This window comes from Lontra canadensis, unplaced genomic scaffold (assembly GCF_010015895.1).
Source record: "Lontra canadensis isolate GAN:19392208 unplaced genomic scaffold, GSC_riverotter_1.0 scaffold13, whole genome shotgun sequence".
NCBI lineage: Eukaryota > Metazoa > Chordata > Mammalia > Carnivora > Mustelidae > Lontra > Lontra canadensis.
The window spans coordinates 8,076,018-8,148,106 of record NW_022631007.1 but is presented as its reverse complement, the minus strand read 5'-3'; the positions used below and the strand labels follow the sequence as shown (position 1 = coordinate 8,148,106).

At 42.0% G+C, this 72,089-nt stretch overlaps 1 protein-coding gene, 2 long non-coding RNA genes and 1 pseudogene across 7 annotated transcripts; 3 read left to right on the top strand and 1 right to left on the bottom strand.

Moving 5' to 3' along the window:
• The first annotated feature begins 19,617 nt into the window (after positions 1-19,617).
• On the top strand, positions 19,618-23,061 carry LOC116867922 (annotated as a pseudogene).
• A 61-nt stretch (positions 23,062-23,122) lies between these two features.
• On the bottom strand, positions 23,123-28,283 carry LOC116867722. The gene is made up of 3 exons (XR_004382655.1): positions 28,191-28,283; positions 27,858-27,930; positions 23,123-23,206 (listed from the first exon to the last, which is right to left on the bottom strand). It is a non-coding gene; the product is annotated as an uncharacterized LOC116867722 (long non-coding RNA).
• Positions 28,284-31,828: 3,545 nt separating this feature from the next.
• Positions 31,829-52,307, top strand: LOC116867719 (thiamine transporter 2-like). 5 transcript variants are annotated; one of them, XM_032857404.1, is made up of 7 exons: positions 31,829-31,944; positions 33,131-33,212; positions 44,463-44,614; positions 46,567-47,392; positions 48,977-49,169; positions 50,825-50,966; positions 51,717-52,307. In XM_032857404.1, exons 3-7 carry the CDS (start codon positions 44,465-44,467, stop codon positions 51,891-51,893), a joined length of 1,488 nt encoding a protein of 495 aa, XP_032713295.1. In that variant the 5' UTR covers positions 31,829-31,944; positions 33,131-33,212; positions 44,463-44,464; the 3' UTR covers positions 51,894-52,307. The 5 variants fall into 5 exon arrangements, with proteins under 5 accessions (XP_032713295.1, XP_032713294.1, XP_032713293.1 ...); XM_032857403.1 differs by lacking the exon at positions 31,829-31,944 and adding an exon at positions 32,410-32,624; XM_032857402.1 differs by lacking the exons at positions 31,829-31,944; positions 33,131-33,212 and adding an exon at positions 34,428-34,710.
• A 4,713-nt stretch (positions 52,308-57,020) lies between these two features.
• Positions 57,021-64,848, top strand: LOC116867721. Its single transcript, XR_004382654.1, has 3 exons — positions 57,021-57,464; positions 60,808-60,986; positions 64,615-64,848. It is a non-coding gene; the product is annotated as an uncharacterized LOC116867721 (long non-coding RNA).
• The last annotated feature ends 7,241 nt before the right edge of the window (positions 64,849-72,089 follow it).

The following is a 72,089-nucleotide window of genomic DNA, read 5'->3' as shown; positions in this document are numbered from 1 at the left end:
TAAATCTCAAATTTGGATTTGATATCTCCAAAAGCAGTCTCTGTAAAACAAGAATGAAAACATATTATGGAGTTGTAGTTTGGGTTTTTGAGACCAGTCACAGTATGAGATGACACAGAGACAGATGACTACACCTCCAATCAGATCTTAGGACAAGAGGTGGTCCTGTGTGCATGTCTTGAGGGCCTTTGGTCAAACCATTTTTCTCTTCCATTTGAATGGACGCTATTCAAAAGTCTTTGTTAGCAAATATGGCCTTGAGAGATGGCTAAGTGGGATGAGAGAAAAACAATTTTAAAAATATGAAAAAAGAGGGATGCCTGGGTGGCTCAGTTGGTTAAGCAGCTGCCTTCGGCTCAGGTCATGATCCCAGCGTCCTGGGATGGAGTCCCACATTGGGCTCCTTGCTTGTCAGGGAGCCTGTTTCTGCCTCTGCCTGTCATTCTGTCTGCCTGTGCTCGCTCTCTCTCCCTCTCTCTCTCTGACAGATAAATAAATAAAATCTTAAAAAAAAAAAATATATATATATATATATATATGAAAAAAGATGTCTACTTTAAAGAAGAATTTACATAGATCATTGAAAATAATGACACATCTGAATTTCCACAAGATAAGACTACTAAAATCTACCTCTCTGAACAAGACAAAAGGTAATTTGTCGTGGTACAGGTGAAGTTCCTCTTTTCCAATCTTACCTGCCTCTCTTTGGCATTATGCCCAATTTAGTGTTTGGAGGAATTATTGGGTCCATTTTTCACTGTGCATCAAAATAAGGTAGATGGAAGTAGAGGGGAAATGCACATAAAGAATGGTTTTTCATAACATACGCATTTTTCCTATGCATATGTTAGAAGAAAGAAAACTGCTCAGGGTAGACCAATAGGAACCAATCAGAGAAGCTGAATTCTGGGAAGCTCCAGCAAAGGCAAGTAACTACCAACATTTTCCTTGACTGAAGTGCTTGCTTATTTATATTCCACTTGATTTCACAAAGGACTTGAGATGGCTTATAAAAAGAACACACAGAAAGATAAAGAGTTGAAACATGATGAAAGGGAGCATTGGAGCTATGTGAGACACACTAAGAAGAAAAACTAATATGGAAATACAGACATGACACAGTCGGGCTCCTCACTGGAGTGTGCAGAAAAGTTGATGTAAGCATCTTCCCAACCAAAGTCAGGCAGAGAAAGCTATGAGACCCATGTAACATTTTACCCATAGTGTGTTAAGTGCACACACAAGAAGTGTGTTCAGAAGATAACTTGCAGGGAGGGACACTAGACTATGACCTCCTTTTAAAAGCTCGACCAGCTGATGCCTTCTTGGGCCCAAAAAGGCAATCATAGGGACACCTGGGTGGCTCATTTGGTTAAGTGTCTGACTCTTGGTTTCAGCTCAGGTCATGATCTCAGGGTTGTGGGATCCAGCCCTATGTGAACCCCATGCTCAGCAGGAAATCCACTTCACTCTCTCTCTCCCTCTTCCCCTCCCTCCACATGCCCATGCACACTTATCTGTACTCTCAAATAAATATGTTTCCAAAAAAAAAAAGAGAGAATCATAAAGTTGCTGTGCCTTTCATGAACGGACATTTCTCCAAAGAAGAACATACAGAGGGCCAACAGATACATGAAAAGATGTTCAACATCACTCTTTATCAGGGAAATGCAAATCAAAACCACAATGAGACCCCCTGGCACCTGTCAGAATGGCTAAAATCAACAACACAAAAACAAGTGTTGGCAAGGATGTGGAGAAAAAGGAATGTGCCACTGTTGGAGGGAATGCAAACTGGTGCAGCCACTGTGGAAAAGAGTATGGAGGGTCCTCAGAAAGTTCAACATAGAACTATTCTACTCCAGCAATTGCACTACTGGGTATTTATCCAAAGGATCCAAAAACACTAATTCAAAGGGATACATGCACCCCTATGTTTACTGCAGGATTAATTACAAGCCAAATTATGGAAACAGCTCATGTGTCCATCAGTAGATGAGTGGATAAAGAAGATATGGTATGCATGTACAATGGAATATTACTAAGTTGTAAAACAGAATGAAATATTGCAATTTGCAACAGCGATGGAGCTAGAGGGTATAATGCTGAGCGAAATAAGTTAGAGACAAGTACCACATGATTTCACTCCTATGTGAAATTTAAGAAATAAAACAAATGAATAGGGGGAAAATTGAAAGACAAACTAAAAAACAGACTTTTAACTATAGAGAGCAAACAGATGGTGACCAGAAGGGAGGCAGGGGTAGGGGAAGTACGTGAAGGAGACTGACAGTATACTTACCTTCACAAGCACCGGGTGATATAAGGAATTGTTGAATCACTATATTGCACAACTGAAATTAATATAACACTGTATGTTAACTACACTGGTGCTGACTTTTTTTTTAAGTTGTGTCTTCCTCTTTTTAAAAATAATTTTTAAAGTAATTTCATTGTCTTGCTGTATCTATTCACTGTTGGTGAGCTCTATATCCCTCGGATGTATCTCATTCATGTTTTGTTTCATCTTTCCCTCTACTGGGAATCAATTTGTTTAACTTTTTTAATTAACCTTGCATTTTTTAAGATTATCAACAACTACACATACATTTTCAAGTACCCCTTTCCTAGTTAATCCTACCAAATTCTTTAAAATGCTCAATTTCTTATTTATAAAATTGTTCTATGAAATATTTTTTAAAAAGAAAGCTGCCTGGCTCATTTTATAAGGCAAGTGTTAATATTGATTCTAAACTAGGTAGGGACCATGCCAAAAAAAAAAAAAATGTGTAGGGCCATTTCGCTTACAAAATTCACAACTTTGATGGACTGAGGAGAAAAGTTAAGACTACTTCAACTTATACAGAAAAATACATCTCATAAAACTTGACAGCTTTTTATGTTTTTTTTTTTAAAGAGTACCCCTTAGCAACCTAGAAATGTCCCAGTAATCTACAACAAACATTATATTTAATGGAGAGGCTTTAGGTATGTTGCCATTACTATCAGGAGCAAGACAAAGATACCTAGAAATAGTAATGCAATCAATTAAGAAATCATTAGTGCTAGTGAGAGAGCTCTTCACAGTGACCACATATAGGACCAAATGAAAGAAATCAATAGCAATTCTTTATATGCTACTCTTAAATGCAGGGTACTTAACCCCTGTATTAGTTTCCTAGGGCTGCTGTAACAAGGAATCACAAGTTGGGCGGCTTAAAACAGCAGAAATTTATTATCTCATAGTCTGGAAGCCAGAAGTCAGAAATCCAGAAGCCTGCTCCCTTTGAAATCCATAGAGGAACCCTTCCTTGCCTTTTTCTAGCTTCTGCTGGTTTTCTGGCAATCTGGCATCCTTCAGTTTACACCCGCACAACTCCAATCTCTGCAGCTATTACCGCATGACATTTCCCCTGTGTGTCTGTTCTCACTGAGCTGAGTTTCTCTAAGTATGCCAGTCCTCTGGTATTTGGAGATAAGACCTTGTCAGGTCTTATCTTACAGGTGGGGCTCTAATGCAAAATGACTGGTGTTAGCCTTATAAGAAGAAAGATGCAAACAGAGAAAAGGTCAGGTGAGGACCCAGCCAGAGGATAACCAACTTCAAGCCAAGGAGAAAGGCCTCAGGAGAAGCCAAACCTCCCCAAAGTCTGATCTTGGGCTGAGAAAAGAACTTGCTGTGATTTAAGCCATCCAGCCTCTGGTGGTTTGCTACCACAGTCCTAGGAAACTAACACAGTATGCCACTCCTGGCAGATGATGTCCTTACAAGAAGTAAATTAAAAAGTCATTGAGTATGTTATACTACATTTCTTAGTAAGTGACCCTTGAAATTTATCTCATATAAAAACTAAATATAAGTGTATTTTTCTTTATCATAGGAGGTTGAGTTCAATATCATCTGATTTTAATTTAATTAGTCTGACAAATGTAAAAGAGAAATAATTGCTCAAATCAGTTGAAAATGTGGGAGATGTTTAAGGCACCATGCTATTACTTCAGGGTCTTGCCAAGGTGTAAAGACACCCTCTTGTTGAGAGAACCTCAATCGTAGATTAAACAAGTCAGTAAGGCTCTGTTTTAACTTCAGGCATATTTACCAAACAGGCCATTTAACCTCTAACAGCAAAGAGAGCCACAAATCAGGTCCAAAAAATAAAAATTGAGATAAGCCAAATCTTACTTTTCCAACATCGACAGGCAAGCCGAGTCAAACATCATTGTTCACCTGTTGATCCTTCCCAGCACACTCTTATCCTTCTCACTGATGCTTGCCTTCCTCCTCCCCAGACAGCCAATAAACACAATTCCAGGACATTCTGTCCATAAGTATAGACTGAATATCCTGTGTCTTGCTTTGGCTGCTTTGAAGTGACCAAAGGTCTTTTGGATGGTAACGCTCTAACCTGTGATAACTGGGATCATAGAATCACAAAGGGTAAAGTAAACACATGGGCAAAGTCCCAGGAGCCACAGTGGACCCAGAATCAAGAAGGAACAGATGGAAGGAGATGAAGCAAGACTTCTCAGGAACAACTGTATCTGAAAACATACCATCACAGATCACTAGATTTTACAAGTGAGTGAAGAAAACTCACGTGTTGAGTCATCAAATTCATAATCTGAGTGCATATGTGTGTATATATATGTGTATAAATATTGTGTATAACATACAACACATGCATAACCTGATATGTACATATATATATAAATGTGTATAACCTATGTAAGATAACATATATGACATAAGCAATGTTAAATGAGTAACATGTAAACATATAAAACATGTAGGTTATATACATATAATTAGCATCCACTCATTCTTTTTTTTTTTTTTTTAAGATTTATTTATTTATTTGACAGACAGAGATCACAAGTAGGCAGAGAGGCCGGCAGAGAGAGAGGAAGGGAAGCAGGCTCCCTGCTAAGCAGAGAGCCTGATGCGGGGCTCAATCCCAGGACCCTGAGATCATGACCCAGACGAAGGCAGCGGCTTTAACCCACTGAGCCACCCAGGCGCCCCTAGCATCCACTCATTCTAATAATATTATTAGCAAACTGTAATGTGTGCTAAGTCTTTTCATCCATACATATTTTTAGTCTACAGTCTTAATCCAAATAGTCTTCTTAGAAACAAATGTGAAAGATCAAGTTTCGATAAGAAGACCAAAAAGACAATTTTTTCAAGTCTAGATCTTTTCAGGTTAGCAAATCAAGGAAATGTGCCACTCCTCAGAACACCAAGCTAAGGGAGAAAAATAAATACACCGTGGGGTGCCTGGGTGGCTCTGTTGGTTGAGTGTCAAACTCTTAGTTTCAGCTCAAGATCATGATCTCAGGGTCATGGGATCAGCCCCACCATGGGCTCCATGCTGCACGTGGGGCCTGCTTAGGATTCTCTCTCTCCATCTGCCCCCCCCAACAAATAAATATATACATACATACATACATGGTGAACAGGATCAGAGTGATTTGTGAGAGAATTTACTGTGTGATTTATTGGATGGCTTTTTTACATTGTTATCAAGTCCCTTCACCCCCTCACCTTACAGAGTGAGAGAAATGACCTTAAAGGATATGGTCAGTTCCTCACCTATGTTGACCATATTTAATATGAATTTAAAAACAGGCTGCCTTGAACAGTACCTTAAAGCGCTCAGAAACAAGACTAAAAGTCACTATGTATCATTACATCACTGTATTTTCCATAACCAAAGACCACAGACTCAATGACTTAAACAACAAAGATTTATTTCCTCAGAGTTCTGGAGGGTGGGAAGTCTGAAATCAGGGTGCCAGTGTAATTGACTCCCAGGAGAGCTCTATTTTGACTTGCAAATGGCCACCTTCTTGCTGTAATGCCCTCACAGGGCAGAGAGAGAGAGAGATTCAGAGAGAACTCTGGTGTCTCTTCCTTTTCTTTTGCCGGCACTAATCCCATCATGAGTTCACACCGGTAGGACTTTATCTAAACCTACTTACCTCCTAAAGACATCTCCAAATGCCATCACACTGGGTGTTAGGGTTTCTACCCATGAATGGTGTTGAGGGAGGACATTATTCAGTCCATAACAATCACTGTTGGTATCTTGCCCATTTTGTGATTGCAGACATGGTCCTCCAGTGGTGGGTTTTGTATTATGGTTTTATCACTCACACATACACTTTGGGTTTCCATTTGCTGTTGTATTAGGTCCTCATTGTCTTTTCCAGGATTGCTGACACAGCTTCAGCTCTCTCCACCAACCAGTTAACTCTCAAAAACCACCAGTAACATCCATGTGCTTTAATCAAATTACCTAACCTCTCTTTCTGTGCAGTGGGCGTAGTAATATGGCTTCCATCAAAACACTCAAGTTCTTAGAAGAATGCTGGCTTTTAAGGGCAATGTGAATGCCGGCCATTGCTCTCACTATAAATTGTATACCTGGTCTTGTGATTGCTTATTTCCAACTATGCCCAGACTTAGTATTTCGCTTACACTCATGGCTTGCAACCTCCCACATATGTCTTGAACTTTCCCATCCCTTGCTTTTTGGCCTTCTCCTTGAAATATCCTGCCTCAATCATCTCCACCTGTCAAAATTTCACTAATTCTTTAAAACACACCCCCAAATGTCATGTATGTCTTGAAACTATTCCAGTCCATTACCCTCATTCCCCGCCCAATCATGTGGACTCGCCCCTGCCACAACACACCACATCCCTGCCTTTAGACATGTTCATTATCCTGCCTTGTGTTCATGGTTATTTGTGTATGACTACATTATAATAACATAAGTTATAATTATTTTGTGTATTGACAGCCCCAACCCACGGAGGAACATAATTAATGTTAGCTTAATGAAAATAACTCTAAGACTAAAACAATAACAACTGTTCAGAGTTTATTTTTGTACTTTATTAAGAGATTTTTAGGAGAGTATATGGAAAGCTTCTGTGGCCACAGAAGAGACAGAATATTTATGGTAAATACAAAAAGACTTAATGTCTAGATGGGAAAAAACATAAAGAAGAGAACACAGTAGAAGTTATGGTTGCCGAGCTCAGTAATCAAGAGGTTCTCTCTCTTGTTTCTTGGATGACATTGTATACAATGTCCACATGATGATTTTTTAAATGGCAAAACTTACTTAAATTCTGAGTGAGAACCAGGAGGGGGGTATCATAAAGCGAAGGGAGACAGCGGGGGCAGACTGATGGGAGGGAGGGAGCCTTAGTGATGGGAGCAAGCAGAGGCCCCAGCATCACCTGCACACCGGCCGCCTAGCAGCAGCATTGCTTCTTGCAACAGCACTTCTGCTGGCAACAGCACTTCTGCTGGCAACAGCCCTTCCCACCGCCACAGCCACATGAGCCGCAGCCACAGGAGCCACAGCCACAGGAACTACAGCCACAGGAGCGACGACAGCAGCAGACCACGGGGACAGTGCAGCAGCACCCGCAGCAGCCAGTGCAGCAGGGACAGCAGTTGACCCGGTAGCATCTGCAGGTGGTACAGCTGCCACCACAGCCACCACCGCAGCCACCACAGCCACCGCAGCCGCCACCACAGCCACCACAGCCGCCACCACAGCCACCGCAGCCGCCACCGCAGCCACCACAACTTCCACAGCCACAGCACCCCATGGTGTCAGGAGAGTAAGGACTCAGGAGAGGTGAGGAGGGAGACTCAGGAGGTGAGGAAGGTCTGATGCCGCCTTCTGCTGGGGGAGCCCCTTATATACTGACACCCCCCCTTATTTTTCAGCCCAGTTTCCATGGAAGAATCTCACAAGACCTTTCCTTTACTTCCTTCTTGAACACCCTTGCCATAGTAACACTGCTATTTTTAGCACAGCAGCAGGCTTAGTAAACTCTTGAGTTTTTTGTTATGAATGAAATCATTGTGTGTTGCATCGTCTGCAGATGGGATGTAGAAAAATGATGGCTAAAGTGGAGGAAAAAATGTAGTTCCATGGGCCTGACAAAGATGCATGGGTCTTGGACAGTAGCCATCAGAGAACTCTCACGGGGTTCCCGTGCCCATGGAAGGGCTTTCTCACGATGCGGGGCAACCAACATGGAGAGCCAGAAGCATCCTGACAGCCTTCCGGTGGACCAACGGTAGATCGTGAAGGGCATTCTAAGTCTTCCTTCTCTGGCTTTCAAACGGTAAGTTTATAAAAGAGGTGTCCGTTGTAAATCCAGGCACAGGAGCATTCTCGGGGGAGTGCAGACCCACCAGAGACGTGTTGTGTCCCCTCCAGAGCTGCAGCATAAGCCGGGAGATAGACGGGGGGAGTGGCTTCCTGTCCGGTAGGTCGTCTAGAGTGGAGGAGGTGGGTTCTCACAACAATCCAGCGAGAACAGCCTTTCTGGAGTCCTGGTCCCAGCCGCAGGCTCTCCAGGGCAGCAGAGGCAGCCATGAGGAGAGCAATCACTTCATATAAACATTCTCTTGGGGCACCTGGGTGGCTTGTGGGTTAAGCCTCTGCCTTTGGCTCAGTTCATGATCCCAGGGTCCTGGGATGGAGCCCCGCATCAGGCTCTCTGCTCAGTGGGGAGCCTGCTTCCTCCTCTCTCTCTCTGCCTGCCTCTCTGCCTACTTGTGATCTGTCAAATAAACAAATAAAAATCTTAAAAACAACAACAACAACAACAACATTCTCCTGGCCTTGGGTGGTCTGAAACGGGGGCCTGGCCACCGGTATTCAACCTGAGAGAGGCACGAAAGAAAGAGAGCCACCCCCACGAAACCTTTCTTATGTTTTGTTCCCTCAGTCATTTAACAAACAGCAGCAGAAACTTCACTCTTGGCTGATGACTTCGCAGCAGCCTGCCCACAATTACATCTTTAGCGTTTGAGATCCAATGTTTTAAGAAAATGTTAATGAGCAATCGATTCTTGTGAAGGAAGAGTCTCAGGGAGCCAGGAAACGCCTATCTGGGTTTTAAGGGGAAACAGAATACATTTAGGGGTGCCTACTTTTTCTCTTTTCAATCCAGTTTTCACCTATCCTTTCAGAAATTTTTTTAACAGAGAAGTGTGTGGTGAAACCCAGTAGAGAGAAAAACAGTGTTTGTTTGTTTGTTTGTTTGTTTCCTTAAACCCATGATGACTAAGAAGTATATACAGAAACATGGGATTTTACCTGGCTCTAGACTCAGAACCCCATGGCTATAAAAATGTAAGGATTGTTCTTAAATATTTCAGGCACTTACTTAACTCAACTGACTACTTACACGGGCCCAGGCTCTAGGGGAGGCCCTGGGGCAAAAAATACATACACATGTACATTCTCATGGGCACACACCTCTTAGAAGTATGTTCTAATCCAAATATAGATTTAAGAGACCAGTTAAGGTTAAAATTAGCAAGGTTGAGGGACCGAAACTTCAACAAGGAAGGGAGTAAAGGCCACGTGAGACCTTTCCTGGGAAGACGGGTAAACAGCAAGGCGCTGGCTCAGCCTGTAGACTTGATACATGAAGGGCTCCCCCAGCAGAAGGCAGCATCAGACCGCTCCCACCTCCTAAGTTTTCCTCCTCTCTACTCCCTCCTGAGTCTTCTTTCCTGACACCATGGGGTGCTGTGGCCACAGAAGTTGTGGTAGCTGGGGTGGCTGCAGTGGTGGCTGTGGCGGTGGCTAAGGTGGTGGTGGCGGTGGCTGTGGTGGTGGCGGCAGTGGCTGTGGTGGCAGCTGCAGTAACCCTGCGGTCTGCTGCTGCCGCCTCTCTTGTAGCTGCAGCTCATGTGGCTGTGGCTCCTGTGGCTCCTGTGGCTCCTGTGGCTGTGGCTCCCATGGCTGCAGCAGTGGGAAGGGCTGTTGCCAGCAGAAGAGCTGCTGTAAGAAGCAGTGCTGCTGCTAGGCGGGTGGTGTGCAGGTGTTGCTGGGGTGTCTACTTGCTCCCATCACTAGGGCTCCCCTCCATCCCATCTGTCTGCTCCCGCTGTCTCCCTGTCACCAGAATGTCCTGGAATTTTCTCTTCGGTTAAGTATCTCACACTTGGGAGTGTCAGTGAGTCTTCACTTTCTAGGAGCACTAGCACAAAGGTCTCATATAAGGACAACCAGGGGAGAAAGATGGAGAACATCTTTTTTTTTTTTTTAAGATTTTATTTATTTATTTGACAGAGATCACAAGTAGATGGAGAGGCAGGCAGAGAGAGAGAGAGAGGGAAGCAGGCTCCCTGCTGAGCAGAGAGCCCGATGCGGGACTCGATCCCAGGACCCTAAGATCATGACCTGAGCTGAAGGCAGCGGCTTAACCTACTGAGCCACCCAGGCACCCAAGATGGAGAACATCTTGATCATTCATCTGTAGCGCTGGTGGCTGTTGCGCTTGGCAGATGCTGGCAGTTCGGCTGACCCTGGGAGTCGCAGGACTGGCACCTGCCCCAGGCAGTAGTCATGGGGGGCAGACTCCCTCAGCCTGTCCCGGTCTGCTGCTTACCGGCTACTTGCCCTGCTGTGAGAGATTTACCGCTTGGGGCTCTGTGTTGGGACCTTGCTTGCGCGTCTTCTCTTTTTGCTTTGAGGGACTCATGATTTCACACCTCAGAAGAATCTAAACCAAAAGGAATCATTAAACCAAAAGATGTGAGCCCTTCCCAACACCAGAAGAGCCTCCCACAGCAGCCCTGAGGTCAGAGCAGTAGGATCATTTTACTCTGAGTTCATGGCTGTTCATCAGGGTCTGCCTTTCTCATCTCTAAGTACAATGGATTCCTGATTTCTCAGCTGCTGCTTTGTATTTCTAGTTATAGTACTAATAATCTCTAATAAACTCTACTAGGTCATCCTTAAAACATTGACTCCCAAAAGCTTCTCATTTGGTGGTCACCTCTCAGGGAGGATGAACGGGTGGTGTTGAGCCGGGAAGAAAGGGCTACACTGGGGTTGCCTGCATTTATTGTGAATGTCAACTACTTCTGTAAATTTAACCAACATTATATTTTTCATTATTTTATCTGTTTCAAATCTATACTATAACCTGAAATATTTTAATTTTTTTCAAGAAGGTCTTAAGTAAACTGACAGTAATAGTGAAGCATACACACAGAGCTTGATAAAATCTACCTCAGGCATCGGGATGTCTATAGTGGCCATCCATGCATATCTTTCCAAGGCAAAATAATTTCGTGAAAATACAGATTTTTGTATACAATTTAAATTTGACTTGGGAATGGCACCCTTTTGACAAGTGGATTTCCTCAGTTGAATTTAAAATTTGGGTTTAGCCACAAAAGATTAATTCCCATAAGTTTTTAGCCAACTCAGGTCTGCTTACAACCTAAATATTCCCTTATGGGAAATCATAATACTGCTCCTCAGTTAGAAGTTTATTTTCACATGAAATGTAAACAAATCAGCTTTTGGAGCTATGAAGCTTTGAGGAAAACTCTGTCATCCCATTTGCAAAAGGGGTTTCCCATAGAGGATTTCATACACACCACCACAATCGGCTTGCGTGAAATAAGCATGGATAGGGATAATGAGGAAGTTTGGCCTTCAAAATCTCTTGAAGAGTTTTTTCTTTTTTTTTTCCCCAGTCCCCACTAGCTATCTTTGAAAAACGAATAGCAATCTGTTGGCATGGGCATGGAAAAACTGTCCCTTTTCTATAATATTGGTGAGAATGCTAAGTGGTACTCTTTCTCAGGATGGCAATTTAGCAATCTGTACATTTTTTTTAAAGCACATGCCTTTCTTTCAACACAGAAATTTCACATCTTGGGCAAAGACATATAATTGGCAAGGTTTTTTTTATTCACTGCGGTGTAGTTAAAGACCAGGAAAAAACCTAAATGTCTGCCATTGAGGTCACATTAAATGTTATAGTTATACATCAGAATACTGTACAGGTGTCAAAAAGAGTTAGATTCTGGGGTAACTGGATGGCTCAGTCAGTTTAGCATCTGCCGTTGGCTGAGGTCATAATCCCAAGAGTGCTGGGATCTGGTCCCAGGTCGGGCTCCCTGCTCAGTGGGGAGCCTGCTTCTCTATCTCCTCCCTGCTTGAGCTCTCTCCTGCTATCTCTGTCTTAAAAAAAAAAAAAAAAAAAAAAGTGAGATCCCATGGCATCTGGGTAGTTAAGCATCTGCCTTCAGCTCAGGTCATGATCTCCAGGTCCTGGGATCCAGACCCACATCGTCAGTCTCCGTGCTCTCTCTCTCTCTTGCAAATGAATAAATAAAATTAAATTTAAAAAAAGAGGGGTGAGATTCCTGTGAACTTAAAAGGGCTCAGAAGGGGTGATTTGCGAGCTCAACAAGATAATTTATGTGACTACAAACTTACCCAAAATATTATAACATGCAGTCAAGGGAAAGGTGTTATCAGCAAGGTGTGCATGAGTGCGGTGGCTGGGGGGGAGGGGGGCAAAATGGATTAGGGTGATTTTAGAAAGAAAAACCTACCTGATGGAAATCCCACAGGCTTTTGGATGGCATGAGCACCCCCAAGCATTATAGTGTTCCTGTGACATCACCTCCCCCAGAGAAGTATTAATGCTTCGGGGAAAGTCCGTACCCAAAGAGAGAGGTGCTCTGAATTCTTCTGCTTCAGAGGACTCACTGTGTCTCTTCAATTACACAAATGGTTCTGGACCTGAGGCTGACAGAGTCCAGGCAAAACTGTGGCTGTGACAGTGACAGTGCCTTCATTGCTGTGTGGGACACAGGTGTCTCTGACTTCCAACTGGCCAAAGTGTTCAATGTCTCAGACTTTGGGTTGAAAGTAAAGCAATTTGGGAAACAATCAAGAAAGTCTTATAATCAATTTAGGTTAATCTATAGGTTTCATTAAATAATCCACCCTAAACTTGTTCTCTGTAGGTTTTCAAATTCCTATACGTCCTTAAGATGTTCTTTAGTTGGGGAATTGGACCTGCACTGTCCCGCAGATTTCTAAGGAGACACGCCCAGAAGAGAGGAGCTAGTCCCCAAACACATTCACGACAGAAGTGAAGATGGTTCCACTCTCCATTGGTAAGAAGGCTTTACCAAACGTGGGGAGATGCCACCCAGAGACATGAAATGCTGCCCTCACTTCTTCCCTGTGTCCACCTACCATGATTTCAGACTGGGGAAACTGACCTGAAACATTCAGAGAGAAAAATGGAGGAAACAAGAGTGGTAACTCCCTCCTTCTTTCAAAACATTTTTTTCTGAATTTAAAATAATGTAAATTCATTATAAACAATTTCAAAATACAGAAAATTCTTTTTTTAAAGATTTTATTTCTTTTTCAGAGAAAGAGAGAGAGAGATCAAGAGAGAGAGCACAAGCAGAGAGAACAGCAGGCAGAGCAGAAGCAGGAACCCTGCTGAGCAAGGAGTCTGATGTGGTACTTGATCCCAGGACTCTGGGATCATGACCTGAGCCTGAAGGCAGATGCTTAACCGACTGAGCCACGCAGATGTCCCAAAATATAGAAAATTCTAAGCGTGAAAGTTAACATTGCTCGTAATAACCACTTGCACCTGTCGTATTTCCTGCCACTGCTTTCCTAGGCTTTACTTTTTTCCCCAGTATTTTTATTTTGGAGAATCAAAAATCTACAGGAAAGTTGTGAGAATATCACAATAAGATACCACTCATTTAAGTTTACCAACAAGGAACATTTCACCAGAATTTTAGTTTTCTCTCTCCCTTTCATTTGAGAATAAGTTGCAAACATGAAACTTCACCCTTAACAAACTTGACCCCTAGCATGTATTTTCCAAAAGAGATCTTCCGTAAAACTACCACACACTTTTCACACTTAAGAAACTTAATAGTGATACATGCTACTATGTAAATACAGACAATCTTCAGTTTCTCCCAAGAATGCCTTGTAATTTGTATTGACAATTTTAATAATGTCAACCTGGCTCCAACCAAAGATGTATTTTAAGTTGGCTTTTATCTAGAATGGTCCTCCAACATTTTATTTTTGTCCTGGCAAGTTGTTCTTGCAAAATCACCCTCAGAATGAATTTGTTTGTTCCCTCATGATAAAATTCAGGTTAAACACATTTGCAGGAATACTACACATGTGATTTTTTCCCCCTCAGAACATGCTATTGGAAAGTATATGATGTCTGTTTATCCCTTAGTGGTGATGTTAAATTCAATCAGCTAATTAATATGATGTCCACCAGATTTTGTCATTGTTAAGCTATTCTTTCCCTTTTAATAACCTTGGTGTTATTTTCTGTGTATTTATATAACAAAATGAAGAGTATTATAAATACATAGGTTTTATTCTGATTTTTGACTTACCATTTAATTGTATATAATTGCCCTTACATTGAATATTTGCTTCTTCGAAACTGTTTTTAATGACCACGTAATAGCCAATTTTGTGTCTAATTTCCTCATATTCACCACTAAGATACCTAAGCAATTAGACATTTAGCTAACCGTTTGGAAATATAAACTGGGATACCAACAGCAACAACAAAAAAATGATTTTTTTCCATTATTTTAAAAATCGTGTAGATTTATAATTTTAAAAATATTATGGAGAAGTCCCATGTATTCTTTTTTAAGTTTAATTTTAATTTTTTAAATTAACATATAATGTGTTATGTGTTTCAGGGGTACAGGTCTGTGATTCATCAGTCTTACACAATTCACAGCACTCACCATAGCGCATACCTTCCCCAATGTCCATCACCCAGCTGGTCCCATGTATTCTTACTCTAGTTTCTGTCAGTGGAACCAACATGCATAACAATAGCATAACAGTGACTTTTTTAAAAAATAAAAACTTTACATCACACCAAATCTCCATAAATTCCAGATGGATTTTTTTATTTAAATATTTACATAAAGATATTTCAATATTTATACTTTATATTGAAATATAAAAATTAAAACCATGATGTAGTATAAAAACTATGGGAGAATAGTTTTATATTCCTAGAATGGGGAAGGTCTTGCTTATTATGGCACCAAGACCAAAACTCATAAGAAAAATATTAATATGTACAATTTATATTTAAACATTTGCCAACAACTCAATATGAACTCCACATTTCTTCACTAATAAGAAAAATGTTAACATAACTCAACATGAAGTCTCAATTTTTTTTTAACTGGGAAAACTATATATGTTCATCTGACAGACAAAATACAAATATCTTCATATGTAAAGAGTTCTTACAAATCCATATGGAAAAAATGTACAAAGGACAGAATCACACATTTTTAAAAAAATAATAAACCAGAGCTCCTTGAAAAATAGGTGATTCCTGGTTTGGTCATGAAATGCACAAGTTGAGCTCTGAACATCTTGTCACTCTGGAAAACAGGAAGCTACAAAGTATAACGGAGTCACATTGAGGTGACATTTTGAGCATCAAAAAATAATAATAACTGTAATATACTGAACACATTAGATATTTTTAAACACATGAGTTCATAATGATACCAAAAAATAAAAAGTAAACCTCATAGTCATCTTTGGAAGATGTCAGAAAATTAACACATTATTTTGAAACTGGTTTTTAAAAATGGTGGGGTGGAGAATCAGGCATTTACTCTGCCTTTCGTAAGTAAAACATACCTCAGAGTAACCAAAGAGTTGAGAAGAGGATATTTGCCTCTGCAGATAGAGCCCAGGTAATGAAGAGGAAGGAAAAAGCAGTCCTAATGAGTTCATGGATGTCAGTAGTGACTAGCCAGGGATTACTATATCATACAGAGTGAGACAATAGAATGATGTATCTCTTGATAGAAGAATTCAATACCACCAATGAAGCAAGCTTATCCAAAACTAGATATGGAATCCTAACAGGCCACTAGATCTGATTACTGGAATTCCAGAGAGTTAGATGATTCCATGGGGATGGAGTCTTCCAACTCCAGAATTCAGCCATGGAAAACTAACCCACTGTACAGCAAAGACAAATTGCAAGGACACAGAGAGGGCTGCAGGGGAAACTCAGGTTAGAATAGACAGGAAAGGCCTCAACTGAGCAGTTCTAGGGACACATGAGTTTTCTTAGAACCCTAACTAGATAACTGTTTTTATTTTTTATTTTTCTATTTTAATTTTTTTAAATTTTATTTTATTTTTTCGGTGTTCCAAGATTCATTGTTTATGCACCACACCCAGTGTCCCACGCAATCCGTGCCCTCCATAATACCCACCACCAGGATCACCCATCCCCCCATGCCCCTCCCCTCCAAAACCCTCAGTTTGTTTCTCAAAGTCCACAGTCTCTCATGGTTCATCTCCCCTTCTGATTTCCCCCAACTCACTTTTTCTTTCCTTCTCCAAATGTCTTCCATGTTATTCCTTATGCTCCACAAGTAAGTGAAACCATATGATAATTGACTCTCTCTGCTTGACTTATTTCACTCAGCATAATCTCCTCCAGACCCGTCCATGTTCATACCAAAGTTTGGGTGTTCATCCTTTCTGATGGAGGTGTAATATTCCATTGTATAAATGAACCACATCTTCTTTATCCATTCGTCTGTTGAAGGGCATCTTGGTTCTTTCCACAGTTTGGCGATTGTGGCCATTTCTGCTATGAAAACTGGGGTGCATATGGCCCTTCTTTTCATTGCATCTGTATCATTGGCGTAAATACCCAGTAGTGCAATGGCAGGGTCATAGGGTAGCTCTATTTTTAATTTCGTAAGGAATCTCCACACTGTTTTCCAAAGTGGCTGCAGCAACTTGCATTCCCACCAACAGTGTAAGAGGGTTCCCCTTTCTCCACATCCTCTCCAATAGCTGTTGTTTCTTGTCAGGTTAATTTTGGCCATTCTAACTGGTGTAAGGTAACTGTTGCAAAACTAAGATATTTAGGGAAATTTGAACATAACTAATTACTAAGAGATATTAATCAAAAATTATTCTTAGGGGCCCCCGGGTGGTTCAGTCAGTTATGTGTCCAGCTCTTGATTATGGCTCAGGTCATGATCTCAGAGTTGTGAGATGGAGACCCTTAATCAGGCTCCGAACTGAGCATGGAGACTGCTTGGGCTTCTCTCTTTCCCTTCTCCCTCTGCTCCTCCCCCACCTAGCTTGTTTTCTCTCTCTCTTTAAAAAAGAAGCATTCTTAATTGTTAGGCATGACAATGGTGTTGTGGTTATACTTTTAATTCTTACAGATTTGTTTCAAAATAATTGGCTATGAATTAATGATTGTTAAAGCTAGGTCCGTGGGAGTTCATGATATAAGGTTAAAGTTGGGTTTTTGTGCGGTTTTTTTACAGTGGACTTCACTAATAAAAAAAAACATTAATTTTCTCATCTGCTGAATTAGCAAAACATTGTTTTAATCATATCTAGTGTTGGTTGCAGAGTATAAAGAAACCCTCAGGCACAGTGGCTGGGAATAACTGATAAACATTGTATAGAGAGCAAATTCATAGCTTTTATCAGCAAAGCATGGATAATCTTTGATCTAGTCAGTCCACCTTTAAGAGTTTGCTCCAAGGAAATAATCAGAAGCGAGAAAAGATGTAATGTATAGGTAACATTTATTGAAGTCTTATTTTGTGCCAGGCACTGACTCATTTAATCTGCATAATAACCATTTGGATTCCATATATTATTTTTTTTAAGATTTATTTTATTTATTTGAGAGAGAGCTCATGCATGCACCCTTGAGCAGAGGGGCGAGGGGAGGGTGGGAGAGGGAGACATGCAGTGATCATGGCTGGCTCTGCCCTAGGCTTTGGCTGGAATTCAGTCCTTCAGGTGGTCACTGCTGCACTGCCCTGGGCACTCTCTTGCTCAGCTTGTCCTGAGAGATCCCTAGGGTTCCAGATCCCACACCCAGGCAAAGCTGCCCCTATTCACCGCACGCCCACCCACATCACCAGGGAGCTCCTCCACTGCCGCCAACTGGCTCTCAGGGGTCCCCGCTCTGCTGGGCTGAGGGCAGAGTGCCCTGGGTGTCCACGGTTCTTACAACCACCGGGCCCACTCCCTTCTCTCTTCATCCCAAGGGTAGAGCAGAGTCTTGCTTTAATTCCCCATGACCTTTCAGGCCTCAGATTACAACTAATGGCAAGTCTCTGCAGGTTCAAAGATAACAGGGCGTGATTTAAACCACGATCAAATACAAGCCATGCTCTTCATACGCAGGTGCCTCTTCCCACCTCCTTCCACTTTACTGCCTACCCCTCCTCTTCCTTCAGGAGGCCCACCAGCATCTTTGCTCCCTTTGGAGTCACAAACCACAATTCAACTCCATTGAAAGAAGAAGGATTCACCTGCCCCAGGCAGGGCCTCACCCCATGTCCTATTCTGAAATCTGTCAGGGCTGGCTCAGATGGTGGAAGGTGGGAAAATCTGTTCCCTTCAGGGTAAATTCCACTTTATTCCCACCCTCCTGGATAGGGTCTGCCTCCTGCCCCCAGGGTCACAGCAGGACAATGACCTAAGAACCCAATTAACCAACAGCCCTACCTCCAGATGCTCAGAGTTTTTAAGTCCAAGCAACACATGGGATGTGGCCTGGGAATATTACGCCTCTGTTGAAAAGTGCGTAACTCTGTCGTATTCATTCTCACACTCTCTCCTTCATTGGGGGGTTAAAATTGAACTGGAACATCTCTTCTAGAGACCCAAGGCCAGTGCTCCAGACCATCTGTGATGATTGGCTTGAACAAGAGGACCCACAGTCTCCCCTCCCATCCCCACCCCCGCCCCAGGCAAGTAGGTGCCTAAAGAGAATCAGGTCTACCCAAACAGCTCCAAAGCAGCACAGCAAACGAAATATCAGCCAGGTCCTCATGCCCTGAGGGATTCTCTCACTGCCCCCTCCACTCCCCCACCCCCAAAAAGAGCTTCCTCAGGGTGGAGCGGCACCCATCCCACCCCTGCCATCGTCAATTCTCAAAGTACAATTACAGTAATCTTTCTGCAGAGAAAGTCAGGTGATCTTATCTCTAACTTGCCCTCCTCAGGGGGACTCTGACACCCACAGCCTGGCTGAAGTTTGCAATGACCTGGACTGACAGTTGAGATGCAATTCCTCGCCCCCCCACCCCCACCACCTTGCTGAACACCGGCTCCCAGCCCTCTCCTCTGTTTATAGCCCCACAGTCCCCAGTGCTCTTGACCCTGAAAACTGGACACCTCACTCCCTCCGCACTTCCTGTTCTGTGCTCAAATGTCTTCCACCTTCACCATGACCTCATGACATCACATTTTACCATACTTTATTTTTTTAAGGACCTCCATGGCACAGAAAGCAATGGACTGTAACCTCTGGTTCTTAATATACTCCAAGAATAGTCTTCTTTATTTAGTTTGCCAATTATTTGGATAATGTAACAGGATAATGCCTTGACATCATGGTCTAAAAGGTTCCTCACCACCCCCAACCCTTTCTTTTGCACCCCTACACCCAGGTTAATCCTTACCCTAAAACCTATGCTCACCCTTTCTTTGCTTATCTTTGGACACGGATTTATTACACCTATATACATTCCTTCCTGTGAATACACTAAAATTCATTTGTTCATCTACTCTCTGGATGAGGCGAATTTCTGTTGTTTCTAGGGTTTTGCTGTTTTTGACAGTGCTGCTATGAACATTTTTTATCTATCTGTTAGAGCATGTGTGGGAGAATTCCTACATGCCCTAAGGGTGGAGTTGTTAAGTCTCCTGGAAATAAATGGAGATCAACAAGAACAAAGTTTATTTATTCAGAGCTCACTACAGCAAAGGGATTCTGGCTTGCATTTTGGCAGAGGCTTTCAGGTGGAAAAGGAGAGGCTCCCAGTGTGCCCTGATGGGAGCCTGTGGCCGGAGGAAGGTGGAGGTGGGCTAACTAGCAGCAGGGCATCCTATGTGACTGGTTGAAGGGGGGCATATCTGGCTCTCTCTAGTTGGTCCTAAGTTGCAAGCAGGGGAAGAAATCTGGGAAGCTGCCAGTGACTGATCAGGTCCTGACCAGTTGGGGCTGATTATTACAGGATTTATTACTTGACTTCCTGGATTGTTTGCTGGAGATAATGATCAGGTTTCTGGAAATCTGACCTGCAGGTAGAAGATGGGCTGCCTGCATAACTTGCTTAGATAAAGGCTGGTTTCCTGCCTGGTTGCTGCTGATTATAGGTGAGAGTTCTGTTTTTGTATATGGTTTGGTCATTGACCATTTGTATGTTCTGTCTTTGGTCTCTAACATACCATATGATATACTCATTTCCTTAGTGTTATTATCTCACTCCCACAACTAGGATGTTAGGTCTATGAGAATGAGACTTTTTATATGTCTTGTTCACTGATGTACTCTTAGTGCCTAGAATAGTGTCTAACACCTTGTAGTTACTCTCTATGCATTTGTAAAATCAGGAAATATGGTGTATCTATAAAAATATCATGCTGCTGGTGCCAATGTCTTATTTCCCTGTATCCTCAAAAGTAAACATTTATCACTCAGACCTAAGCTACTTCCGTTAGTGCAGGAATGCTCCCAGCCCTGGATTGTTTTCCTGTGTCCCGCCATGCCCAGGAGTGTCTGTCCGAGTTGGTGATCCCCAGTGGTACGTGAAGCAATCTATTTCATATTATTTCCTCGTTCCTTTGATGTACACATTAGTGTGAAGGCTGGCAAGTGGTAACAAGTAATGCCCCTCCCAGCAGACAGTATCACCCACCATCCTTTGGGTGTCTGTGAACACAGACTTGCACCAGGCAGGAGGTACCCATTTCTGCTTGAATCCTGTGAACCCCAGCAGGGCCTCATCGGAAGCATCCCCAACACTGGAATTTGGTGTGTGCTTTTCCCTTGCTCCTTGTGCTGGGGTCTCCTGCTGTTCTGTTCAGGGCAATGTTCTGAAGCAGTTACTGTCTTTGAGTACTTCTTGGATGGAAGAGAAAGAGAGAGGACCCGAGATCTTGTGGGCTGCCTGAAACGTTGAGCTGCGCCCTTCTGCCCCTGGCTCTGTCCCTTGCTTTCCACAAGAAACAGATTAAGTAGAAAAGTCTAAAGTGTCATTCATATGAAAGGGTACTGCACTCTGAATGTGGGTTCATCAGTTACATACATTGTGTGTGGTTTCGCCTTCAAGGGACACTGAGACATGTGGTCTGAAGACAACCCATTATGGTGTTTTAAAGATTTTATTTATGTAGAAAAAAAGAAAGAATGAGTGGAGGGAGGGGCAGAGGGGGAGAGAGAGGGGGAGAGAATCCTCAGGCAGACTCCCTGCTGAGTCCCACCTAGGGCTGGATCTCCTGACGCTGAGATCCTGACCTGAGCAGAAATCAAGTCAGATGCTTAACCCGCTGAGCCATCCAGGCATCCTCTCCCATGGTGACATTTTAATTTTTCAGTCCTTATAGTATATTTTGATATGACAGAATATAGTCTAAGTGAAGAAAGTGTTTGGGTATCTCACAATATCTACTAATAGATTTATTCTCTTGTGATCACACTAGTATTTTGTGACCACAACCTGACAAAGACACAGTTAACTAGTACTGGTGATGGAATAAAAATTCTCATTAATATGCAGTCAGATTTTAGGTTGTTAATAGGACCAGACAGAAATAACTAAAACCTAAATAAGTACGCATTGCTTTAGGTATTAAATTTCCCCTGACTGTAGACACCGAGATCAAAATCTTACAGAAAAGTGGGATCCGGAGGTGGAAAGAGAGTGTTGATACAGTGTTGCCCGAATCTTTTTGCTGGCTTGCAGAGGAGGATAGTTGAAGCCACCAAATATGACCATCGTATGAAAACCTATTAATGACAGATTACTCATTACTTACTCCAAACCCATCTTAAACAAACACCAGGGGTCTTACTTTGATGGGTGTAATCACATCCTTGGGTGAGACACCGTCGAGTAAGGACAAGAGAGGAGACATTGGTGAGACTTTGAATATCAGTTTTATGTGGTTTATTAGGAAAATCATTGTCTTAGGTTTACAGAAACAGAAACTAGCAGAGATTTGGAATATAGAAGTCATAAAAAGAGGAGGAAAGGAGTAGAAACACATATTTCAGCGGTCACATTTCAAGAAAGGATAGCATTAACAATCATCACTCTATTTTGTTGGGCTCACACTTTGGTGATGGATGGGGGATTGTGTTGGTGTTTTCCATTTAGAGGCAGGATCTCAGGGACCAGGCGATCTGTATTAAACTCCTTAGCCTGATAACCAGTGTCATGTCACCCTTGGTGACATTCAAATCCGGGAGGACTGTCAAGAAGAAAGAAAATCTTATTAATGGGACAGTTACCTGCAGCATCTTCCCAGAAGCCAGCCGGCCACCTAGCAGCAGCATTGCTTCTTGCAACAACACTTCTGCTGGCAACAGCACTTCCGCTGGCAACAGCCCTTCCCACCGCCGCAGCCACATGAGCCACAGCCACACGAGCCACAGCCACATGAGCCACAGGAGCGGCGGCAGCAGCAGACCACGGGGGTACTGCAGCAGCCCCCGCAGCAGCCGCAGCAGCAGGGGCAGCAGGCGGAGCAGCAGCCCACACGGTAGCACCTGCAGGTGGTGCAGCTGCCACAGCCGCCACCGCAGCCGCCACAGCCGCCACAGCCACCACAGCCACCGCCGCAGCCACCGCAGCCACTGCTGCAGCCACCGCAGCCACCACAACTTCCACAGCCACAGCACCCCATGGTGTCAGGAGAGTAAGGACTCAGGAGAGGTGAGGATGGAGACTCAGGAGGTGAGGGAGGTCTGATGCCGCCTTCTGCTGGGGGAGCCCCTTATATACCCAATCTGGGGGTAGGGACAGTGAGACACATGACCGCTTCACTATGCTATTTAGTTCAGTCATCATGGGAAAAATCTCATAATCTATTAATTACTTCCTTTTTTGTGATGTTGGCTGGATTTATTAGGTTATTTGTTTATTTTTCTAAGTCAAATAAATGCCCTAAAAATTCCAGCAAGGGCTCCTGGGAGCCATGGAGAAGGGGATGCTGTCAACAGCCACGGACATGCTAAGAAAGCCCACACAGCATAACATCCTGGGGCTGAACCAATGGGCTGACGCACAGCGACAATGAACATCAGGAAGGGGGCTTTTTCCGTGCCCAGCCCAGAAGTCCTCTTACCAAAGACTGGAGAAATAAAAGGAGCATCAGGCTGAATGTCCTTGATGACTGCAGAATCAGCCTTGCTACCTTCATCAAAGATGTTTACCAAAGAATGAAAGTCTCACTCCCTGCTACAGAGCCGTCCAGCCGGCCACCGTGTACTGCTGTGTAGTACCTTTCACCTTGGGAGGCTGCTTAGAAAGCACAAGTAAATATTTGCAACGGCTCCTCTTTTATGATTTCTATCACATTCAAAATATGAAGACTTTTCCTAATTACAACAAAACATGAATCTGAGTGCTTGGCATATCAAATGCAATCTAAGAGGAAACTACCTGAAAAATGGTATGCCCGCGATGGCAGGCAGATGAAGAGAAGTACTTTAACTATGTGCATCTCTTTTTAAATTCATATTCAGGGTATATTTGAAAGCTACTGACATGACCCATTTTGCCTGTTTCCTATGGTCTCCTAGGGGTGGCCATACACTCAGCCTTAGATCCTGTTCTAAAACATACACCAAATAATGGCACAAAATGGTCCATCACGAACCTCCCAACACAGAACATCATCTATGCCAGGGGCTGAATGCTTCTTTATTACTGAGACGTATTTTTTTTAGGTGAGTCTCAGGTGACTATATTGCTTTGAAATGATAGCTGAGAAAATTCTTTGGAAAATACTTTGGGAAGATAAAGCAGTGGTAAGTGTTCTTAACCTTGGTGGCACCGACATTTTGAGCCAGACAGCTCCTTGTCGTGGGAAGTGTCCTATGTATTCTAGGATACTGAGCAGCATTCCTGGCCTCTGACTAATTATGGCAAACTCTCTCCCAGTGATGACAACCCAAATGTCTCCAGACATGGACAAAATAGCCCCCCATTGAGATCCAGAGCGCTACCAAAATGTAAGGGAAATATCCCATATCCTAGCACTTGGGCAAAGGAGGCAAGTTCAGAACTAGCCCTTGAAGTCCGCAAAAGGATTTTGTATGAAATTCTTCTCTCTTTTTAAATTTTTAGAGAGAACCCCCGGGACATATGATTCAGAAGGGGTGAAATAGGTGGGGTGGCTGGTGAGTGAGGCCGGGGAGGGGCTCACCCACGCTGACTGATCCCTGCCACAATACTGACAAGAGGCCAGAGCTCAAAAAATGGTTGTTGGATGGAGTTACTTGATTTGTGCTCTCATCACTTTCTTTTGTGTCAAATACCACAGGGAGGCAGGCGGTCAGTAGTAAGAAAAATCACAGGAAATGCTAGTGATGCCAACAGAATGAAATCCTAGCCCCTTTTAAAAAATGAAGTAGAGCACAGCACAAAATCAAAACAAAGCAAAAAGCCACATGAGTCTCTGCTGTTTTGCCTGTCAGCACAACCCAGCATTCTATCTTTCACCCCCGCAGGAGGGGGAAAAGGGAATACAGAGAAAGGCTATGCTTGGTGAGGGAAACAGGTGGGCAACTTTGTTGAAGAAGCAGGCTTCCCTCCTGACTCCTGGTTGCACAAACATGGCTGAAGAGACAGGAAGCCAGGCAAAGGGGCCTGGGGACAAGAACTTTGTATACTATGCTGTACCCCCGGGAGCTCAAAATGGTTTCCAAGAGACCTTGGTTGCAGGGAATAGAAAGGTAGTGATCCAAGAAATAGGAAAGAGGCTATAAAACCAGAGCTGGGAGAATGCTGTGGACAAATCTACCATCTTGGAACTTTGGCCTGGGACTTATATCCCATGCCTCCTTCCCCCTCTGTTCCTGTTGCTAACAGGCTGGGTAAGAAGACCCTATCTTTTCCAAGATCTGCCACTGCGTCCTCCTCAGTGTCATTTTGGAAACCTTCAGTGTGATAAGATTTTGGGGCCAAATTCCTTTGCCTGATCACATCTGTCTTAGTTTGGGCTGCTCAAACACAATACCAAACACTGGGTGCCTTATAAACACTCACAGTTCTTGAGGCTGGAAATCCAAGGTCAGAATGCTGCCATGGTGAGTTTTGGTGAGACCCCTCTTCATGGTTGCTGACTTCTAGATGTATCTCCACATCGTGGAAACAGGAGGCGAGAGCTCTCTGGGGTCCCTGACTAAGGGCACTAATCCCATTCATGAGGGCTCCACCCTCATGACCTGATCCCCTCCCAAGAGCCCCCCTCCTAATACCATCACAATGGGGGATAGTATTTCAGCCGATGCATTTTGGACTCACCTCCCACCAATCTTTCCCTTTCTCAATTCATTTCTGTGTTCCTGATACGGGAATGAAAATATAAATAAAATATGACCCCAGACTTCAAGGAGCTCAGTCCGGTCAGGAACACAAAGTATATAATCTGGCAACATGACGGCAGAAAAAAGGAGTAGAAAAAGTGGCAATGCTTTGTGGGCAATGATGATACAGACACAACATGTTTCAGCTGAGCTTTGAGTAAGACCAGAAAACTCTCAAAAGGCCACAGGTGAGGAAAATGGGGGTGGTGAGGTATCCTTCTTGAAATATAGTTTTTTTTAATAACCAGTCATAGTATCTTTCTGAATATAAAAAAAAAATCCAAGAAATTAAACTTAGTTGTGAAGGCCAAGGTCATGTGTCATTTCCTTAGGCTTTGCAGCATACGGCGACATTTGCAGAGGGGACTCAAGTGATCATGAGACCCGGGAGCTCCTTCAGAACTGCAGGCATTTCTGCAGAGAAGCGTAGCCTCAGAGGACCACTACTCTACCCAATATACGTTAAATATGACAGGAACTAGTTGTAATCCCTGCGAGTGATGTTGAATCTCAAAGTTACAGCCGAAAGGAAAAACAGAGCCTGGACATGTCAGCAGTAGGTTCTGAGAAAACAGAGCAGATCTTACAATTGAAGGGACATAGTTGTCCCTTTGTTATGCTCAGCCAAGGTGAAGCAGAGTTGAGCCGGAATCCTGGCTCAGACCCCAGGTGGGACACTCAGCATGTACCTTGACCCCTCTGAACCAGTTCTAATGGCATTTACCTCCTAGGACTGCTCGGACACTAAACAAGATAAGGTACCTGTGATTAGTTTCTTTCTTCTACGAAAGCTAGAAATGGAAGCTACAGTGACAAAGTAAGGTTGCTACATTTATTGTGAACCTCAATATGTAGTAGTCAAGATTTTACTGTGATTATTTTAGGCCTGGTGACACAAAGCTAGGCAGAGCATAAACTGTATACAGTTGACCCTTGAACAATGCAGGATTGGGGCACCAAACCCCCCACACACAGTTTAAACTATAACCTTTGACTTCCCGAAAACTTAACTACTAATAGCCTACTGTTGACTAGGAGCCTTACTGATAACATAAAACATCGACTCACCCATTTTATGTTATATATATTATATACTATGTTCTTACTTTAAATAAACTAGAGAAAAAAAAATGCTGTTAAGAAAATCACAAGGCAGTGGCTCGACTCACCCATTTTATATGTTATATATATTATATACTATGTTCTTACTTTAAATAAGCTAGAGAAAAAAAAAATACTGTTAAGAAAATCACAAGGTAGTGGCGTGCCTAGGCGTCTCAGATGGTTAGCCTCTGCCTTCGGCTGGGGTCACAATCCCAGGGTCTTGGGATCAAGCCCCGAGTTGGGCTCCCTGCTTGGGGGGGAGCCTGCTTCCCCCTCTCTCTCTGCCTGCTGCTCTGCCTACTTGTGCACTCTCTCTCTGTGTCAAATAAATAAAAACCTTTAAAAAAAAAAAAAGGAAAAAGAAAATCACAAGGCAGAGAAAATACATTTACACAACTATACTGTATTTATTTAAAAAAATGCACTTACAAGTGAAACCATGGAGTTCCAACCTAAGTTGTTCAAGTGTCCACTGCACATTTTTCAAATTAAACATGAATTATTACAATGAGAAGACATTCTGGAAAAGTTAAAACTGGAGACAGAGATTTGTAGAGAAACAGGGACAGATAGGCAGAACACGGCTCTGTGTGATACTATAATGGTGGCTACCTGTCATTATACATTTGCCAAAACTCAGGGAATTTATAACACCAAAAGCAAGCCGGAGAGAAAACAGTGAACTTTGGGAGATAATGACACGTCGAGTTAGGTTCCTCCACTGTGACAACTGTCCCACTTGGGCGGGATGCTGATGGTTGGGAGAGACTGCGTGTGGGGACAGGGAGTATATGGGAAATCTCAGAACCTTCAGATCAGTTTTGCTGTGAGCCTAAAACTGGTCTAAAAAATATAGTCTACTTTACTCTGAAACTAATAATACATTATAAGTTCATTAATTGATTTAAATTAAATTTAAAAAAAAGATTCACATCTCCTTGTGTTCTGCACTCAAGGGGTAGTGGGTGGAGCCAAGTTGGCACACACACACACACACACACACACACACACACACACACACAGTCTACTTAAAAAAAATAGATATGACTTAACCCAAATGAAGGAAACTGAGGCACAGAGGAACCATGGTTTTCCTGGGCCTTGGAGCCAACTTGGCTCCACCCACTACCCCTTGAGTGCAGAACACAGGGAGATGTGAGCTGGTGCGGGAAGCTCTTTTTGAATTATATCATCACAAACCCTCCAGCCCCAGAGCAATCCCTTTCCAAGTGACCTTCCCATCTTTTGACCCATGAGTCAAGGACCAAGTGAATCTGAAAATCAATGAGAAAACTTCTGGATTTTGTAGCCTGAGAACTTTATGACATGTGAAAAGAAGCAGATGGGTTAGCTTTGCTTCCCTAAGGGGGATCCCACCTTCTCTGGCATTCAGCAAAGACTACCTGCGAGCAGAGAAAGGTTTGCCTGTAACCCAGGGAAAGACGATCACTCGGAGAAGGGACCCCGATGCTCACAGAATGCATGAGCTTTCATCCCGGGAGACTCCTGTGCTGGTCATCCTTGCGCTTGAAGACTGCTCGATGCAAACTAGATTAAACATTCAGAAACATGTTGTTTATTAAAAGCGCAACTGGAGGAAGAAGTAAATGCTAAAACAATTCTATGAAGTCAGAGGTGTTCAATGAGGAAATACATTCAGGGTCTTGTGAAATTCGGCCAAGGAAGTTGGTGCAAATCACAACAAGGAAGTGGCCACATGCCCGGGGTTGGGCCCAGAAGCAGGTATATAAGGGTCCGTGAAGCACAGAGCACCAGACCTCCCTCACCTCCTGAGTCTACCTCCTCACCTCTCCTGAGTCCTTACTCTCCTGACACCATGGGGTGCTGTGGCTGTGGAAGTTGTGGTGGCTGCGGTGGCTGCAGCAGTGGCTGCGGTGGCTGCGGCGGTGGCTGTGGTGGCTGTGGCGGCTGTGGCGGCTGCGGTGGCGGCTGTGGCAGCTGCACCACCTGCAGGTGCTACCGTGTGGGCTGCTGCTCCGCCTGCTGCCCCTGCTGCTGCGGCTGCTGCGGGGGCTGCTGCAGTACCCCCGTGGTCTGCTGCTGCCGCCGCTCCTGTGGCTCATGTGGCTGTGGCTCGTGTGGCTGTGGCTCATGTGGCTGCGGCGGTGGGAAGGGCTGTTGCCAGCAGAAGTGCTGTTGCCAGCAGAAGTGCTGTTGCAAGAAGCAATGCTGCTGCTAGGCGGCCAGTCAGCTCTGCCTCTAGCGTGAGGGATATCTGGGGCTTTGCTCACTGCATTTCATAAGACCTTCCTCCATCCCTCCTGCCTGCTTGCTGCTGCCCTATTACTTTGATGTCTTAGAGCTGCTCATTCTGTCCTTGTGCTCTGAGTTTTAGGGCTGATTCTTCCCCTTCAGTGTGCTAGCATGGTGACACCAATATCTTCTCACTGTATTTTCCAGAAGGTAACATCCAGCAGGTAACTATTCTCTGTCATCTTTGAAATCTTGATAAAGATTTGATAAATCTTGATAAAGATAAAGGAGCACTGTATATCGTCAGCCTTAGGGAGTGGGAACACGGGCACCCAGGTCAAACATCTATTTATATTATAAGCTTGATAAAATAAAATCATGATAGTTAATATTTCATTTTCTTCAAAAAATTACTTATGATGAGCATTTCTATTGTACATTCACTAACTTCTTTCCATTTCTATGTCTCTGTAAAAAAAAAGGTAATTCTTAATAAAAAAATTATTCACATTATTCTAATGTGTCTCTCTGTTCTATAAGATGTGTACCCTCCCATGACTGAGGTCAATGGAGGAGGAGACAAATGGTGATATTTAAAGACTTGGGGTAGGCTTCAGTTCATGGGTGATTGGTCCTATACTGTGCTATAGTGGGTTTTACAATAAAGATAGAAATTGGGGTGGGGCAGATAGAACCCCAACTTTCGGTTGTTGTGTCATTGAGGGAAATTCCTGGCTCTCTTACACATGTCTTCCTGATATCTGTGTCTGCAGCTGAATTCTGGTTGTAAGTGTTGGGCAACCCTACATGACAGATCACGTTTCACTCCATTGCTCTGTACATTTCACTCACTCATTCATTCACTCAGCAGATATGTAAGTGCTGTGTTAGGTATGAAGCCAAGCACCAGGGATCTAAAGAAGAACAAGCCTTTGAAGTTGATGTCTGAGAGGGAGAGTCAATTACAAAACAGCATTCTATGCCAGGCTCCTTTGGTCACCCTTTCTCCACTCCTTGTCAATGAGTCAAATAGATTTTTGTGTACATCACTGTACACAACTGAGTGTACAGCTGAGTACCACCATAAGAGACACTCAATTCATTTGCTGGGTAAGAAAACCAAGTGAGTGGTTGACATTTTCCACAGGGCTTTTTTCCCTGTTTCCCATTGCATTTGACACAAATGAGCACCTGTCTTCCCTAATAAACTTTCATTCTCTTCCTAGTGACTCCCTCTCATCCTCTGTGTGTTTGCCCATTGTGGACACCCCAGTGCCTGACACTAGTCCTCTCCTCCATTTTCTATATCCTCATCTGATCTCTACTCTGTCTTCTTTTTCTTTTTTTCTTTTCCATAGCACCTAACACTTTCCAACATACCATAAAATTCTGGAATTTATCATGTTGACCCCATGGTATCCCCTCTGTCTCATCCCATGCACAAATGTACATTCTGCAAAGCAAAGATTTCTCACTCTTTTGTTCACTGAAAGTATCTCAAGCACCTCGAACAGCATCTGGCACATAATATATACCCAATAAATTGCTGCTTTTCTTTTTTAAGAATTTATTTATTTATTTATTTGAGAGAAGAGAGAGAGTGGGGTGGGTGGGGAGGGGCAGAAGGAAAGGGACAAACAGACTCTCTGCTGAACAGAGAGCCCAGCTTGGGGCTTGATCCTATGATCCCAAGATCTTGACCTCAGCCAAAGGCAGACACTTAATTGACTGAGCCACCCAGGTGCCCATAAATAGCTTTTTTTTTTTTTTAGATTTTATTTATTTATTTGACGGAGATCACAAGTAGGCAGAGGGAAAGGGAGGGGGAGGGGAGCAGGCTCCCTGTTGAGCAGAGAGCCCAATGCAGGGCTCGATCCCAGGACACTGGGATCATGACCTGAGCTGAAGGCAGAGGCTTAACCCACTGAGCCACCCAGGCGCCCCCATAAATAGTTTCTTCATGAATAAGTGATTTTGTAAACTTTTTTTTTTTTAATTATGAAACATGCCAAATATAAACAGAAGTGGAGAATATAGTACAACACCGTCTTAGGAACCATCACCCAAGTCAACAATTATCAACATGACCAGTCTCTTATCATCTATGACCTCATCTATACCCCTCCCAATAGTGGATAATACATAATGAAATCCAGACCTCTTGTTACTTAATCAGCAAATACGTTTACATTCCTTCAAGTAAATGAATTCCTCATCATCTCTCTCTGATTTAGACTATGGCCAAGGGCTCTCAGAGAAATACAGAAGGAAACTCAAGGTCCAAAATGAGCTCCTCTCTTCGCAGAGGAAATGGTGACACCCTGGACCTTTAAGAAAATTCCGGTGTCCTCTGGGAAGGCCTGTCAGTCAACATTCAAGGGCACTCTGTTGCACAATGAGCAGGGTACTCCCACTCCCAGTGGGTAGCCCGGTAATTTATAAATCAATTTTCTGCAAATCATAGGAAGGTGAAAATAGAAAATCCAAGCCAAAAACGGAACAGTGACCCAAAAACACATGGGAGACTTGTAATCAATTTCACTTCCAGTCAGAGTACTAGAAACCAAACAGTATTTATCTTTGGGGAGGGCTTTCCATTTACCGACAGATAATGAAAAAGATTTTTGTTTTTGTTTTTTTCCCCCATTTTAATCAATGAGAACTTCATAATGCTTTTTTTTTTTTAAACCACCTCTGCCTAACAAAAACTTTTTAATAGTTGAACTATTTGTGTTGGAAAATTCTCAAAGCATAAGAAAACTATGCCACCTCACAACCTTAAAAATAAAATAATAAAATAAGATAAAACAAAACAAAACAAAATAAAAACACAGTGACTATAAACATTAACTCTGGAGCCAGGATGCCCCAACAAAAATCCAGACTTCTCCATTCACTAGCCCCACTGCTTTCTGCCTCACTTCAGCGCAGGATGGGCATCTTAACTGTGCCTCTTATAAGTTTTGGGGAAAAGTAAATGGATTTATAGGCAAGGACATATTTATAAATAGATGCACACTGCATTCAGTTCATGCTGCTTTGTTACATTGATATGTCAGGCTATTACTGTAAGTTGCTCCTTTCGGGTTCCAATACCTGGGGGACCAGGTAAGCTTTTGTCCGCAGATCTCAGATTTCCTCCTCTGAGTTAAAAGGTTCGGGAGGCCTCTAGTTAGCATATGCAAAACGTCGGGGCGGGGCCTCGGAACTCGGTATGTGGCAGTCTCCCGCCCCCGCCCCTACAGTCAGCGCCAAGCTTCACCCGGTGGGTCGGCCGAGGGGTCCTGTCCCGGGGGCTTGTTCTCTGGGGATGTGAGCGATCTGGCGACCAGACACCCCCTCCTCTAGGTAAGACTAGCTGCGGGAGGCGAATTTCTGGCAGAAACACCATCACCCCTGGGCTGCAGCACTCCTCTGTCTTCCAGTTTCCGCGGCGCGGGCGGGACGAGTACCTGCGCGGCAGTGGACAGGTTGGGACCGGCCTGGATTCCATCGCGGGCCCTGGGCGACGTCGCGCTGAGGCCCCTGTGCTCTCCTGCCTGCGCGGTGCTGAGGCTCCCCAACTAGGTCTGCGAGAATCTCACTTTCAGCCATCTGCCAAGCCAATTAAATGAGACCACGACCCCGGTAAATGGCCAGCATCCCCCATCGTTATTCCCACATGCACAGCTTCTAACTGAAAGGAAACGAGCGCAGAATTCTAGATCCCAACCCAAGAACGGAGAAAAAGGCCCCAGTGAGAAAAATGGGACCTGGAAATGAGGGGACATGAGACTCTATTTAGAGACTAGGTTAGTTGAGATTAAAGGAAAACACAACCATATCTTACAATAATATTTCTGGGAAGGATACCTAATTATTTGTCAAGTCAGGATTGCGCTATAAATGTGCAATAGATGTGAGGATTTGGATTACTTAAAGTTTGAAAAGAAAATGTTCTCTACAAATATTCATACAGAACTGTCTCTGCTGCTATCAAGACTGGAACACATTTGTATCTCCTAAGGCAAAAGTGTGTTTTCATCAAGGTACATATTTTATTAATTTTTTTATTTTTTAAAGATTTTATTTATTTATTTATTTATTTTTATTTGACAGAGATCACAAGTAGGCAGAGACAGGCAGAGAGAAAGGAAGGGAAGCAGGCTCCTTGCTGAGCAGAGAGTCCGATGCAGGGCTCCATCCGTGGACCCTGGGATCACGACCTGAGCCGAAGGCAGAGGCTTTAACCCACTGAGCCACCCAGGTGCCCCAAGGTACATATTTTAAATAGAACCAAACATAACTAACTTCTGAATATGTTTTTCTTCACACTGCCTTGGAAGTAGCTGAAATGAACAAAAATACTAGGTTTGCTCAGTCATTATTGTTCAGAGATTATCAATGGTTTCTAAAAGTTGGGTAATTCAAGGATAAATATTTAAATGAATTTAGGCGAAGTTACTTACTGTGTCTGTTTTCTGAAATTACACTCTCTGATCTATGAGTGCCCAGCTGTGTTCATTCTGGTTGAATTTGCTATGTGTGTTTACAGGAAGCAGATGGGAAGGAAGCTTTATTGAGCAGCTGCTATGTGCCTAGAACGAAACTGAGCAGTTCCTGAACAACCTCATGAGGTGGATGTGGTTGTCCACATTTGTTTCTTTTTTAATATTTGAGAGAGAGAGAAAGAGAGTGCACAAGTGGGCGGAGTGGCAGACCAAGGGAAAGGGAGAAGCAGGCTCCCTACTGAGCCAGGAGTCTGATGTGGGGCTCATCCCAGGACCCTGGGATCATGAGCCAAAGAGGCAAATGCTTAACCAACTGAGCCACCCAGGCTTCTGGTTATCCACATTTTAAGTACAGGCTTGAGGAGGTTAAGTACTTGCCACAAACAGGGGTGAGGTGAGGAGGAATTGGAGCTCCAAAGTCATGTTTTTTCCACTGAACTGTGGCCACCACAAACCCAAACCTGAAAAGAGAGTGGGGGATAAAGCCTAAAGCCGGGAAGGTCTGCAGTAAGATGTCAGAGTTTTAAATAGTCCATTCAGTTATTAACAACTATTAGCAAATCATTTAGAATAAAGGAATAAATTGGAAGTTATTTGGATAGGCTAGAGACATGATGAATGGTAACAAGTATGAAAAGATAATTTTGGGGGGTGCCTTGGTGGCTCAGATGGTTAAACATCCAGCTCTTGATTTCGGCTCAGGTCATGAACTCAGGGACATGAGATCGAGCCCCCCATCACACTTTAAGGGGGATGATCTTCTTTCAGGATTCTCTTTCTCTCCCTCTACCCCTCCCACCCCTCTCTCTTAAATAAGTAATCTTTAAAAAAAAAAAAAAAAAGATAATTTTTGGAAAAGGATGAGGTGATGAAGGATGAAGCCTGGAAGGGGATGATGACTTCATCAGCAAATGTTTCACACGAGCCAAAAAGAATGATGCCATAGATGACAAAATGGGGTCCGAAACATGTGTTCAAAAGATCACTTGCATCTGCTCTTACAGTGGTCTTGATCAGAAGCAGAACTCTTCTGGCCTGCATGTTGAGTATGCATTTCATACCTCATTCATGCTCTTGAAGTTGTGTGGAGAGCTTCATTTCCGCAAACTTCCCTAGTGTTTGCTTTTGTCATTTTTTTTTTTTCTTGGAGGCTGGATGGAGGAGGGATACAGAAACCTTATGAGTGGTTGGTAGGTGATAGTTCTACTTCCTGGTTTCCTGAGATTCTAAGTAACTTAATAGAAAAATCGAGAAAAACTAGATTATTTTAGTTCTAATATTTAGGAAAAAGTGTTTTTGATATGTTTACCTCTCTGTTGTTTCACAAAGATCTGTTTCTCTGTTTGTTTGGGTTTTTTCCTTCTAATGAGATTCCAAAAAGAGGGTGGCTGCGGAAGAGGTGGGTTCCTGTGTCGCAAGCCCTCAGAAGGGGGTGGGCTCTGGTGTATAAAGCCATTGCTCTTGACAGCTCAGTTCTGAAGGACTCCAGACTCCTAGGAGAGGGAGGGGCAATGGGACAGGGTCTCCCAGGAGGGAACATCAGGAAGGAGGAGGAGTTGGATCTGAAGGCAGGAAACTGGACTCGGTTTTAGAAAGAAATAAGCTCAGGACACAAAAGAAACAGGTAATTCTGATTTCTCTTTGTGTTATTTCGAAGGATGTTCTGTGTGACCAGGCTTCCAAAGCTTGTGGGTCTGTCCTAGCTCTGATTTGTGGGCACAGTTTCTGTTCTAAATTTTCTAGGGAAGACCCAGTTAGAAAGATGCTGTTCTGTTTTCAGACTGTCCCATGTAGAATTTGAAAAACTTCAGTGCTTACAACAATAAGAAAAGTCCAAGGCTGCAGAGAGTCCCACAGAGTGAAATGTTTTTAAGGGGTAGGGGATGGGGAGAAGGAGTAGAATGTATATTTTTTTTTTTACTTAAGACATAATCTACATACAATATAAAGTATGGATTTTAAGTTTGAGTGTTTGCAATTATATACACCCATGTATCCATATCTCATCAAGATATAGGATATTTCATCACTCCAGAAAGTTCCCTTGTGCTCTACTGCAGTCAGTTCCTCCCCTGTCTCCCACCCTGGGCTACCTACTACTGATCCAGTTTCTACATTGTAGATTAGTTCTGCTGGTTTTAGGACTTTATATACATTAATGGAATCACAGTTTAGTGTCTGGATTCTTTGACAGAGCATAACTTTTTAAATATTCGCGCAAGTTGGGCAGTAGTTCAATGCTTCTTGTTGCTGATTAAAGCAGTATTTGTTGCTTATATATATAATATTGTCCATTCACTTTCAATAGACATTTCAGCTTCTTCCTGTTTTTTCACTATTGTGAATATATGAATTTTCTTGTATAGAGTGTCAAATGGTTTCCCAAAGAGTTGGTATCATTTTACTTTCCCACAAGCAATGTGTATGAATTCTAAATCTTTGTTAACATTCTGTTTGCTAGTCTTTTTGTGCTTAGATGTCCTAGTGGTTATAAGATGGAAAACCTGTGGTTTTCCTTTCCATTTTCCTAATGGTATCTGTTGAGTAGCAGATACGGTTTTCTGATGAAATCCGATTTATCAATTTATTTTAAGTCGAGTCTTTCTTACCATTTTGGTGACACATTTTGCAATCCTTGTGTCATAATCATCTGTTTTCCCTAGAGGTTACTCTGTGGTTCCTAGAATAGATGACGTCAAATTAGTTTTGGCATATGGAGTGAAGTAGAGATCAGTGAAATGCATTTTAAGTAAGATGAAGGCTAAAATACTGGAAATTGGTGAAACCACCCTCCCATCCCTGATTTTGCAACAGAGGAATCATAATTTAGCAACTCCCTGCGATCACTTCCCCATGCTTATCTCCCGCATTGGCTGGCTTGACTTATGCAGACAGTCCCTCCCTTTATTTGGATGTTTTCACTCAAAGTCCTATTCTCTTCTCCATTAATAGCAAGTAGATTGAAAGGCATAATTAGTGTTATACTCTGCTGTCCGTGACAGGCATATATTTCAGTTCTCAGTAGTCAGATTTCGGGTTTGCTTCTGTCTGGTGAGGGGCTTGGCTCCAGCAGCGTTGAAAAACTTGAACGGTGAGTTTTTGGAAAATGGGACCAATACTGGCCCTCACTCTGTTTTTAAAACAGCTTTGGAGCTTGGGGAGTGAAACCCTTTGCAGATGTCATCTCTCTTGACCTGATGTCCCAAGTCCTTTGGCATTTAGAGGTGGTGAGATTCATGGTTATTTTAAAATGCCAACCTGAGGCTGTGTTACTGGAAATTGATGTTTTGACTGCAGTAAAGGTTCTGGAGAATAGTGTAAAAATTAGGCCAGCCCATTCTCGGAGGCTGGTTGCCGTGTCAGGCACCCTTTCTGAGATGACTGAAATGTTTGGTAGGGGGAATTGGACAGGAATTGAGTGGAGACTGGGGATTCTAGATCGTTTTCTCCAAACATATTAGCACCTCAGTTAATCTTGGCAGCATCTTCTAAACAAACACAGAAGGGGATTTGAGGAAATGGTTCCTTTCTGCTGACCTAGTCTCTGATCCACCAGGCCCTCGGTTGTGGGAAACCTTTGGAAAAACCACATTTGGAAAACACTTTGCTTTGATAGGTCATCTTGTTCCTCGGCATCAGGGAGGCCACAGCTCTGAAGTCTCTAGCAGTGGGAGGAGAATTCCATTTTCTCAGAGTGGGCTGAGGAATCTGATCACCCTAAAGTCCCCCTAACTTGGGAGGTCCACCCAGGCCTCAAGGAGACAGGAGGCCCACCAGTGTATGCCAGTTTCTATAGTTCTTCCTTTTTAATAGTTGCCTATTGTATGCAAATGGAAATACACTCCTAGAAATATTTGTGGCCACAAAGTTTTCATATATATACACAGTAGTACACATGTATAGCCTATTGTTTAGGAAATTGGACACTTTCCATGCCTGCCACTTAGATAAGGTCTACATTGGCACAGGCCCAATACAGTTCTCCAGGGCATAGATGAAAAACACATGAAAATTTTTAAACGGACAAATATGGAAAAGGTTTAGTTCACACAATGAGTCTATAAGTTAGTTAAGGAAATACAGCCAAGTGACTGGCTGTAGACTTCAGCAACCAGGAAATGTGAGTTCTAGGTTTACCTTACAACTCAATCCAAATGGGGATCCTGGCAACGATAAACAAAAAGTTTTCTTTTCTCCATACCATAGGATTATAACGACCAGTGAACTTCTTTTGTGGTCCATATAAGTAAATTGGAAATTTCGAGGACACTATTATAAGTCAAATAATACTTATGATTATTATTATTAAAGCTATGCACATTCATACAGAAAAGATATTGGCCTGAAGCCAGTTGGAAAGATTTAAAGACATGGTTAAAAGAATTTAAAAAAGGGAAAAAGTCAATAATATGGTAATAATTGGTATGAAAGCACAGATAAAAACTTGAACTCTGAGAGCAAGAGATTGGAAACACACATAAGAGGATGAATTAAAAGAAACTGTTCTAAGGAAGATGAGAATAAAAATAATGAGAAGCTACTCGGCACAACTTGATCATAGCTGAAACATAAGTAATCCTTACGTTTTTTTAGGAGATGGGGAAAGGTCTATGAGCACCATAAAACAAAGTTGGTCTCACTACACTCCCCAGGGAACTGTGATTCTGAAGAAGGCTACAGCATCCTATGGACCCTGAAGAAAGGGAAGTGGCAGCAGAAGTAGGTGGCCTTCCAGATATAGACCCCAAGTAGAGACTGAGAGAAGAGACCAGACTCTTTCTGGAGGGTCCTTGGTGAATTTTAATGAAAAAAATCATCCTTATTTTCTTACCAGCAAAAAGAGTGAGGAACAGATCATTTCCAAGGTAATTTAGGTGCGTCACTTCCCAGTGCAAAGGTGTTCGAGGTCTCCCAAGCTATAGAAGGTCACGTGTGCTGGCTGGTAACCCCAACAGTGCATGTGGCCCATTTACCACTGGGGCCCACGTGATGTGTTGCACATGTGCAGATGGCGCAACTGGGTCAGAAGTAGGTGCTCTCTAGTCCACTGGGCAGGCAGAGCAAAGAGACTGCACCCCGCCTGAGGCCACCAGAGGCTAATGCCCAGCATTTACCTCCTCCATCTGTTGTTGCTAAACCTCTGAAGAGCTCTCCCACACTGCCCAGCTGCCCCAGGTAAGCTCTGGGGGAGATACAGCTGCTGCTCCATGTCTCCTTCAGAAGGAGCAGCTGATTCTCTCAGTCTTTCATGTTATTTCTGGCATTTTCACTATAGATTTCAAATCAGGATAGTCCAATAAGCTGACTTTGGTTTAAAGAATATACTTTTATTGTATTTTCTTTTAACCAACTGCCCATAAGATGTTCTTGTGCTTTTGAAAAGTGGTAATGGAGCGTATGAGCCATATATGAGAATTATTACTATAGGAGCAAATTTCAAGAGGATTATCTTATTTGGAAAACACAGTAAGTGAGAAAATCAATCTGATTCCTGTCCTTGAATAAGGATCAATGAAGTGAGGGAAGGTTTAGAGTATTCTCTAGGAGAAGGATAAAATTACAAGGTCAAAAATAATGATAAATGGAAAAGTAGCAAAAGGACAGTTTTTTCCAGGATGGTGCTTTGCTGTGAAGGCTGAGACCCTCCAAAAGAGAACAGGTATTCTATGATGACCTTAACAGGGATGCTTCTGAGAGACATGAATAAATATTTAGTCCTATATTTTCCTCTGCAACTTCTTTTTTTTTCCTTTTTTTCTAAGAGAGATAAGAGAGCTTGGGTGAGCATGGGGGAGGAGCAAAGGGAAAAGGAGAGAAAGAATCTTAGGTAGGCTCCCCACCCAGTGCAGAGCTGGACACGGCACTCAGTCTCACGACCCTGAGCTTGTGACCTGAACCGAAATCAGGAGTCGGACACTTAACCAACTGAGCCACCCAGGCACCCTTTTCCTCTACAACTTCTAACCCCATGACTGTGTCCCACAGAAAGATGTAATATACATTGTGATCATTCTTGTATATTTCTATATTGATAACCCAAAAAGAGCTCAGAAAAAATTAGCCTCACTCTGTGGTGTACTTTGATACCTATTATATTTTATCTGCAAAGAGGACATAAAAAAAAAAATCCTGTTTGCAACACACTAAATTTTTTCGCCACCCACGATCTGAAAAACATTATTCTAAAATAAGTGGGAATTGGAAGCTCCAGGCTGTGACCAGGTATCTCAACAGGGAGGAAAGATTACTGAACTTGGAATTGGGAAAACCAAGCACAAGTCCAGGCTCTAATGTTGGTTAAAGGTGACAACCTGCACACATATTCCTGCCTCTGGCCCTCGATTTCCTCATCTATAAAATGAGGCCAATACCATCTTCTCTGTCTACCTCACAAACCTGTCAAGGAAAAAAATGAAATAATTTTCCAAAGTGTAGAAATTACAGACTGTGTAATTTGAGTATCATTGTCTGAGTCATGATGGCCCCAGAGAGCGGCGTCTCCCCAGTAAGACAAAAATAAAAGACGGTGATCAATACTTTCAAGCTTTTATGAGACCATTAGCCAGAGGTTTCTCCAGGATAGAGGGAATGATTTGGGCAGATTGTTCAGTTGGAAACCTAGAGGCCACGTTGACAGTGCCTGTGTGGATGGCTGATGAGGAAACGAGAGGAAAATATCCAGGATGCGGGAACCGAGCCACAGAAGTAGAAGGAAGATGTAAACTTGGCGCAACAGACCTGACCCTGACTCAACCAACCTTTCTTAGCTGAGTGGCCATGAGGTTTGAGGAGGCTCCATTCCCATATCTGAGAAACTGGGGACACTTCAGATACTTATTGAAAATATGTAATGACAATTGATCCTTGAACAACATAGGGATTAGGAGAGCCAACCCCCTACATGGTTGAAAATCCACTTAACAACTTCTGACTCTCCCCAAACTGAAATATGAGTAGCCTACTGTGGACCAGATACCTTCCTGATAACAAAAGTCGATTAACACATATTTTGTATGTTATATGTATTATATACTGTATTCTTTTGTTTTTAAGATTTTATTTATTTGTCAGAGAGAGAGAGAAAGAGAGAGAGCACAAGCAAGGGGAGGAGCAGGCAGAGGGAGAAGCAGGCACCCTGCTGAGCAGGGAACCCGACATGGGGCTTGATCCCAGGACTCTGGGATCATGACCTGAGCTGAAGGCAGATGCTTAACTGACTGAGACACCCAGGTACCCCTTTCTACTGTATTCTTAAAATAAAGTAAGCTAGAGAAGAAAACCATAAGGAAGAGGAAATAGAGTTACAGTACTGTACTGTTATAAAAAAAAATCCTGCCTATAAGTGGACCCATGCAATTTACACCTGTTAAGGATCAACTACATATAATATTAAATATAATAAATATATATTATAGGAGTGCCTGGGTGGTTCACTCATTAAGCGTCTGCCTTCAGCTCAGGTCATGATCCCAGGGTCCTGGGATCGAGCCCCGAATTGGGCTTCCTACTCGGCCCGAAGCCTGCTTCTCCTCCTCCCACTCCCCCTGCTTCTGTGCCTTCTCTCACTGTGTCTCTCTCTGTCAAAAAAATAAAATCTTAAAAAAAATAAATATATTATATATTACATCATATAATTATATTTATTTAATAAAACCAAATTTAATAATTATAATTATTTGTATAATAAATATCTTATATAATTATTATATAAAACACATAATTATAGATCAATATGTATAATATATATAATTAGGATTGTTCTAAGGACTAGAGATAATAATTATGTACAGCAACGAATACAATATTTGGTGTAAAGCAGGAGCCAAGCAGACAATAGCTGATAGATTGCTGTCATTTTACTTGTGTGACTTGCAGCCTCTTACATAAGTAACAGAAGAATCACTGCCTTCAGATGGTGGGTGAAAGGTCATGCTGGGCTGCTGGGCTGGAGAATTTCAGATACATGTTCGCTGTATGGTATTTATTCAGAGTGAGACACAGACACTCCAGAGCCTCTACTGGAAAAGGCTTTCAGCTGCCTGGGAAGGAGTGGGTCACAAATAGGGAGTGATTTGTGCACATGAAAGGGTTCATGGGTTGGGGCAGACAGAGTGTGAGAGGCATGTCCAAAACATCAGAGTCACCTGAAGATGTTTCCAAATGTCCTGGACTCTTCAGGGCCTGGAAAGCCAGAAAAGAATTTCAGGGTCACATGTCTATGTGTAGTTTTGCAAAAACTTCCTGGACAATTTCCATCCACTGCTCTCTCCACCTTGTTAAGCTCCAAAGCTGTGGCATGCAGCCAGTTTGCCCCGGGGCATGGGAAGAGGCCAAGTGGTCCTTGGGCCTCCTGTGTCAGAATCATTCTGTATAAATGCAGATTCCCTGGCCTCCTGAGCCACACATTAGGGATGGAGTCCAGGAGCCCCTATTTATCCAGTTCCCAGGTGATCTGATGGGCGAGTCAAGTTCACCAGGTCTTTGTTAAGTGGCCAGAGTAAGAAAGGATTCTGGAATGAGGCCAGTGCTAGACAAAGAGACCCTGGGCTAGGGGAAGGGGAAAGAACAGCCAGATACTCGCCTCTGAGACGTCTCCCAGTAGGCAGTGACTAGGCTGGAGCCCTGTAAGCTGAAGGCAAGACTTGGCCTGGAAAGGGTCTGGTCACTCCTGCTGCTCTGCCCAGTCCTCCCCGGGCTAAAGGATTCCTGCTCATATTTGGTTAGATGCCTTACTTATTTCCTCTGGCAGAAAATCTAGCTTTTGAGCCTGTGTTTTTTTCTGTGGGAAGGAGGCTGGCAAAGGAGCAAGGAAAGGAAGCCCAGCATCCTCGGATGCAAGTGTGAGCCCCCCAGATCTTTCTCAGTTTTCAACTACGGTCAGAGATCTTCCCTTGTTTTTGCCTTGTTAAGCTAGAATCACTATGGATCCTCCAACATGAAGAGAGAAAAGGGGAGAGAGATGCCATGTGTTTGTCACTCTGTGCCCAACATAGTGCCTCCAGATATCAGTCAAGGTGCTTGGTGCTCACAGAAAGTGCACACATGTAGTTCGCATCATTACCCCATTTTAGATGCACTTGAGACACTTGTAGAATTAAGGACCTCCTTGGCCTTCACCTGATGCAGCTAGCAGTACACTCTGGAAATGCAGACAAAGCTCTACTAGTTCTCGGTGGTGAGGTTTGACGTTCATCCTTTTCCTTCTGCTAGACATACGATGTGTTGGACACTGTTATAGGCACTAAGCATAGAGCCATGAACCAACCAAACAAAAAGTCCTGCTCTTCTGCTTACACTCTAATGGGACATAGACTGTCTTATTCTGTGTGACCTTTCCAGCCAAATCCATTGGGTAGGAGTATTAGGATAGTAAAGAGATGAAGGGGTAGATAATCCAAGGGACTCCTAACACCCCAGGGAACCATAGGAGCAGACCTAGTTCTCTGAGATGTATGGAGAAGATGATGACTTTGAAGGTAGCAGACAATCCACAGTCAGGCATAGATGGAAAGAATGTTCTAAATGTAGAGTCAGCGGATGTTACCCCATTAAGACCATGTTTTGAAAGATAGCCAGGCCTCAGTAGTTGCCTTCCCATGCCAGACTTTTCTACAATAACTGACTCACAAAGAAAGAAGGCCCCAGTAGTTTGCCAGTGTTTCTAGCAACAACCCAGGAAGGGATAAATCCCAGACATTGAAGGCTGAGGACAGTCAAACACAGTATGCTTCTAGCAAAATTTTCATATTGTCAGCATTACTCACAGTTATAATCTCATCCAAATTCTGATTTCCGTTGTCTCTGCACTGTTTCTATCAAGGGTCTTGTTGACATAAACAGAGGCAGTGTTCCCCTCGTTTAACTTGAGAGGACTATGCCACTGTCTGGGGTCAACTTGTGAAAAGATAGGGTGGTCCAGTAGGTCCTCCACACCTCCCTATGCCCTAACAAATTCCTCTTCTTGGATACCTGGAATTGCATCCAGGGACTTGCTCTTCTGGAGTGAGCATCACTTTCCCTCTCTCTTGGGTCCACTTTCAAGCTACTGTTGGTCCTGGAAGCTCAATGAGAGATCCTTTCCTTGCAGTGAGGAAAGAAAGTGTTTTCATGAACACAGTCATCCTAAAGATTCCTCACTGCAAGGAAAGGTTGTCATTAGGTTGCTGCCAGCAGCCCAGGAAGAAGGGCCACCAGAATGAGGCAGAGTGGAGCACAGGAGAGGACCCAGAGAGAATTCCTAGAGATCTGGATTCAAATCTTGACCATGTGGTTTGAAGCCAATTGTAGGATACCTTGGACCTCTTATATGCTCACCTGGGAATTTGGGAGAATGCTATCTATTTTACAATTATTATTAGGACTTAATTAGATAATATGCAGAAAAGCATCCTACAGCAAGTTTGTTTCCCCATCTAAGGCCACCAAAAAGGTGGAGGCTTTGTGAAAAAAAGCTGGATCCCAAATATGAAGTGAGAGGGAATTTTCCTGTTTCAGATTCTCCTTTGGATTTTCTGTCTGAAGTTTGAATTTCAAGCAATTTTATTTGTGGCTTAGGAAAAAAAAGCATGAACTATTAATCAGCTCCCTGCCCTACTGAGTGGTGTGAAACTGCAGACAGAGAGAAGAAATGGGCCAAGCGGTAATGAAAAGGAGAAGAGCAGTTTACAAAGTGATGCCTTGCCTTCCCAAAGTAGACTTAGCATCAGTCTGGAATGGAGAGAGATGGGGAAAAATGGCCAGTCAGATATTTATCTGGCTTAATTGTTTTAACTAAAGAATTACAGATTATCAGGTTGAAGACACCTAACAAAAGTGTCTAACAAAAACACATATGTTATGTGTCAAGCACCATACAATGCAAGGGACAGTCTAATGGGGAGATAAATGTATAAATAAACACATGTCATTCAGTGTGTAGAAGATTTCAGGGTCACAGTACAAAATAGAGTGAACGGATTAGTAGTAACTTGAGCCACTAAATCTGCAGTAAGTTGGATTTGACCTCCTAGAGGTACTTGACCTACCACGTGGACACCAATAACTCACCAGCCAATGTTTTACTTTACTTTCAAGTATTAATTAAACCATGTTTATCATTTATTAGTAAGTACTCCTTACCATGTTCATGATGAAGAACACTAAGGAGGTGTAACTGTCCCAGCAATAATGAGTAAGAAACCCATTGACAGAGGATGGTTTGACTGGAGCCCCAAGGAATATTTGAGAACACATTCATCACTCGCCTTTCCATTTCAACTGCAGACAGATGAAACTTTATCCTTTCACAAAACATTTAGAGATCGGTTTTGCATTATATCCAGGATGCCAAAAGTAATTAAACATCAGCTAATTTTGACTTTGTTTCCATTTGATCAGCCATGGATTGTTTCAGAACTTCACCAAGTCATTCCTGGATTTATCCCACGGTGATCCTTTGCTTATTTGGATTTTTCTCCATGATGAGACCCTCAGAACCCTTCCTTATACCGTATTTATCTGGACCAGATAAAAACCTGACCAGCTCAGAGGTAAGTGAATATACATACAGACATATCTTTTTTTTTTTAAGATTTTATTTATTTATTTGACAGATCACAAGTAGGCAGAGAGAGGCAGGCAGAGAGAGAGGGAGAAGCAGGCTCCCCACTGAGCAGAAAGCCCAATGTGGGGCTCGATCCCAGGACCCTGGGATCATGACCTGAGCCGAAGGCAGAGGCTTTAACCCACTTAGCCACCCAGGTACCCACATACAGACATATCTTAACATGGTTTAATTTTACAGGATTTGAACAGGATGTGGGGTTAGGGCTTCATTCTACTTGAGACATTAACCCATTGACCTCAGTGATCCCATTTTCATGATATTTGCCATTTAATACAATGATTCAAACTACTTTCCCTCCTCACACTTACAAAAATGGGAACAGTAGTACATTATATATCTAATAAATATTTTAACTTTTATGGAGTTCTACCATTAGTCTTAACCCATAGTAACTTTCAGGGAGGGCTCAGTTGATTCTGTTATACTAATCCTAGAGTAAAATCTCTGCTAGGCCTCTAGTCCTCACAGACTTTTGGGCTGCAGAGGTATAAGCAGGATCTGATAAAGAATCATATCAGTTCTTGAGGATAGTCACTCAGTTGTGAGAAACTATCAACCAGCCGGAGAGACATTAACAGCTTTATCACAGTTTTATCTTCCCCAGAAGGCCAAATTCTCTTACTTCAAAGATTCATGTCCTTTTTTGTAATAAATGCAACAAGAAAACGTACTCACCCAACTGGATAATTACCCTGCTCTGGTTTTATCCCCATCTCCAGCCAGAGCCACGGAAGTCCTGCAGAGTGTGGCTTCACCTGGAAGGTTCCTCAATACTCGTTAATTTGGTGATGAGAAAAGCAAGCTTGTTGTGCGGTGATGTAAGATCAGTTTGCCACAGCTGTGTTTCCAATTTTCTCCAGGTAGAAGCCTATCATGATGAAGACAAAACAAAGGACTAACAAATACAGGTCCCAAATCAAACAGTGAACCCAGTGGGGTCTGCTTCTGCAACCACTATGGACCAGTTAATGTACCCAGGTTCCAAGGTGCCACTCAGTCCCACTAGCCTTTCCAATCACTGAACTTTCCCTCGCCATTGACCTTGGGGTCCACAGAGGTTGCTATGGACAACAGAGGCACAAAACAAAGGCTAGTGTGGTGGAGCTGCACCCACACCCATATCTTGCCCCAAAGATCAGCCCCTTCCGTCCTTCCTTTCTAGGAGTGATCACTGAGGTCCACAGCATTTCTGAGGATAGCTGCGAAATACCCACATCAAGTTGAGGCCAGAATTGAGTAAGCAGAGATTAACCAGTAGAACTGGGAGGGGAAAGGCTTTGGGAACCCTGCAAATTTGGCCAGGAGGAAAATCTAATGCATTACTTGTTCCCACTTTGTAATTCTTCAAGGTTATTTACTCTTTGCTGTCTTCACAAGTGTTCATTAGACATTTATGTTCGTAGACATTTATGACACGATGATGGATCAAATAAACAAAAAGATTGTCACTTCTTCTAATTTTGTAGCCACTTTGTCTGATGTTAAAAATCTTTGAACAAGAATGAATGATATTTTTGAAGAGCCTGAAAAACTCCAAAGTGTCTGTTGAGCATTTTTTAATTAATTTAACTCAAATGTATATACTATTTAACTTTAAGAGAGTTCAGATTGCACATTAAGCAAATATATTCTTATGTTGGGAGGTGCATACATTTATAAACTGGTTTTGTTTTGGAGAAGGGGGAGGAGCTCTCTCTTCCTAGAAAATCAGTTTTCTCTTGTGCTTTTCCATAATATGAAGAACATCCCATCCAACTGGATATGGAATTTGCTATTGGGCAAGCCACCTATACCTTAGTAACATACTACGGAAAAGGTATTCCTTTCCCTTCCCAGTAGCCTCATGGTCACGTGCTTCACTTTTCAACCTCACAGATCACAAATGAGATCTTCCCAATCTGGACATACTCTTACCTGGTGCTGCTGCTCCCCGTGTTCGTCCTGACCGATTACGTCCGCTACAAGCCAGTCATCATCCTGCAAGGAGTCAGCTTTATCATCACGTGGTTGCTGCTCTTGTTTGGCCAGGGAGTGAAGGCCATGCAGGTGGTGGAGTTCTTCTATGGGATGGTCACCGCCACCGAGGTGGCATACTATGCCTACATTTACAGCGTGGTCAGCCCCGAGCACTACCAGAAAGTGAGCGGCTACTGCAGGAGTATCACGCTGGTGGCCTACACAGCAGCCTCGGTGCTGGCCCAGCTCCTGGTGTCCCTGGCCAGACTCTCATACTTTTACCTCAACGTCATATCCTTGGCTTCCGTCTCTGTGGCCTTTGTTTTGTCCCTTTTCCTGCCAATGCCCAAGAAGAGCATGTTTTTCCATGCAAAATCCAGCAAAGAAATAGGGAAGCAACCGAACAAAAATGAGGCGTCAGATGCACCTTACAAAATTAACACACCAGGCGGTGAAGAGAATCCCACTTCAGAAATACCCACCATATCAGGGAACCTGGATGGTGGTCCTTTGAGCAGCCCGATGCCACGAAATGTAGCGTTGAATGTTTTTGTGCAGTGGTTCCAAGATCTGAAGGAGTGCTACTCCTCCAAGCGACTATTTTACTGGTCCCTATGGTGGGCCTTCTCCACAGCAGGTTTTAACCAGGTTTTGAACTATGTTCAAATCCTGTGGGATTACAAGGCACCATCCCAGAGTTCTTTCGTCTATAATGGGGCAGTAGAAGCTATTGCAACCTTTGGAGGTAAGCAGACATTGATTTATCTTCCTTTAATGTCTACCCCCATTAAGTTTATCTCTTCAGTTGCTAAACTCCATGGTGGTAAACTGGTTCTGTTTGGAGGGCGTATTAATATTCTTTTTTAAATAGAAGTCACTGGAAAAAAGAAAAAGAGGACCATGACACTTCTATTCAATGTGGTAGAGTTATAGCCAAATAACTCAAGAGCTCAAGATTAAGCACCAAATGATTAAATTCTGGCCAAATTCTTAAGATTCCAATTCACCATCAGGAAAGGGGTTAATAATGCCACTTCTTCTTCCAGGTTATTTTTATATCCAAAGGAAAATACTCACCTTGTATATAAGTAAGGAGATTTTATTATTTTGGTAAAATAGATTGTACTATCAAGCCTTCCAAATTACAATGGGAAGTGTTTTGTTAATAAAGGACTTGATTTAGCTAGTGCCCACCTTTAGCAATTCTCGGTTCCACACCAAAAATTTCCCAAAGTAGCTTTCTTAAGAGATTTAAGTGAGAAGTGGAATAAATGTGAGAGTCAAGATTCCAATATCAAAAGGAAATCTGCCTTTGAAGTTTACTCTACAATAAATATTTATATCCTGGTAAGTGGAAACTTTAATTCAACTGAGACTTTAAAGATATTTTCTAGGAAGTAGGAGATTTCCACACCCTCATTTACCAAAAATTTCAGAAACTCATGTGGTGTCTGTTCTCTTATTGTCTCTCTTTTGGGAGGCTTCACCTTAACTCCTGCACACCAGGACTGTGCTGGAATTGGTTCACTGAAATTCTTTCTCCTATGTTCCAAATTCTGGGGGAGAGGGGAAAGAATTTTATTTCCTTTGTAGCACTGATTCTTTCCTGGCTCACACATGGAAAAGTTAATCAAATATCAGTGATTTGAAACATAAATACCTTTCATTTTGATAAAACGTTTTACCTTTCATTTTGATCAAAAGAACTATAAATACTGTCATGAGTGCCAGTTATTCAATCTCTTAAACTCCGTAAGTCAATACAGAGTTCACTGAAAATCTCAAGTAAATGAGACCAGATCTCAAAGACACTGAGATGAAGACCAGAAGGTTTAGGTGAAGACTCAACTTTTCTACCCAGTGCAACACATCCTTAACCCATTGACAATGAACCAGAAAGGCAAGTATGGACAGGCTAGGTATACTATCAGAGCAGCTCTTTCACTCTTGTCTGTCCCAGCCCCTTGCATGTTGTAGCAAGTGACTGGGTTTGTGTATCATTCCTCCCCACACTGCTGTGAACCTTTCTGACCCCTTTCTAAAGAACCTTTCTGGCCCCTCTCCCGGGTGCTCTGCAGGGCATGCAGCAGATGCCAATTAAAATTGTGGCAACTACCGGACTGAAAGAAGAGGAGGTAAAGAGAGAAGCTAAAAGAAAACACGGTTGAGAAAAGGATAAATCCACGTTTAGGTGGATCACACTGTTTCTGTGAAAACCACGTATTCACCTTGTAGATTTGCCCAGGATGTGGCTTTGTAAAGAGAGCATGTTGACCTATCCCATGTGCAAAGTCAATGTGTTGGAGTTCCCTTAATGTTTCTTTTTCAGGGGCTGTGGCTGCCTTTGCAGTGGGCTATGTGAAAGTCAACTGGGATCTTCTGGGGGAGCTGGCCCTAGCCATCTTCTCCATCATTAGCGCAGGCTCTCTGTTTCTCATGCATTACACGACTGACATCTGGGCATGCTATGCTGGCTATCTGATATTCAAGTCCAGCTATATGCTGCTTATAACAATAGCAGTGTAAGTATTACCAACCATTTCTCTCCACTCCTGAAACCACACCTTATTCTCTCTTCACTAGCATTTCTACAGTTCCTCGCAGAACTTTGGAAGGATTTTAATCAATTGTAGTATTTTAAATGTTGATTATGTATTAAATGGGACATAGTTAAGCCATGTTTTCACTTAACTATTTGCCCTGTGAATGTTACTAAGATTAGTCGTCAAAGAAAAAAAGAGTTCTGTGGGTTCATAACCGAAAGCAATGATTGTGATTTTTATTTCAGACTCTTTGGCCTAACAAGGTGTGGTGCAATCTGATTTTGAATGATTACTGTTAATTTTGTTTAGTTGTTTGTGTCATTCCAGGTATGTACTTTTGTGTGAAGCAAAATAGGCTCAGCAAGTTATAAAAAGTTGGATATTGAAAAAAGTAGATGCACTGATTATAAAAAACTGTATATCCCAGAAATCATATTTTTAACAATGAAAAATGTTTTGTTCCATATGGAAGTTCAGAGGCAGCTGACTATAGGAAATGGGCTTTGGTATTAACCAAAAGAGATAAGAAATATTTGAATTTCAGATCATTTGAAAGAAGTAGAGCCAGAAACTTTGTTAAGTTTTGGGATTTAGGGGCACCTGGATGGCTCAGTGGGTTAAGCCGCTGCCTTCGGCTCAGGTCATGATCCCAGGGTCCTGGAATCGAGTCCCACATCGGGCTCCTTGCTCGGCAGGGAGCCTGCTTCTCTCGCTGCCCCTGCCTGCCTCTCTGCCTGCTTGTATGTACTCTCTCTCTCTCTCTCTCTCTCTCTCTGGCAAATAAATTTTTTTAAAAAGTTGTGGGATTTAATGTGTCAAAAATGTTTGATAAGGAAATGACGAAACAGGAATATAAGCAGACTTCGAAAAGATCATGGAACAAAAGAAAGAGAATAAGCTTGTTGGCAAGTTTTTTAATGGAAATATGTCAGTTTAATGAATCAAACTCATGTCTCTTAAGTTTCTCTTTTCATGCGAGAGGATATTGTTAAGGTAGGATTATATTGCTTCTTTTCATTTTAAGAATCTTCAGAACCAAAAGTCTTTTGCCTCTGTTCCACAGAAGAGCTCTAAATAACATACACTAGCCAGTCATTCGTGAGTCGTAAGATGTCAAAATCTATATAATTATTAAAAACAAACTAATTACAGATTCGCTCAGTTACACAGCCAGACAAGATCTGGATCTTCCAAAGAATAAATACCTCACCTACCCAAGTTTGAAACTGTTGATACAATTGACAGTAAAAAGAATAACTCTCCAAATGATTCCACAGATGGGATATTACTGGCATTTTCATAAAAATTCACTGTGAAACAGTATCTAAAACCAGATAGCATCAAATATTCTCAGGTAATGAGAACTTAGAATATTTAGTTTTCACTTCTGGAAGCATTAAATTGGATTAGAGTAATTGTGCTGTATTTCCTCAATGGGTATTTTAATTCAGCCTTCAACTGTATTTTTAAAATTAATTCCCTTTCTTTGTCTCCCTGTTTGTCTAAACTGGAGGAGATTTAGACAGAGTATTGGTTACAAGACATCGCTTTTATCTTCAGTTTCTGCCTTTTAAAGATAAGAGTCCCTTGTGTGTTTTGTTTAAAAAGAAATGTAATTCAACATTCAATGACAGATTTCAGATCGCAGTTAATCTGAGTGTGGAACGCTACGCCCTGGTGTTTGGAATGAACACCTTCATGGCACTGGTAATTCAGACCATTATGACAGTGATTGTTGTAGACCAGAAAGGACTCAACCTGCCAATCAGCATTCAGGTAAGCTGCAGTTGCTGTTTTCCTAGTCAGGTAGTTGGGGGAATGCAGAATACCTAGATAATCCAATATGTAATTTTTTGAATTGCTTAGTTGGGCAAATTTTAAAATAAGTAATTCCTTAATTATCATATCGTAACACAGGTTTTCAGCAATAAGCACAGTCAGTTAGTGTTTGCCTGTGGCTCCTAACACCTCATCAGGTGCTACTCCGGTCATTGTGTCCCCTGTATGTCTGCTCTCCCACCCATCATCCCCTTCCAAGGGTTAGGAGATTTGACTAGAAATGGTACATGGCTGCACAGCTCAGTTCCTTTTCCCTACTCTACCACGGGACTTGAAATTAGCCCAATTTTACATTTTACATTTGGATCTGGGAAAGGGAGGGAAAAGCATGTAAGAAGTAGCCTCATTATATAAAATTTACTCATAGCATTGCACTACCCTGCAGACATAAACACATAGATCAGTGGGATTTAGTGTTTTTTCACTTTGGTGGTGTTAACTGGGGTTTGAACCCAAGTAACCTTGGCTCCAGAGCCCACCTTCTTAGTTACTGCATTTCTTACACTTTTATAGCTGATTCTTCTAAGACAGAAGAAAATATTGTGCAAATCTAAATGACGCATGTTAAAGTCCTAGGTCTTAGTTATCCCACAATCCAAGCAAGTCAGTGCCATGACTGTGTATTATCAATGATATACACAGTCATATTTTATATGTGTCTAATTAATTCCATTTGTTTTTCTCTAGTTTCTAGTTTATGGGAGTTATTTTGCAGTTATTGCTGCCATTTTTCTAATGAGAAGCACATATATCATCTACTCAATCAAATGCCAAAAGCAAGCACAGAGCTCTCCAGCAAGTCAGAATCCAGATGAGCTCCACCCAGAGGGACCAAGGAATGTCATTACAGGAACAAAGCTCTGACCTTACGGCAGCCACTGCATCCACTGAACAAGGACCTTCTTGGTCACAAAGTCACTGAGCGTCATAAACTGACACACTTCCAAAGCCTGGATTTCAATGAACTTTTTCAAAACCACAACAAAATCTTAGTTTTAGACCAGATACTACATGCCCAGCTGGATGCAGTTGACAAGACCCGTCACCTCAGTCAAATAGCCGACGTTGGGTACTCCAACGAGTAGCAAGGATTGGGAAGTTCTGGTTTTGGTTACTCCCTAGAACATATCAATGGCATGGAAACAAACCACGAGAAAACTTCACTCAACCTGCAGTTGATGTTCCCCATTCGTAAGCAGAAATACTAACTGAACTGACCCCTTTGCTTGTTTTAGATATTTTATCTTACCAAAACAGGCAAGAGATGGACATTTTTTTTTTTAAATCACATAACCATTTGCCTCCTTCTTTCATTAACTGTATTTCTATATTACTTGCAGTTCTCTGTGAGAATTTCAAGGTCTGGTCCCATTTCTAAGGACCTTTCTTCAATCCTGACAGCATGGTATTATTCACAAGCTATTATTTGATTATATCACCTACTTAATTCCGTCATGATTACTTTTTACTTCGTGTTCTGCTGAGCTTTGTTGTTGAAACTTGACCTCAGGAATAGCCCCAGACATTCCTCTGTGCCCAGAGAATGACATTCAAGTCAATTGCTGGGGGCCCTAGGGGTCGCAGTGAGTTTTCTCCCTACTATGACCCTAGATGGGTGTTTCAATGCCATGTCAGTGTGATCTCTAAAATAGAAAAACTTAAGTAGAAATTTCCAGAGTTTCTAAAAGTATTTGTAAGTAAGAAAACACTGATGAGGGGGAACACCTACTTTTTAAATGGCAGAGATTGTGCTACATAAAATAAGGTGTGCAAAAATATTAAAGAGCCTTTCTAAATTATTGATGAATTGTGCTGAGAATCGCCTGTGCTTGTGTCCTTTGAAACTTCAAAAGAGGACACATGGAACAGTCTGCCATGGAAATAAAGAATGCTGATTCAAGATTTATGTTTCAAATACACTTTTCTCCAAATTCTAACATTTGATTACGGACTGAAAATAAAATTCAGCCCCAAAGCCAACACTTAGTTAGTAGAGAAAACTAATGACATTCCTACTTCTATCAAAACCAAGGAAAGGATGATCACTATTATTCTCATTTAATTTATTGTACTAGAAGTATAAGCCAAAAAAATTACACAAGCAAAAAAAAGAGAGAGAGAGAGAGAGAGAAGAACTGTAAAAGAGAAAGTAGAACTCTCACTATTCTGAAAGCAAGTATATACCCAGGAAACTCAGCTAAAAGCTGAGATCGCAGCATATAGAAAGTATATGAAGCTAACTGCCTTCATGATACAAGGACCATTTAGAAGATTCATGGGAGTAAAAGACCCAATTTATGGTAGGACAAAAATAATACAAAATAACTACATGCAATCTATTTAATAAATGTGTGAAGCATATATGAATATGCCTACAAACACTTCTGTAGATTACAAGGTAACACCTAAACACATGGAAAAGCGTATCTTGTTCTTGGTTAGGAAGAAAAAATATATAAAGATATCATGCTTTCCTTTTTTTTTTTCTTGTTAATATATAATGTGTTATTTGTTTTAGAGGTTCAGGTCTGTGATTCATCAGTTTTATATAATATCCAGAGCTCATTACTTGCCCATCACCCAGTTGTCGCATTCCCTCACCCCCCTCCCCTCCAGCAACCCTCAGTTTGTTTCCAATAATTAAGAGTCTGTTATGGCTTGTGTCTTTCTCTGGTTTTGTCGTTTTACTTTTCCCTCTCTTCCCCTATGATCATGCTTTCTAAATGAATTTATAAGTTAAATCCTATCCCGGAGGTAAAAAAAAATACAACATTTTTTTTTCCAGAACTAGTGATTCTAAATTGTATTTGGAACATTAACAAAAAAGATACTTTGTCAGGTGGGAAAATGAAATTAAAATTGTTTGCAGAGAATAAAATTCTACTTAAACTCTCATCTGCAGTAACATAGCAACATGAAGAGACAGTCCACTGGAAAAGAGTAAAAAGTTTTGAATCAATTCTTAGTTCCTAATGGGTTAGACTATGATTAAGACAGCCTCTCATACAAAAGGAAGAAAAAGATGAATATTTAATAAATTGGAACAATTTTCTTCAAGGAAAACAAAGTTGCACCCAAGAATGAAAGAATAACTCCGTCCATATGTAATATATATGTGTTAAAGCACAGATTTTAAAAAAAAGAAGGGCACCTGGGTGGCTCAGTCATTAAGCATCTGCCTTCAGCTCCAGTCATGACTCCAGAGTCCTGGGATCGAGTTCCACATGGGGCTTTCTACTCAGTGGGAAGCCTGCTTCTCCCTCTCCCACTTCCCCTCCTTATATTCCCTCTCTCGCTGTCTCTCTCTGTCAAATAAATTTAAAAAATCTTTTTTTTAAGAAAGAAAGAAAAGAATGAAACTTAAAAATAAAAAACAAACCACAAAAATACTAGGGAAAAAGTATAAACATTATTTTATAACCTCAAATCTTTCTAAAGTAGTATAAAACCTTGAAGTCATGTAATAAAGTGAATTGACAGCATAAAACCAAACTTAACGTATGGAAGAAAAGTCACTGCAAACAAACCCAAAGGACAGACGATAATCTGGAGTATATATTACAACGCTTCAAAGCTGCTTTCCTTAATTTAGAAAGAATGAATACCAACCGATAAGAAAAAGATCAGTTACCTGATAGAAAAATGGGCAAAGCATGTGAAGAGGGAATTCAGAGAAGGCAAAATACAAATGGCCCGGACATGTAGATGATATTTAAAGTAACTCATGAAGGAAACATTTATTAATGAGATACCATTTTTCACCTGGCAGACTAGAAAATAATCCAAAAGTGTAACAATACACTTGGTTCTCTGGGGATGAGTCAACAGGCAGTCTCAAAGATGGGTGGTGGGGGTATAAATTTGCTTCATTGCTGTGAAGAAAAACTCTGCACTCTCCCAATTACGAATTCCACCTATAGATTTCTCTGGTAGAAATAAACACTACTAATGAACACTGCCTGCCTGGGAAATGACTCGCAAAGGTGTTTTTCATTACAGTAGTGTTTCCGAGAACAAAGGATTAGAAGCTATTTAAATGTCATTATATTGAGACAGGGAAAATGTATTATGGTGCATCAATATATTCACTTGTAATAATATTAACTGGATAAAAAATTGAGGAAGAGACTTACATAGTGATAAAAGTATCTATAATAAATTATTAAGTGGGAAAAGTCAAGTGCCAAAATAATGAGTATGGTAGTTCACTATTTGTGCAAAAGTAAGGTGAAAAATACCTGTATCAGCTTATATAGACACATACAACTTTTCTGGAAGGACAAATAAAACTGCTAACAGTTACCTGGTATAGAGTAATGAGGAAGGGGGGAGGGGAGAAAAAGGCATCTTCCCATGGCTTTTGATGCTTGTACCACGTAAATTACCCATAACTAAAATTGAAATGCTAACTCTTAAAAAGCCTCTTGGAATATAAATTAGCATCGAAGAATAAGGAGCTGGAGATTTTTATTTTTTACATGTAACCATTCTGATTTTTTTTCATTTTTTTTGGAACATGCGTGAGTAACCTAAATGTACATGTATAATCGAAAGGAACAAACGCAGAAGACAAAAGAGTATTTTGAAAAGAGGTTTTTTTCATTTGGTATCCCATTAAAGAGAAAGGTTTTTTTAATATTAAAACATAGATTTGCTTTGTAAGGTGTGGGGTGTCTTGACTGGTTTTAACACCTTATGGAGAAATACGTTAAATGCTTTGTTTTGTACGTAGAAGGACTCGTGGAAATGACAAACAGACTTCATAAACAAATAACAGAAGTAAGGGGCTCAAAATGACAAGAGAGTAAACATTTCTGAGAAGAAAAAGGTTATGGTTCTAGCTTGTCTACACTTGCCCTTTGTCTATACTAGGCCCTTGATTTCGGTGAAATATTTAGATCCAGTTTAAGGAAGGTGTCACGTGAAGGGGCACGTGGGGCGCATTTGACAAATAAGCAGGGTCACCGGGTCTTTCAGGAAGGGGCACGCACGGTAGCAGGTGTTGAAAGGTCCGAGGGAAGTGCCTACCAACGTCATGGAAAAATGACAGGTGTCTGGGAGCGGTGGCCGGCGGCCTGCCTGGGCCTCCCAGCAGCTCTGAGTTTGCGTGGCTGCAGCGCACGCGTACCATTTCCCTTGGCCAAGGGGACAGGTGCACCCACTTGCCATAGCAGAACACAGGCAGGATCGCTTCGGGTTGTTTTCCGAATTTTTCTGCATTTTTTACTTATTTAATTTCTTCTAATTTTTTTACCTCCTTCACCTGTTTCTCCCCCCACCATCCTGTTTCTTCACCTGTTTCTCCCCCAATGCTTACTGGAAATATTGAGAGTTTTTGCCTCGTGGAAAGAGGATGGTCCCTCTACTGGACAGAATTCACTTGCATGCCTGTCCCTAAGAATTATGTCATGTTGCTTTTAGATATCTGCAATGTCCAGAGCTGGAAAATAGCTCCCTGGTAACGAAAAGCTAGAATCAGGTAACTGGCAAAATGTGCTTTAGAGTCTAGACAGCGTCTGTCTCATTCTTTCCTGATGCATAGATACTCTCCTATGTGTCAAAACACCTCAAATTCAGTTGAAAAGTAAAAAAGCAAGACGAAAGCACAATATTCTGACCTGATCATTTACTGGATGTTCCTTTACACTTGCAGAGGCAGAAAAACATCACCTGTGGGAGGCCAGGGGGCTGGGGGGGGGGGCGGTGGTGGCGGTGGAAGGGTTCTGGTTGTGTCTACACTGAGTGTCTACACAGGGAGGCTGCCCTGGGGGTCTTATCTGAGTCTGTGGTTCTAGGACTTTGAGCCACTGAGCACAAAATTCTAAAGAAATTCTGAATTAAGTTCCTTCGATCTTGGCAGCCTGGGAAGATGTTGGCTTGCATTTTTCCCCCAGCCACCCATATTCTCAAAAAGATCTGGATCCAAACATTAAGTCTCTGTTGGACTTTACAAGGGACGTTGGCTTCAGGGGGTGTATCACTAGATGTCTGGACTATGCCCTGACAGTTTGGCAGGGAGGGAAGTGGCTCAGAGGACTGGGAGCCGGGCAATCTCCAGCACTGGCAGTGCGAGAGGCAGAGAGCAGAACTCGTCCGGAAAGGAATAAAAACAAGCAGAACTGAGAAAAGATAGCTTGTTCAATTTGCCAACCTCCTGTCTCCCTGACAATGAAAGAAGGAATGGGAAGGTCTGATGTGGTATTTGATGGAACTTCCGGGGGATTTTAGTCCATGCCATCAACCTGCACCACTGAAAATATTCCTGCGAGCTGCATGACTTGGGGGGAGTTTACTTCATGGTTTTTGCACCCCAGTGTTCTCATCTATAAAATGGGGACAAGAGCAGTCTTACTTCATGGGATTTTTGTGAGGATTGAATGAGCAGAGACGTGTATATCAAGTACCCAAGAGCACCCAGCACACAGTAAAGGCTTGGTAAGTCTTGGCTGATATTACTAGCAATAATTACCTTTCTAAATGTGAGCTGTCCAGGCATACAAATTTTCTTGAGCTGCCTGAGTTTTGATTGAGAGACCACATGAGTGGCATTTTCCTAGGACAGTTGCAATTCAGATATCTCATGGTACTGCCTAATCATAGTGCAGAGCATACGTTTTGAGTTTTGGAAACTCAAACTTTGCATTGCTCTAATGGCAAAAGGAGGCTAAACTTGTCTGTGTGAGGCTGAAAATCTTGAACTGCCCTAGTAGAGATTCTAAGTAGTGGAACATTTTTATTAATTATTAATTCAGTGCTTGGTCTGAACCAGACATTGTTCTAGTTCCTGCAGTTAGCTTATTTTTAATCAGAAAGCTTCAAAAACCAAGGCTGCTTCATTTTCTATCTGCAGCAGAGAAACAGAAATTAACTCTCCTTACTTCCTCTAGCATCAGCTTCTGCTCCAGCAGATCCTGGCCCAGATTAAAACAACATATGCTGGCTTTAATCTAAATTTACCATGGTTTTCCTGCTTGAACACTAGAGAGTAAATTAAAATGTTATTTTATGTGAAGGTGTGGGCAATTTAACTAAATGCTTATATTTCCATTGTCAGGTATCCAATTTTGGTAGACCGTTTCCCCAGCGTCCATCCGTAACTTTCTAGTTAGAGTTTGTTCTTGGGACACTGTAGGAATTGGTGGGTTATAAGGAAGGGTGTAAAACCTAGTTGCCAAATAATGTCAGCTTTTTGGGCAATGGGAAGCAAGTCATTTTACAAATTTTTTTCACCAGTTTAGCTCTTCCAGACCTTCGGAATTAAAAAAAAAAAAAAAAAAAAAAAAGGCATGGGATGGGGGCAGCGCAAAACAGTATTAGAGAATTTAGCTGTGTCCACTCCACAGACCATGTTACTAGAGGTATCACACTGGAGTTTCTCTTCGGCAGGCAAGGTGACTCAGGAAACTAGCAGATTTTTTTTTAAATTTTTTATTTCTTTTCAGCGTAACAGTATTCATTGTTTTTGCACCACACCCAGTGCTCCATGTAATCCGTGCCCTCTCTAATACCCACCACCTGGTTCCCCCAACCTCCCACCCCCCGCCCCTTCAAAACCCTCAGATTGTTTTTCAGGTCCATAACCTCTCATAGTCCACCTCCCCTTCCAATTTCTCTCAACTCCTTTCTCCTCTCCATCTCCCTTTGTCCTCCATGCTATTTGTTATGCTCCACAAATAAGTGAAACCATATGATAATTGACTCTCTCTGCTTGACTTATTTCACTCAGCATAATCTCTTCCAGTCCTGTCCGTGTTGCCACAAAAGTTGGGTATTCATCCTTTCTGATACAGGCATAATACTCCATAGTGTATATGGACCACATCTTCCTTATCCATTCGTCCATTGAAGGGCATCTTGGTTCTTTCCACAGTTTGGCGACCGTGGCCATTGCTGCTATAAACATTGGGGTACAGATGGCCCTTCTTTTCACTACTCTGTATCTTTGGGGTAAATACCCAGTAGTGCAATGGCAGGGTCATAGGGAAGCTCTATTTTTAATTTCTTGAGGAATCTGCACACTGTTCTCCAAAGTGGCTGCACCAACTTGCATTCCCACCAACAGTGGAAGAGGGTTCCCCTTTCTCCACATCCTCTCCAACACATGTTGTTTCCTGTCTTGCTAATTTTGGCCATTCTAAATGGTGTAAGGTGGTATCTCAATGTGGTTTTAATTTGAATCTCCCTGATGGCTGGTGATGATGAACATTTTTTCATGTGTCTGATAGCCATTTGTATGTCTTCATTGGAGAAGTGTCTATTCATATCTTCTCCCCTTTTTTTTATATGATTGTCTATTTTGTGTGTGTTGAGTTTGAGGAGTTCTTCATAGATCCTGGATATCAACCTTTTGTCTGTACTGTCATTTGCAAATATCTTCTCCCATTCCGTGGGTTGCCTCTTTGTTTTGTTGACTATTTCCTTTGCTGTGCAGAAGCTTTTGATCTTGATTAATTCCCAAAATTTCATTTTCGCGGATTTTTTTTTTTAAAGATTTTATTCATTCATCTGAGAGAGAGAGAGAGCGTGAGTTGGGAGAGGAGCAGAGGGAGAAGCCACGCTCCCTACTGAGCATCGAGCCTGATGCGGGACTTGACCCTAGGACCCCGGGATCATGACCTGAGCCAAAGGCAGATGCTTAACCAACTGATCCACGGGCACCCCTATAGGAAACAAACTGAGGGCTGCTGGAACAGAGGTGGGTGGGGGCATGGGGTAATTGGGCAACGGGCTTTAAGGAGGGCACATGATGTGATGAACAGTGGGTGCTTTATGCAACTGATGAATTATTGAACATGATATCTGAACCTAATGATGTACTAGATGCTGGCTAAATTGAATTTAAATTTGAAAAAAAGAAAGCTAAGAGATAAATCTTGGGGGTAGGGGGAGGCCGCAGTACCCACAGCAAATTCACAGAGTATTTGGGGAGGAGGCACATCCCACACTCTGTTCCCTTCCACTAAACACAAAATAAGAACCTTGTCCTTTTTTTGTTTGTTTGTTTCCTTTTCTGTCTTTTGAAATGATTATAAGGACAACTGACCTAAGAATGCATGTGAGCTTTGAGGTTATTATATAAAATCCACAGTGCTGACTGGTGGATGAATGCCAGCCCTGTGAGCTACACCCACATAGAGGGAGAAACATGCTGGCCAGGAACCAGCTGCCAATGTCTGGAAGTGGCTCAAAAACAGGTCGTAAGCGATAGGGCAGGAGAAATGGGACAGGACGTTAGCAGCAGCCAGAGAGGGAGGCGGATACCTGAATCTCCCCACTGAGAGACCAAATTGCTTTGGAGATCCTAGAAAGGGAGTCTTTCTTGAAGGAAGTGGAAGGGGGCAAATTGCATCTAGCTTTGGAAATAGGAATTAAAGTCAAATGTCATGGAAGAGAAAGGCAAGTGTGCGCACTCAAAAATTCAACCGGATGAGAGGTTCCAGGAAGCAAATAGGACTTTGGATGAGGCTGGGGGGTGGGGGAATTGAGATTATCATAGGAAGCTAGTGAAGTAATAGCAGGAATGTGTCTGACTGGTCTTCTGGCCACTCACAAAATTTGGTGCTGAAAAAATCTGAAAACGTAGTGTCTCTAAGCGGTTGTTGATAGGATAGCAGGGATTTGTGTTTAATACCAGGAGAGATCAATTCCCTGCTGATGCAGAAGTGGAGGTCTCCTTACTCTGGGATAAGGAACACTGGTCCTTCCTTCCTGTCTGCCGAGGATAGCATGCCATGGCGTGCCACGGCGTGCTTCATTGTTCAATCAAGGTGTTCTGCAGGTGTTACGGGTCTGCCCTACAGACCGGAACTTTGAGATCGTGGCTGATGGCAGCTGGCTTTGTGTCCCAGTGGAGCAGAGGACAGACCACCATGCTCATCTTGTGAATTTTAGTTTTTGCTGACTAATGATTTCCTTTTGTATAAAGCCTCCTCTCCTCTCGCTTTTAAGACCACAAAGGTAAGCCCACACAAGTTTTAACTTATCTGCTGGAGGAAGCAGCTGATGAAAGACACCTTTCTAGTTTTTGCTATAGATACTGGTTCCACCAAATACGGGACCACTTTTGCTTCATCTTCATATGATAAAAGAAAGTATGGTAAAGTATTCATTCCGGGGCGGGGTGGGGGGTGTATCAGAACAGAGAGGGCAATAGCAAAATAATGATTTGTATAGAATTCTTATTCTACTCCTTGTCATGGAGAAGGCACATGAGTCAAATAATAGTTTAAATGTCATTGCTTTTTAGAATTTGTCCAGGGTTGGACAGGGCTGCAACATTTACTCAAAATTATACACTATTAGGTATAACAATAAAGGCAAAGCATCCTCGAAACAACTTTTGTAAATGTCCATTGAACTGATTTCAAGGATGCCTGCTACCTTCCTCAGCCATAAAAAGAATGAAATCTTGCCTTTTCTAACAACATAGATGCACCTGGGGGCGGGGAGATACTATGCTGAGGGAAATAAGTCAAACACAGGAAAACAAATACTGTGTGATTTCACTTATATGTGGAATCTAAATTAAAAAATAAATAAATAAAACAAAACAGAAACAGACTCACAGATACATAAAATAGAGGAGGAGGGGCTGGAGTTGGACAAAACAGGTGAAAAGATGAAGAGATATAAATTTCCAGTTTCAAAATAAATAAGCCATGGAAATATATTATACAGCATAGGGAATATAATAATATTATTATAATAAATTGGTATGGTGACAAATAGTAACTACACTTATTGTGAGGATCATTTTATAATGTCTAAAAATATTAAATCATTATGATGTACATATGAAACTAACAGGATATTGGATGTCAATTACACTTCAATAAGAAAAAGAGAATGCATGCTACGTTTATTATCAATTGGGGTAATATGTGACATTTAATGATGCTCATCATTTTATTTTTTTAAGATTTAACTATTTATTAGAGAGAATGTGTGCTCACAAACATAGGGGGAGGGGCAGAGGGAGAAGGAGAGAATCTCAAGCAGACTCCCCGCCAAGTGGGGAACTGAACATGGGGGGGCTCTCAATCTTATGACCTTGAGACCACGACCTGAGCCAAAATCAAGAGTCGGATGCTCAACCAACTGTACCATCCATGTACCCCAATGTTCATCATTTTACATGGCAACCTTAAGTTGTATACGATGCAGTTCTAATTTAGGCAATAACCAGCAAGGGCAGAGGAGAAAGTAAATGAGACCATGAAAGAACTTGAAAGGAATGCAAGAAGGAAACAAAACCAGTATGCCCCATCCAGCAGGTAGAAGAAGAAGAGTTCAAGCCTTGCATCCTTACAGAACTGGATTCTAAACTGCATGACCCTGAGCCAGCCACATTATCTCTCCTGGAATGGCTGCTTTCTTAACTGTCAAGTGGAGGTGATATCTACTTTGTAAAATTTTCAGAGGATTAAAAACAAGGCATAGAAAGTATGTTGTATAAATGTCTACCCAAGTAGGTATTAGGGTCAATGGCAACCCTCCGTGGTATTATTTTTACATGCTTATTGATAATATGGGTTAGGAAGAATTAATTTGGTTTGGGTAGAGAATTGCATACTTGGAGCACAGGCTGAGCACTTGAAATCTCAGGAAATGTGGACAGACAGGCACAGCCAGGTTGAAGTAGGTCCCTAGAAGTGTTATTTACAGGTGGTTATTCAAACTAAAGTGGTATCAGAGGAAGACTTGCTGTATTTGACCTCTCAGGGGCTTCCAGGGGGTATGGAGGGGATGAGAGTCTTTGTGGGCTGAAGAATTTCAGATACTTGTGTGCATATGTCTTTTGAGCCATGTAACCCTGCCACGCCCCCCTTGTACATCACTAATCCAGGCAGCATGCAGACCCAACACTCAGGTGGTCCCTTTTTGGGAAAGCAGTCTGGGTGGAGGTATCAGAGTGGTCTTCAGATTAGGGGTGCATCAAAATCTAGAGAATCTCTGAGTTGCTGTTGAAAATTGCATGCAGGAGATTCCAGTACCCTCTCTTGGAAGGGCACTCTAGTATCTCCATGGAACATGGGGAAAGCCCTAATGGAGAACTTAGTTTTGAGTCTAAAAGACAAGATCAGGAAAGTAAAATCACCAACTAAGAAATGTACCCTGAAAAAACCTGAAGATGAGGTTTTTTTTCCACACAGATGTGATCAAAACATGGACAGGCAATGGAATTTAGGGCATTGGTATGATTATTGTAGAAATTACAAGGGAAAGAAGGAAAAGAGAAGGCTGAGATATTGGAAGCAAAACAGAGACATCTCAATGGAGCTAAGGAATGGTATGACCAAGGTAGCTGATGACTTAAGCAAGAAGAGGTAATTGTAGATAGAGCTAGTTGACGAGGTTCCTTATTAGGAGAATAGGGTGTGGCCATGAGAATGGGGAACGGAGACAGCATGGAAAAAAGGAGTCCCTGCAGATGAGAAGACTGAGGAACTGGGAAGATGAGATGCATTTCAGGTGGATATTGAAGAACTGTAAAATAATAGCAGGACTTGGGTTGAAGAATTGATGCCAAGGATTTGGAAGACGGAGGAAGAGAGATGGGGAAGTCAGTGAATATCGGCAAGTAGACCACGATGAAGTGGTCAAGTTAAGTGAGTTCTGAAGAAATGAACATTGTCTGGAGACAGCCTGGAGGGTCAAGGACAGTATCAACTACCACATGTGAACACCCGAAATCACAGCTAGAAAACGATGGAGGTGATATTTGAACTCAAGATCCTGGAAAATACTAGCAGAATTATCGCTCTCCTTAGCTGCAGGAAATAACTTCCATCCCCTTCTCTCTCATTATCACCTCCTCCATTTCTATATTCTTGCTCAGTCTTGGAATTTTGCCTATTCTTCTCCTCTTCTCTCCACAAAGGCTGAAGTTTTCCCCTGTCCCCATCAAGTCAGTCTTCTATTATGTTGATCTCTGGTTTCCTCAAACCAAAATTCAGAGGGCAGAGGAATTTCAACATCTCCAGGATAGTAGAAATAGCTGTAGGTCCCTGAAAGTCATGGAGAAGAAAAGACCAGAAGTTCAGCTCCACATTCAATTACGGAGTTGGGCAAACCACCCAGTCAGGCTAGACAGAAACATAATGAATTAAAGAAGAGCGTGGGCTTCTAGGAGCACAGAGAACAGGTGACTCTCAGTAAGGCTCGTCCATGGCTCCACAGATAATCATTTCATTGATTACACAAGAAAGACCTAGAAAACCCCAAAAGGATTCCATATGGGAGAGAAAATCCCTACTTTCTGTGAAGTAGAAGTAAATGGAAAGCAGTTATCTCAATTTAACCTCTGGCAAATATTTTTCATTGTTGTCATTCTGATGTCGTTCAGTTTCTGAATTTTATTGCCTCCTACTCTGCTTAAGTAAGAGCTTTATTAATAGAAACTGGATCAGTATTTACTTTACCTCAAAGAAGAGGACAATCAATCTAATAGATCTTCAAATAAATCAACCTTCATGTGGGCCCCCCTTATGAAGGGTTAGAGTGGGTGGTAGATTACATGACGTCACCTGGAAGGTCATCCCTCCCAAAGCCAAGATTCCACTCAACGCTATTCACTCTTTACCAGAGAACATCTTCTTCCATGGTGAGCATTATTTCTAACCTTCCTTCAAAGTGAAATTACCAGAAGACTCGTGGATTGTTACTGGCAAGTAAGTGTGAACGCCCTTGTGGAAGCTTGTACCTCTCACTGTAGACAGCACTGCTCAGGCTAAGTATACCAGAAGCCAGGTACCTAACATACGAGTCCTTTAACACGTCACATCTCTTTTCAGGTTTCTTTTATATCTAATACTGCAGGCATTCATGCACGCATGCACCCCCACTCCCTGCTCGCTTACCTCAATGGTCTGTGAAACAGGAGGGATCTTGGGATTCAAGGAGAGAAGATAAGCTCTGGGAGGCTGAGCAGGGGAGGTCCCCTCAGAGGGTAGATTTTATCTTGTTAGTTAACCTCACCAATATCTGTGCTTCTCTGGCTGTTGGTAACTCGATGTCATCCCCACGGACCACCGCCACCTTCCAGGGCTTCCTCCCTCCTGCCTGGGACATCTGCTGACTTTGATTCCCTGTATGGTTTTGGGTCTGCTCATGAAAAGCACTCCTGTGAGATTCAGAAGATGGAAAATAAAGAAGTGGATAGTATTTTCCAAGGCAGTTACCTTAACTGCAGTAAAACTCAGGGTAGAATCCCTTCTCACAGAGCCCTTTGGATAAATGTAAATACCTATCACCTTAATAACATTTAAATCCAAACTTCCTGAAGCCTGTAAGAATATTCTGTAACATACCAGGATGTATACAAATAAAATACCATTAAATTTAAACAATTACTAGGTAGCGTCAGATATTGTACTTTTAAGCCCAGAAATGCAAGTGGAAATTTGTCTGTAAATTCATATAGCACTTAGGTTATCTGGGTCCTGTTAGAACCATTTCATAAAACACACTAGCTTTTGCCATTTTAACCCATAACATATATAACTCCTACTAATTCTACTTCTCTGGAAAACCCTGACTGATAAAATAATCAATCTCAGGTTATATACTTTGCCAACAGTAGATAATTTATCCAAAAAATGTTAATTGAGCACCTACTAAATGTGAATATAGTAGACACCAAGATGATTCTGGCTCTTCTATTTTAAAAGGCAGAAATGGACAAAAACCATTAAGCACATTAATATATAGCAAGTGGTGACAAAGCATTACAGACAGGAGAAAAAAAATTTTTGGACAGGGTGTCCTGAGAAGGACTCTGTCTAGGAAGGGACCTTGAAGCCCCATCTGTTGGAAAGTATGGGGCACAGTCTGCAAGCACCTGGAGGAGGAGTATTCCAACAGGTGGAGTAGGAAGACTCGTAGCCCCAAACAGGAAGCACATTTAACCCACATGGGCGTTGTCATTGCACGCAGGACTGTAGGTGTATCCCGTGGGATGTACATTGAGCTGCACTCAGGAGACAGGCCCTGTCACTACCCAGCAGCCATGTTATCTTCCGGTCTCTACTTCTAGAAAACTGAAGAATTAGGACCAGATTGGTGATTCTTTCCAAAGTACTTGTAGTGGACTTGCATTCTACAACCTCCTCTCAAGGATTTCCAATGTACAAATAAAGACTCTGAGGAACATTCCAGCAAAGGAACTCATGTAACTTCATTTAACCCAATGCTTCTGAACTTATTTGGTCTCAAAACTCTATTTCTGTTATGAATAGAATTTGAGTGCATTGCAAACACTATCAGAAATACCGGACTCTAAGGAGCCAGTTTATCTTTCAGTACTATAGCTGTCTGAATAATGGGACATAAAATCACACACACCCGTCACCCCTCCTGTCTAGCTAGCAGGCCCTAGGACTTCAAAAAGAAGGGACTGGAGAGAGAACAACTTTTAAATTTATTTTTGGCAATAGAACCTTTCTGACATATAAATTCCTATGTGAAAAAATAATAATAACAATTACTAAATTCCTATTTTAACCGTCAATAAACAAAGCAGATAAAAATCAGAGATGCCTGGGCTGAAACAGGTCTGGATTTGCTATGACATCATCGGCTGTCTGTCCCCATGTGCTGGGATCACGCTGCCCTCTAGTGCCTAATACGCAAAGAGAGTAAAGCTAAAACTACTACAGTAATCTCTTTAACACTTCCAGCCTCAGAGTGGCCCCAAACTGCTGTTTGCTAATCTGTGATTCTCAAAGTGAGGTCCCCAACGGTCAGCACCACCTGACTACTTTTTAGAAATGAAAATTCTCAGTCTCATCCCCTACTTGCCAAGACATGCTGAATCAGTAGGTGGGGAAAAGACCCGACAGTTGGTGTTTAAACACCTTCTCCAAATGAGAAGCAAAATCATAGCTCAGCCCATCCTCCACAGGCGGGAGTACCATGTCGCTTTCAATTAAGAAAAAAAAAAAAAATGAACTTGGAACAGCTCGTAACAACCAAAAATTCACAGAGGAGTTTCTCTACCTAGGACTCGTTCAACAATTTTCACTTTATGCCATTCTTTCAGACTTAGTATGAGTTACATCCACTCCAACAATACCACTGGACCCAATTTATCTGTAGCATTGACATGAATGACAAAAGAAGGTTCTAGAATGAGCCTGTCCCACTTTTCTTTAAAGAAAATTTCTGTAATGGTAATGCCCATCGTAAAACATAGGGTTTGCATTGTGAAGTAGTGGTGAAAACCCTGTAACTCTAACTTGTGTTTAATACATACACAAGATGGTCTTTCCATCATAAGTCTTTTTCCTGGCCTGCCATGCTGGATCTATGCTCTGTTCAGACCAGGCAGACCAAATACGGGTGAATGAATGAGTTAGAACAATTTTACTACAACTACAACAGAACTGGCTTTCTTCCTTCCTTCCTTTTTCTTCCCTCCCCAAAGGCTTCCTGACTACTTGGGGTGACTGAAGTTTCTGTTGGCTAAAAGCACAAACCCAACCAAAGGTGCCCTGAGAACATCAGCCTCCTGTACAAAAGACACCTTCATTACCATTGTGGCACACTCATTTCTAAAACTTGATAATTTGATAAAGAAGACAAACTCAGTAAAAAGGAGTGCTGTCATTATTGACATCAGTATCTCAGCGGGAACGTCAATACAAAATAAACTTACCAGCAATGACTAAGCTCTAAGGAAATTTATACATTTTTATTTAAAAATTACAGTCTGCTTAGGCAGGTGACCTAAAAGAGTGAGGCACTCTTTTATCATTTCTGCAGCTCATACAATGAGAACACTTCAGTTTTTTGAACCACTAACTTATGGGGTATAACCAATGTTTATTACCTAGGTGAAGATATTTATAGGTAGCTATAAAAATGAACTAGGAAATTTCATTCACTATGTAAATATTCATTTGTCCACAATAATAAAGTATGAATACAAGGAAATCCAGGATAGAACATATTCAATGAAAAATTTTAAAGTGTAATAATATATCATACATTTTGTCCAAGTTATCAAAAATTCAAATTACAAGGAGAAGGGAGGAAAAAATAAAATAAGATGAAAACAGAGAAAGAGACAAACCACAAGAGACTCTTAACTCTAGGAAACAAACTGAGGGTTACTAGAGGGGAGGAGGGGAGGGGGTAGTGTAACTGGATGATAGGGATTAAGGAGGGCACGGGACGTGACAAAGCCTGGGTGTTATATCCAACTGATGAGTCACGGACCTCTACCTCTGAAACTAATAATATACTATACGTTAATTAATTGAATTTAAATTAAAAAAAAATTTAAATTAGGTGTATTGTAATCAATATCAGCTTCCTAAAGTGGCTGCAAAGCACTACAAAGCTGGGTGGTTTAAAACATCAGAAATTGACTGCCTCTCTCATAGTTCTGGAGATTAGAAGCTTAGAACTAAGGTGTCCGTAGGTCCCTTCTCCCTCTGAAGGCTATAGGGAAGAGCCTTCCTTGCCTCTGCCAACTTAAGGTGTTTCCTGGAAATACTCACTGTTCCTTGATTTGTAGCTGTATCATTCCAATCTTTTCCTTTGTTGGCCCGTGGCCACCTTCTCCCTGTGGGTCTCTGTATCTGTGTCTCTCCTTATGAGCTTCTCACTCATATCGGAATAAAGGCCCACCCTACTCTAGGATGACCTCCTCTTAACTAATTATATCTGCAACAACCCTGTTTCCAAGTAAGTTCCATTTTAACGTACTGGAAATTAGGACTTCAATGTATTTTTTGGGTGGGGACACAATTCAACCCTTAACAGTCCACCTTCTGACCTCCCAAAATTCACATTCGCCCCCCACGTACAAAATTACATTCACCCCATTCCCAACATTCCCAAATGTCTTAACTATCCCAGTATTCACTCTAAATCCAGGCTGCTATCTAAATATCATCAATTCAGAGTCCCAAATTTCATCATTTAAATCATATAAATCACTATGGGTGAGACCCGGGGTATGATTCATCCTTTGGTAAAATTCCCCTCCATCTGTGAACCAGAGAACAAGGTATCTGCTTATAAAATAGAATTATCATGGCATAGGATAGACATTCTCATTCCAAATAGGAGAAATTGGAAGGGGAAAAGGCAGGTAATGGGTCTCAAGGAAGACTTAAAATCCAGCAGGGCAAGTTCCATTAGATTTCAAGACCTGAGAATAATTCTTTGTGGCTCAATGCTCTGTCCTCTGGGTCTGACAGGCCAGCAGCCTTACCCTATAGGCCTGAGGGGGTCTCATCAGCCCAAACTTCTGCATCTGTGCCTCTGCTCTCAGACTCACTCCCTTTTTTGTTTCATGCCCCTATTAAGCCAAGCTGGTAGTGATTCTACTGGTATAACATTCTCAATTTTATACCAGTAGAATGCAATTCACAGAGGTCCAAGCCATCAGACCAGAGGGTCCTCTATGGAGCTTTCCAGGATAACCCCATCTCCATTCCTGGCTTCTACCAAGATGGTTGATTGGATCCATCAGCCAAACACCTGAGCTCTTTAGCCAGTGATGGTCCAGCCACACTATTGGCACTGTTTATAAAGTATGCTCTCTAGATTGTCTGGGAATCTTACAAGTCACTGAGTGCTGATTCCTTTTTGCTTCGGAGTTCTTCCCTCAATTTCTTTCCTTTCTCTCACATTTTATTATAAGTAGAAAGGAGAAGCCAGGCTGTACCTTCAACACTGCTTGGAACTCTCCAAGCAAAGTTATCTCCAAGCAAAATTCATTGCTTACAAGTTCTACTCTCTTTCCAACAATGAAACATAATTAAACTGTGTTCTTTGCCATTTTACAACCTTTCTTTAGAACCAAATCACCTTTCTTCCAGTGTCCAATAACATGTTTCTCCTTCCCATCTAGGACATCACCAGAAGCATCTTTATCGTTCATATTTCTAGCAACATTCTGTTCCTGGTCTCTAAAACAATAGACGCTTTCTCTGTAGCACTCCTCTTCTTTCTGAGCCCTCAACAGAAGTGCATATAATGGCAATATTTCTACCAACAATCTCTTCAAGGCATTCTAAATTTTTTTCTATCTAGTACCTCACAATTCTTCCAGCCTCTACCCATTTTCCAGTCCAAAGTCACTTCCACGTTTCTATGTTTGTTACAGTACCACATCACTTCCCAGTACCAAAACTGGTCTCAACAATTCATTAATCCTTGTGATTTCCTGGGTGCAAGGGAACCATGCCATTGAAATGAGTCCCTAATCTTACCTGATAGCATCCAAATAGCAAGATGAGTGATATGAACACTGAAAGTCAACTAGAAAGAAATCTGTCTAATCACCATTAAAAATGATGATTTTGGCCAGTGTGTATTAACCAACACAGCTGGTTAGAAAGGGCAGAGCAAGGTTCAGATGGAAAATGTTGACATGTAAAGCTGATTTAAGTCATCTAGATTAAAAAAAAAAGAAAACAAATTTTAATACTGAGTCATGGTGAGCTGGAATATAGAGATCATTTTCTCCTAATTCTTTAAAAAGTATGTCCAGTAAATGTTCATTAATTTAGACAAGAATCTAAATGAATTTAGTAAAACATTTAAATGGAGAAGTATAGGTGTGGACAGCATGTGTTTCAAGCAAACCCTAACTAAATTGATTATGTTCCCTTTATGGCAAACCATAAAGGTCTGATTAAAAGACAAGTAAGAATGATTTATGATCTCTCATATGTAAGTTAGTATTTATAAAGGGCTTTCAGACAATTTAATTCCTTAAAGAAATAGTTTTCCTCACAATCTTAAATTGTAAACTTACTCTTTTGGTGTCTTCTTATTCTCTTAAATTAATTTTGAAATTATTCCTACATTGTGTACTGATGATCAATAATTCAACTTACGTGGGTCTAACATTATGAGCTGCTACTTTATCAGGGATTCATTGGGGGTGTGATTTCCTGGGTCACTGGAACTAGACCAGACTCTCAAAGAAAGGCCAGGGAAAGACACTGGTATTTACTGTATTAGGCAGTGCCCTGAGTCGTCTCCTGTTGACCTCATGAACTCTTCACAAATAATAAAGTACATCACTGTTACCTTCTTTTAATCAGTGGGGCCCAGAGAGGCAAAGGAATTTGACTAAGTTCAGCCAGCTATGTTAAGTACAGCAGAAAACACATCTATCAGAAGGTCCACATCACAGTAATAGCTGGGATACTTATTAAATGCCCACCCACTCATAGCAGTGCTCCTGCTCCTCAAACAGCAAGGGCCCCAAAGCTGCAGAACTCCCCCTCCTGAAACACCTGGGATGGACCTGTGTCCTGAAACGGAAGCCCACTGTGTTCAGTGCACCCAACGTCCTCCTCCAGAAGACTAGAAATTTACATTTTGACATAACTAAGCAAATCAGGGCCTTTGTTTGGTAACTTTTTAACTAATTTCCAACGACCTTTGAAGCAACAGGTTAAAAATCAACTAAGAATTATCACCTGCTTGAACTATTAAAATCATACCACTAGAGTAACCTGAGATTGTAAATTCAGTATTTGTCTCTTTTTTAAAGCTGTAACCCTACCATTAGTTTTAAAAAGAGGAAAATGCCTTGGAATTAGAAAAGGAGGTCTAAGGAAGGAATGTTTGCAACTATCATGTTGGGTTCTTCACTCCCGTCAGTCTCAGGGGAGACCACATATCAGGGAATAGCACATGCCTCGTGGTTTCAACGTTCTTCGCATTAGTTTTCCACAGGCCATAAGGAAAGCCCTTCAATTCAGAGGGGCTACGCAGGCAGAGCACCACAGAGAAAATGAAAACGCAGGGTCCTTTTGCAGTGAGGATACCAGCAGGGGGGCCAACTTGGAGCCCGTCCTGAGAGGAGCCCTCCCAATTTCACATTCGAGAGGATTTGTTCTGGCTGTTTCTCCCCATGATCACTTGTCATGTGAATCTTCCCATGGTGGTGGTAACGGATTCCGTATTCTAGTCAGACCAACAAATCCACCCATCTTGAGTTCAACACTCTTTGACAAACCGGCTGCCAACATCTGAGGTGGAAAGGGAAGTTACCCACCTGCCCAGATGAGGACAATTGGGGCCTCAGCCCCT

Excerpts from the sequence above, each read along its gene's own strand:
- LOC116867719 (XM_032857404.1), top strand. The coding sequence starts at position 44,465 with ATGGATTGTTTCAGAACTTCACCAAGTCATTCCTGGATTTATCCCACG. Across the intron at positions 44,615-46,566 it reads AAAACCTGACCAGCTCAGAG|ATCACAAATGAGATCTTCCC; the intron begins GTAAGTGAATAT and ends TCAACCTCACAG. Across the intron at positions 49,170-50,824 it reads CTGCTTATAACAATAGCAGT|ATTTCAGATCGCAGTTAATC; the intron begins GTAAGTATTACC and ends ATTCAATGACAG.